General features: G+C 42.7%; 2 protein-coding genes across 3 annotated transcripts; both read left to right on the top strand.

Annotated features, from left to right (window-relative positions):
• The first annotated feature begins 9,056 nt into the window (after positions 1-9,056).
• LOC134537285 (nascent polypeptide-associated complex subunit alpha, muscle-specific form-like) lies at positions 9,057-17,710 on the top strand. Its single transcript, XM_063377559.1, has 3 exons — positions 9,057-9,173; positions 16,179-16,372; positions 17,398-17,710. The coding sequence occupies exons 1-3, from the start codon at positions 9,057-9,059 to the stop codon at positions 17,708-17,710; spliced, it is 624 nt and encodes a 207-aa protein (XP_063233629.1).
• An 8,912-nt stretch (positions 17,711-26,622) lies between these two features.
• LOC134537769 (E3 ubiquitin-protein ligase RNF126-A-like) lies at positions 26,623-55,152 on the top strand. Of its 2 annotated transcripts, none has more exons than XM_063378548.1 (8): positions 26,623-26,781; positions 26,972-27,085; positions 33,610-33,737; positions 40,474-40,590; positions 41,969-42,129; positions 43,020-43,135; positions 44,106-44,230; positions 50,497-55,152. In XM_063378548.1, exons 1-8 carry the CDS (start codon positions 26,695-26,697, stop codon positions 50,654-50,656), a joined length of 1,008 nt encoding a protein of 335 aa, XP_063234618.1. In that variant the 5' UTR covers positions 26,623-26,694; the 3' UTR covers positions 50,657-55,152. The 2 variants fall into 2 exon arrangements, with proteins under 2 accessions (XP_063234618.1, XP_063234617.1); XM_063378547.1 differs by having other exon boundaries at positions 33,610-33,773.
• Positions 55,153-65,351: the final 10,199 nt, after the last annotated feature.

Raw genomic sequence — 65,351 nt, 5'->3', positions numbered from 1 at the left:
CACATGGACAGAAAGAGAGATATGATTAACTGGTCAGTCTTGTGGATTGAATTATACACACCAATAGAGGAATAGAATGATAAGTATGTGGGTGACACAATTACACACAGATCTCGGACTGAAGTCGGCCTTTGCTGTACATAAGCAAACAGAAGACCGATGTGGGGGACGTCACCCGGCAGTTGAGGTATAGCCGGGCAAGGTTTATCTCTTACTGTAAATTGGTTCGGTTAGCTTATACTGACGCCAACCACCGGTGCTCCCTCTGGTCCGCAAAGGTCGTTATGCCACAACAACACTGGCTCCGAAGTGCGACGAACACGCCCGAGCGTGATCTTCACAAAGTGTAAGAAAGTGCACCGCAACGAACGCCGCGACGACGACAGCGCCCGGCCGGGTGTGGCAATGCGCCTAACTAAACACTTGATTATTTTGTTAATTAAAACAACCAAATTAATAACAATTTAAAAGAAGGGTTCATGTAAGGGTAATTATGTCTAATTGTCTTATAAGCATATGTTGTATAATTTGTTTCTAAGTCCAAAACTGGTCGGGTCGGTTTTCCCGCGTTCCACGCGTTTAGGCGCGAGGCCGCCGGGCGGTCTCGCGCCCAGTCTTGGTCGGGGGCTCTCAGGGGTCGGACGCTCCGCGAACGTCGGGCCAGCACTTCTAGTTTCTCTTCAGCATTTCAGCAATAGTGTAAGTTTCTACAAACCTTTCAATCAGCTCGGCGCCGACCCCACTTCAATCGCACGATACTTCGTGCGATTCTTAACTTAATAATTATTCCCTACAGGGATCTTTAACTTAATACGTAAGGCCATGTCCAGTTGAAGGACAGCGTAATATTGGCACGCAGTTTTCGGCTTCATTAGCCAATTAATTTTTATCGTCGAGAATCTTGTGAAAGACTAAATAACTTTCATATTGTAACTTTCTTCGTGTTTTAGTGTAATTTGTAACGTGTGTTTTAAGTGACTATCTTGCCACGCATTGAAACTTTACGCGTACGTCGCTCACTGACGTGATAGCATAACTTTTCGAGACTTTAGTTTTTCGTCGCAGGCTAGACTGCAAACCACCCTAATCACAGGGTTTCCGCTACTCGTTTACTTTTCTACCTAATTTGTTGCAACTATAATTCCGTGACTGAATACTGAACCTTACTCAGGGACACGTAGCCATCTATTCAACCCGTTGATTTCACTTTGCAATCTACCCTGGTCGCGCGTATTGTTCGCCCGCGTTTGTACGTGTGTCACAGCGGTTTGACAACGGACGCGGCCAGTAACAGGACCAATCCGTGTATCAACGTTGAATAAAGTGCAGTGCTCTTGTAATCTGTTTATTACTTATTTACAAGGCGTCCTGGGTGGCCTAAACAGCCCAGGTAATTTCTGAACGTAATTTTTAAACTCCGAGACGCACTCCTGCCTGCAGCCACGAGGCCGAACCCCCGTTAAAAACCCTGAGATCTTTTCAAACATTCATATTTAATTATAAAACATAAACAGGCAGCGGGGATAGCGTCAATACCAAGAATCCCACTTAATTACTCACAAAACTTAACGACTCGATCAAAGTTGGAACACTGAAGGCTCTCACGTGGCACTATCCGTTTGCACTCCAGACTACGACTGGAAGCAGACTGCCGGAGACTGGGAAGGGGCCTGAGAGGGGAGCATCCTCAATACCAATTCCATGCGAACAAAGCTTTACTATTTTTACTTAGACTTACAGACTAAGGGTGGTATTCCAAGACGTTTCAGTAAGTTAGCGAATATGCACTGCCTTGTTGGGCAACTGCCGTACCCTAACTCTCGGGTCATATTCCAAAACGTGTCCTAACTGAACCGCTGTAAGGTATCAGATCGGCAGCCGTTTTAATAAACAAGGACTTGTGCGAGGCTATAAACAGTTGTACTTCGTGGAATCCATTGTAATTTTAGCTTATTTTTTTAAAACTATGGAATTATAATGTGAAATAAAATATTTAATTTTGGTTGTACAAGAATAAGCGGTGAATTTTTGACCGTATTTAGATTTGCTGTTTTTTTTAAGATATTAGGGGGGGGGGGGGGAATTTGTAATTGTAAAATTTCCGTTAAAGTTCATTTAAAAGGAAAACACACACACACACACACACACATATATATATATATATATATATATATATATATATATACACACACATATATACATATATACAGTTATGGATCAAATCGGCAACAGATAGAACACCAAAAATCATTGCCCTAAAAATAAGGGATTGGCAGTGTCCTATTGTCCACTTGGAATATGGTTAGGGTACAGATATTGCATATTCAACACCTAAACCCTTATTTTTGTGTCTTGGAATACGGCCCTAAGAGTCTTACATTATTACTTTTTAGTTAAATGGCATTGAACAGAATAATTATTGGCTGCTAGAGTAAAATGGACGATTTTCTTCACTTGCTTGGACTATTCCACTTAAAATTACATATTAAACTTCCCCATCAATTAGTGTTAAATGCAGTACACACAAATAATGAGTGTTCGTTTACTATAATAATGTGATGGGGCCACACATATCCTTACGTAGCACTTAATATTTTTGGAGTGTTTCACCAGATTAAAATGATATATAAATTTTTTTAGGGGGAAATTGACTGGACCCTCCCTAACATAATTAACAGGTCCTGTGCGAATGCGTTACTAGGGTGCATTCCGCCAGCAGGGACGGATATCAGCGGGTTGGGGACCGGGCTTAGTGACAATAGGAGGTATGACTACAGATGACCCACTTCGAGAAGGCCAGTCTCACTCCGCGATTAGTTCCCCACAGCATAATTGCACCTTCATGATCAGTAGCACCTCAACCTCCATCTCACCTGTGGTGGCCGTGGCTGCAATGACATGCGTCCTGGTGACAGGTTTTCCCACAATGAGCACCCAGGGGCGGTGTCGCCATACAGGTTGCTCGGGCTGTCTCTTGTGGGGATGCGGGAGTGGGTCTGACTCCATTGAAGGTAACGTGAGTGACCTCCATGGAGAAGGTGATTTCTCTTTTGAAGTGTCGGAGCTGTTGCCGGCTCTAGTATCCGAGACATGATCCAACAGGCCCATGGAAAGAGTGCGTGGATGCGAATATATAACCTCTCCTGCACTTATGGCAACCACCTGCCTCCTTGTGGCACCGCTGATGGGGGTGAAAGTGGTGACTGTGTAGGGATGGGTAGCCCCTACCTCCAGTCATAGCGGAAACCCTGTTAACTAAAGGTGGCTCTGCCGGGAATTCCCCTGCCTCAGGTATCCTCAATTGTCTGGCTGGGTACCAGAAATGGTGGAAGGGCTGTATCTGCGGGCAGCAGCAGACAGTGATTTAAACCTTTCTGGGTGGTTCGACTACCGAGCCGTGGTGATGCATCCCAAAGGCGGATTTCACCTTGAAGAAATTCATGCCCATGGAACGGAATGCTGTAAGCTGTCGACATTCCTGGGTGACGACCAGGCCCGAAATGGCTGTAAACTGATGAGCTTAACACAAAGGTCGGTAGAGAAGCCGCGATAACATCAAGGCTATCCTGATTCTAGGAATGCCTAGTGGACTGCGAGGGGGTACCCGGGGCCAAGACCTGTAAACCTGGGCGTTTGCCCCAGGTCGGCGGAAAGACCGTGATAACTTCAATGTCCTCCACTCTCCCAATCGGTTCGAGACGGCGGACCAGACGTCACCGAAATTGGTAGTGGCACAGGATGGTCCTAATGTGGAATAGGTTCCCCGCTGAGGTATCCTTTGTCGGCACAGGAACACAATTGGTTTCGGCCTCGTTATAGGCGGTGGTGCCCCGTGTGCTTTAGGGGCAAGCACCAGGGTTCCCTAGCCCTGAGCCATTCTGATGTAGTGAGCGACGGTGACAGCTCCGGTTACCGGCCTGGATAGTCGGGAGAGGTTGGATAGGCCTCCACCGGACCGTGGGTTCACTGGGTGGTTTCAGTAGTCCTAGTGTGAGGCGGGAGATCAGGGCAGACGCCAGAAGTGATGACAAGTCCAGAGGGCTAAGGGAGCATCCAACTTTCTGGTTAGCCGAGTGGAGTAGGGGGCCGAGGTGGTACACATGCTGGGATGGGTTCCTCAGCCCCCGTGTAAAGCCAACACTCTATCGCCCTTCCTGATTGTGTATGTGGCGTGATCCGCATCCAAGCCCATGTGGGCCCCGGGGCGGCAGGGCCTTTCGGCTAAGAGCGCCGAGTTGACAAAGAAAAGGGGGGAAAACCCCTGGTGATGTATATATATAAGTATATATATATAGTGGTAATGGGTGTGCTGCCTCGGTGACCACAGGGGCGGTTAGCTGGGGAGCAGTGTCAAGCTGCCCGACAGATTTATGATTGATAATCGGCCAGGTACCCCGGCCGCCATCGCAAACGATGTGGACATCCAGAGGTTCTCTGTCTGGGGTAGTCTCCTGCTTGGCTTCTATTTCTCGGATTCTTGGGGGGTGATCACACTCACTCCATCGGTGGGTATACAACTGCTCGTCCCCAGGCTCATCTATTTTGGTTCGAAAAATCACATCAGAGACTAGCATGTCATGGCCCCAGCCCTCCTACCCTTCGGGACAGTGGTGGAAGTGAGTCTGGATAGACCGCTTCTGGTTCAGTTATGAGAGGTGTAGTACCCAAGGTGTCATCTGAGTCATATAAATCTGGATGTTTGCGACTTTTATGTGCTGATGAATAGAAATGGCGTTCTCCGTTTGTGATATCGTCGGCACTGGGTAAATGTAAGGATTGCTCTGCCCAGTTCGGGAGTCACCTCCACGTTTTTCACCTCTGGTACCTCAAGGGGATTGTTAGTGTGTCCCATGATGTTTCACACAAACCCACCTCATCTGATATTGTGTCTGTGCCCAGGACTCATGATTACGAGATCCCAGGGAGAGTAGCGAGAGACAGGTCATTGCAGTGTATCTTTCCCGAACTCACCACGACATGTGAGGTTACCCAAGAGGCATGCTTTGTCTGTAGTCATACTTCCTTTGTTTGTCCTAGGCTTACTGTGTGATGTGTACAACTCGGACATGTAGTTGGCTTTACATCGATGAGCATGGCCTCTGCAAGAGTATTTGCAGATTTCCTTATCGGTTTGACGCCGTCGTCGGTGCTCCCTCTGAGAGCACAGGCCGTTATGTGTCCTCAACACCTGATCTGTGCCACGCCTCGAACGCGCCCTGGTTGCAACATAGTGCAGTGCCCCGAACGGCGTGACGTCAGTCACGGCCCCCTACGTGTGCAAAGCGCCCGGCCGGGTGTGGCACTGCGCAATTAAAGAATTTGTTCATGCTTTTGATAAGATAAACAAAAACTAATAAGTGTGAAATCACTAATAATTAATGTTAATTTAATAATCATTTTGTAAAGTGTTATCATTCACAAAACTGGCCGAAATCATCTTCCCGCGCTCCGCAGTTTCCCGCGGAATTTCCCCCCACCCTGGCACCAGCGACCAGGGAGGTTAGTCAGTCGCCATCCAGCACTCGCCCGGGCCGGCAGCCCACGCACGGGGAGCTCTCAACTTTCGCGCCAACATCACCAGTAACTACAATAGGTAATTATAGCCAAATCGTTTTTAATTCAGCTCCCCGGTCGGCCCGAATCGACCGTTCGAGACCCCCCGCGGTCCTTCAATAAAATGTGCAGTCCGACACAGGACTTTTAGTGTAATACGTAAATGATTAGGTGGCCCATCGTGGCACCTGCGCCTCACGCTGTAAAGTCCCACATCGGGAATTAGTTCATCGCCCCCGCAGGGCGGCACTGCGCCAAATGCGAATCTAAACTTTCAGACAAGTCATTAACTGGGACGTGCCACGGTCACGTGTGTGATATCCTGCAGGATTCCACTGTGCCCGTACCCAGCATAACGTGGCCCTCGCCACCCCGCGGAGTAGCGGCAATTAGTTAACCAGCTGAGTGGAACACTTTATCTAGACCCGAACACGGGACTAATCGCAGTGACTATTGTGTAGTGTTTGATTTTAAGTAATTTTGTGTGAACAACCTCCCCACGCATTTCACGTTGCGTGCCGCAGACTTTCACAGAGGTATGAACAGACTTATCGCCTGCCAGAGCATCCCACTCGCAAATCGCCGGGAATAGCCCCTATCAACATACTTGCCACCGGGCTACCGTGTGGCCGTAACAAGTTCGCCAATAGAGGGTGGCGTGCGTGGAGCTTAGGTCGACGATGAAGCGGCCAGTTACGTGAGCGTGTAACGTGTAAAGTGTTCGACGGAATAAACCAGCTAAAATAACATGTGTGTTTTTATTAATAAGGCGTCCTGGGAGGCCAAAACAGCCCGGGGAGTCCTTTGTCGATGCGTCCCTGCCTGTAGCCACAAGGCCAGGAACCCCGCCCTTGAGATTAAAATTCATCGAACCTATCAAATTCATGTAAAATTCAGATCAGGCAACGGGGACGGCGTCAAAATGGCGCCCAACTAGTGTGGCTAGAACAACACCAAATATTTTCGACAAACAAGCCAAGAAAACGAAACGGAAAAATTAGCAAACAAAGGGCTCGAGTAGGGATAAGTGCAACAGCGTGCAACGTGGCAACACCGCGCGGCAGAGCGGCGCCGCGCCTGCACGATAAGCCGGGCCGAGACCAGACATTAACCCTGCCTCGCCCCTCCAACCCCCGCTATCCACTCGCCCACCACCCCCGCTCGACACATCTGCCCCCACCCCCTCATCACCCTCGCTCTTCACCACTCACCCGCCCGCACAGCAACCCCGCTTCCCCACCCGCGCCCCTCCTCACCCACCGGCAGTCAGCTGTGAACAGACGTCATGCAGCCACGCCGCCACGGGCTCCCGCGAGGCAGGAAGCGAGCGAGCACGGAAATGAACTCTGTTGGTAAGGGGGGGCGAACCCCCCTACCTGCTCGCGCCCAGCCATCGACGTCCCCACCCGCCGCTCGGGTAGGACAGCCGCGAGCCAAGCACAGTGGAGCAACAAGGTCGTAAGTCACCACGAGTCTTTGAAGATGAACGACTTCCAGGAGGCCTACGAGGCATGGGCAAGCGAGGGCTACCCATGCCCAGGGTACAACTGGGAGTACGAGGAACAGGACGAGGGGGAGGTTGACGTCACCGCAGAGTACACTGAGGGGCCGGAAGTAGACTGGATGCCGCCACGACTGTACCACATGACACATCACGCATCGCCGCTTCCACACACGGCCAACCACCACGCCGCTGTCGCGGCCAAGATGCCGCCCACTTTAAGAACAACTGAGACGTCCATCTGCCACTCGTCGCCACTCCCGAAATCGCCACCGACGCCGCCCCTGCCAAATGGGGTGGAGACATCACCACAGGCGGAGGAAGCCACGCCCTTCTAGCCCCTGTGGTACAATTGGCGTGCGGGGGTCGGGTGGACAGGTCAGGCCGATGCAGACCCGCCGACTCCGACGCCGCCCCCTGTTGCCGCTCAGGTGCCAACCGAGACCGCAGAGACCAACGACACAGAGCTGCACCGCAAAGGGGGCGGATATGTGAACTGGGTGCAGCTGACGCGCTCCACCGTTACGCCGCCTCCACTGCCACCAGTAATACCGACGCCACCCCCACCACATGGGGTGGGGACCTCGCCGCAGGCAGGGAATGCCACGCCCGTCCAGCCCCTATGGTACAATTGGCACACTGGGACCAGGTGGACACGTCAGGCCGACACGCCGCCTCCGACGCCACCTCCGACGCCGCCCCCTGTTGCCGCCCAGGTGGCAATTGGGCCAAACAAAACTGCCACTTCGCCACTTCACACGCAGCGCCACTGCGGATCCCAAACACCACCTCCAGCACCACCGACGCCGCCGCCCCCAGCCACGGAAGGAGCAACTGGCGCGGCCGCAAGCCTCAAACCTGCCACTTCGCGACACCGTCGGCCAGATCACCAGGTGGCGGATCACACGCAGCGCCACTGTGGATCCCGAACACCACCTCCGGCACCACTGACGACGCCGCCCCCAGCCACGGAAGGAGCAACTGGCGCGGCCGCAAGCCTCAAAACTGCCACTTCGCGACACCGTCGGCCAGATCACCAGGTGGCGGATCACACGCAGCACCACTGCGGATCCAGAACACCACCTCCGGCAACACAGACGACGCCGCCCCCAGCCACTGAAGGAGCAACTGGCGCGGCCGCAAGCCTCAAAACTGCCACTTCGCGACACCGTTGGCCAGATCACCAGGTGGCGGATCACACGCAGCGCCACTGCGGATCCGGAATACCACCTCCGGCACCACCGACGACGCCACCCCCAGCCACCGAGAGCGCAGCTGGCGCGGCCACGCGTTGCGAAACCACGAGATCGCGACCTAGTCCGGCAGAACACCAGGTGGCGGATCACACGCAGCGCCACTGCGGATCCCGAACACCACCTCCGGCACCACCAACGCCGCCGCCCCCAGCCGCTGAAGGAGCAACTGGCGCGGCCGCAAGCCTCAAAACGGCCACTTTGCGCCACCGTCGGCCGGATCACCAGGTGGCGGATCACACGCAGCACCACTGCGGATCCCGAATACCACCTCCGGCAACAACGACGACGCCGCCCCCAGCCACCGAGAGCGTAGCTAACGCGGCCTCGTGTCGCAAAACCACCACATCGCGATCTAGTCTGGCAGACCACCGGGTTGTCGACACCGTGCCACAAGGCACCGAGGCGGACTTGACAGCTACGACGCCGCCCCCGACGCCGCCCCCAACTGCCGTGAAGGCTCACGGGGGGTGGGCGCGATGCAAACCGGCCGTGCTGCCACTCGCGCCGCAGAAGGCGCCATACAACCGCCTGCCGCTGAGGGCGCCACCACACGCGCCACCTGGGGCACGCCGCCGCCTGCCGCTGAGGGCGCCATCACGCGCGCCACCTGGGGCGCGCCGCCGCCTGCCGCTGAGGACGCCATCACGCGCGCCACCTGGGGCGCGCCGCCGCCTGCCGCTGAGGATGCCACCACGCACGCCACCTAGGGCGCGCCGCCGCTTGCCACTGAGGGCGCCACCTCGAACATGTCGCCGCCTGCCGCCGAAGACGCCGCCACGCCGCCGCTGCCCACCTCGGCCGCCGCTAACGCTGACGCACAGGTACCCGACGCCGCCCCACGGACAGCCGCCCGGGTCTACCAGGTCAGTGTGCCGGCGTATCTTTAAGTGTGTGTGTAAGCTGTTGAGGCACAGAACGGCCTCGTCGAGGGGGGGGGGGCATTTGACGCCGTCGTCCGTGCTCCCTTTGAGAGCACAGGCCGTTATGTGTCCTCAACACCTGATCTGTGCCGCGCCTCGAACGCGCCCTGGTTGCAACATAGTGCAGTGCCCCGAACGGCGTGACGTCAGTCACGGCCCCCTACGTGCGTGTGCAAAGCGCCCGGCCGGGTGTGGCACTGCGCAATTAAAGAATTTGTTCATGCTTTTGATAAGATAAACAAAAACTAATAAGTGTGAAATCACTAATAATTAATGTTAATTTAATAATCATTTTTTAAAGTGTTATCATTCACAAAACTGGCCGAAATCATCTTCCCGCGCTCCGCAGTTTCCCGTGGAATTTCCCCCCACCCTGGCCCCGACGGCCAGGGAGGTTAGTCAGTCGCCATCCAGCACTCGCCCGGGCCGGCAGCCCACGCACGGGGAGCTCTCAACTTTCGCGCCAACATCACCAGTAACTACAATAGGTAATTATAGCCAAATCGTTTTTAATTCAGCTCCCCGGTCGGCCCGAATCGACCGTTCGAGACCCCCCGCGGTCCTTCAATAAAATGTGCAGTCCGACACAGGACTTTTAGTGTAATACGTAAATGATTAGGTGGCCCATCGTGGCACCTGCGCCTCACGCTGTAAAGTCCCACATCGGGAATTAGTTCATAGCCCCCGCAGGGCGGCACTGCGCCAAATGCGAATCTAAACTTTCAGACGAGTCATTAACTGGGACGTGCCACGGTCACGTGTGTGTTATCCTGCAGGATTCCACTGCGCCCGTACCCAGCATAACGTGGCCCTCACCACCCAGCGGAGTAGCCGCAATTAGTTAACCAGCTGAGTGGAACACTTTATCTAGACCCGAACACGGGACTAATCGCAGTGACTATTGTGTAGTGTTTTATTTTAAGTAATTTTGTGTGAACAACCGCCCCTCGCATTTCACGTTGCGTGCCGCAGACTTTCACAGAGGTATGAACAGACTTATCGCCTGCCAGAGCATCCCACTCGCAAATCGCCGGGAATAGCCCCTATCAACGTACTTGCCACCGGGCTACCGTGTGGCCGTAACAAGTCCGCCAATAGAGGGTGGCGTGCGTGGAGCTTAGGTCGACGATGAAGCGGCCAGTTACGTGAGCGTGTAACGTGTAAAGTGTGCGACGGAATAAACCAGCTAAAATAACATGTGTGTTTTTATTAATAAGGCGTCCTGGGAGGCCAAAACAGCCCGGGGAGTCCTTTGTCAACGCGTCCCTGCCTGTAGCCACAAGGCCAGGAACCCCGCCCTTGAGATTAAAATTCATCGAACCTTTAAAATTCACGTAAAATTCAGATCAGGCAACGGGGACGGCGACAGGTTGCATTAGTCACCTGCACCTGCTATCATGCATCCCCATCCACATAGTTTCACATTGTGCCTATAATGTGCTACCATCCATAGCCTATCTGGGTTGTAAATGGGTGTCATTATGAACACATCAGCATGTGTCGTGCCATTGCCATGCGCCTATCAGCAGGTCCTGGCGAATAACATTGTGATACACATGTGGGTCATTAGTTGCGATAACACTTAAAGGGGTAGCTATGTGTGTTTCTCAAAAGTTTCTGTGATGCTGGGGACTCGCATCAGGACGCGAGCATGTGGATTGGCACTGTCAGTGTTGCCACACTGGAATACATGGGTGGTCGTGGAGCAGAGAAGTTGGGGGTAGGCTGCTCTGCGAAGGAGGCACAGTGATGAGAGAATCAGTAAGCTGGTAGGTGGTGGTAAAGCGAGAGAGAGAGAGAGTGCGGCAGGAGTAGAAATCCCATGGCCAGAGGAGAAACCATGCAGCCACTGAAACTTGAGGCATTGTGGGTCACAACCCACTATACTGGGTCGTAAGACACATATTTTCAAACTATCAGGGTTGCATCTCTTACTGCCATAGCTAGTCAAAATGGCACGAATTAATGGGCACATTATTACCCCTGGAATACGTTCTGCGAGTTAGGTTACGATTGTATCCTAACAAGGGAGTGCTTATTCGCTACCTTACCTGAATGTTTTGGAATCCAGCACTTAAAATCAAACACATAAATACTGGTTGGTACTATAATTTTAATCACCAGTTTTGTGCTGTTGCAGAACTGTTTAGCAGTAAATTGAATCCCGAAATGCTTCACTGTCGTGTGAGACAGCTTCCCATGCATAGCTGTACCAAACAACTTTCTTGTGTTTCAAATCCAGGTATGCAAATAGGCCGGATATGTCCTCAATTTTAAAAAGAAAGTAAATATTTTTTTAGATTTTTAAGCACCATGCTGCCAAAGGCAGCAGACAATCACATGTTGCAATTCAGAAGTGTCTTTAGAGATACTAAGATTGACTTTGACGCCGACCGCCAATGCTCCTCTATGTCGCATAGACCGCTATGCCTCATCAACGTCTCCTAGAGGTGTGTGTACCGAACGCGCTCGTGCGCGCAGCAAAGTGTAGTTCGTGCGACGAGGCGAACACCAGGCATCGAGTGCTACGTCGGCGGAAGGATCCGGCCGGGTGTGGCATATCCCTCCGCTGAACTACAAGAAATGAATTTATGTTTATTTTTCCACAAGTTTTTATTAGACATTATTTTCATCAATTAATATATCAGTCCTTTCAAAATCATGTTTCACTGTGCGCTTTGTCCCGAACCTGGCCGGTTCAGTTTCCCGCGAAATTCATACGTTTCCGCGGGAGGGCTGGCGGGGGGAAGGGGGGTCGCGCGCGGTAACACCGTTAGTGTCCTTGAGGAGCTCGGATAGGCCGGCAGCCTTCGCGCAACGCGGAACCATCAACTCTTGCTTTCACCGACATGTAGCTTCAATAGTTTTAATCTTTCTTAATCGTTTACGTACAGTTTCGTGGTTGTCCTCAACTTACCATGAGGTTTTTCATTTAATTAAATCAGTGCTCTAAGATGAGTGTTTGATGTATTACGTAAGTACTGTGGGGAGTCTACGAGACGTTACGTCGGCGCTTCATGCCCCAACTTAGCTTACCGGCTAATTAGCTTTGGCCCGCACAGGGCAGCCAGAAGGCGACACGTGCCACCAAACATACTAACGAATCAGTCTCTGGGACACATCTAGGAATCACGTAGAGTCGCCGGAGACACGGGCCTACGTGCCGATAGCCCAGTATAATAAGTATCGTGTAATAGTGAATTGTTCTGTTCGTCAAGGTATAATTTGTCATGTTAGAGTTTATTTTGTAACTGCCGCATCATGTGTAAAAGTACGTCCTTCACGCGCATTAAAATCGTGAGCCGCCACTGAGGAAGTGGGCTGCGCGTGTGACTAGTCGATTTGGGACAACCGTTACGGCCAGAACGGGCATCACTATGTATAGGGCTGTGCAGTAATAAATTTATCAAATATCCTCCAGAAAATTTGTGTTCTTCTTCAGGCGTCCCGAGTGGCCATAACAGCTCGGGGGGCCCTACTGCGTTAACCCCTACCTCTAGCCACAAGGCCGAACCCTCCCTAAGATCTCGAACCCAAGCAAAAATCACGTAAAAATCATAGAAGGAAGCGGGGACGGCGTCAACGTCGCCAGGCTGCCCCTCCCTCGATTTATGCCCGGCTGCCCAGCTGCTCTAGGTAGAGAAGGGTTCGGCCAGATTGGCCCGGTAGGAACCAGCTCGAATACGTAATTATTCAAAGCCTGTGTTAGCAGAATGTCTGTTTTATTCTCAAAGGGACTCTTACATCGGGCTGGCCCGGCTCTGCCTGCGACAGTCTGAAGCTTTACGGGTCAACGCGAGTATTATTCACCTACTCCTCCGCTGACACACTGTCCTGCACAAGCTATATACAACACTGAAAATCTAAACTTAAACCCATATATGTACAAACTAAGCGGGAAAGAGAGATGGCTGTTCCTTGGTAAAGCGTGCGGTCCTATCATTGGCCTCTCCCCGTCCCATGCTAACGTGCCGGTAATTCACAGTCTATCTTGTCGCTCTCCGCGTACCACGATTGGCCAGTGCCTGCTGCTTGATCTATTAAGCTAACGATGCTGCCCGACCGAACTCGCTCCCAGACCAGAGCACTGTCCCCAGTAGTCTGAAAAGCCGTTTCCACTCCCCACGTCACAATGCTGGCGTCCACTTACGCGCTGCCCGCCTCGGCGTCTTGCGTGGCACATCTGTCCGCTGTAAAGACCTGTCGGCAACTGTCGCTCCGCGCCCGAATAACTCTCTCCCCCCTCCCACGCATCCCGCGCCGCCCCTGACGTGTCGCAGGCAGGAGTCTATGACGCGGTCGCCCAGTGAACATCAATGATTAACACAAACCCTTCAATATTAATAAAAACACTATAAAAAGGAATTAACAAAGAATATTTACAGAACTATTACAATTATTAATTAATACAATTATTTACACAAACTCCGAGTATTCTAAAAGGAAATTCCTCTTGGGCCGTTGGCCCCCCTGACGCGCGAGTCTTCTTCCTCCTGCCCTAGCCGCACTGCACTGCACAATATGGCGCACTCGCGACACAGGATAGGAGAAGGCATAGGCGTGCACACGGTAGGTGCCACAAGTGCCTTGGCACCACCATTAGGATTACCGTTATTTTGTTTTTTAGAAGCAGAAATAATACATACTTACAAAAATCCGTATTATTTCCAAAAAATATGTTTTCAAATCGTGTCAAGTTACAGATATGTGCTGATCCCTAACTGGATTGGTGAGGTTCAGAAATAACGTACACGGCTTTGCACTGTCGTTCACACGTCGCGCACGGAGCGTGCGGAGTGGACGTTTAATTACGTTGGCAAATTACACTTGCAATTACATTCACATGATTTCCCTACATAAAGTACACTGTCAATTATACACTAGGTGCTCTGACGTGCCGTCACTAACGTTACGTCCTCACGCCAGTCGCGGTTGATGGAGAGAGTTTCATTAGAGTCGACTAATCCCGTAATTGGTGAACGGTGAAGCGCGGGCCCACCTGTGTGGACCGCGGCTCGCTATTAAATTAAGAACGTCTACGGTTAGATGTAGCCAGTGCCTGTGCACTTGGCGATTAATTAAAAGTCTGTGGTGGCGGGAGTCGGCCCGTACCGTATATTGCACGGCCCCACGTAATGCGTTGTGTGGGGCGTGTTAAGTTGACGCGGCTGGGTTAGGCCCTACACCGGAAAAGGACCGGGTGGACACAGGGAGTAGTTAAAAAAGGTTTCGGGGTCTGACTATAGTTACCAGATTGAAGTTCGATGAAGACAAAGAGATGATGGCTCCCCGTGGGACGTGCGTTCGTCCCGGTCCGCGAATCGCGCTGTACTGGTGTCTGGCCCTGGCGCGAGGGGAGGGGTGAGCTCCCTGTCGCGCCAGAGTTTCTAAAGTTCCGTTATTCGTAAAAAATTATATTAATAACAAAAAGCAAGTGGTTCTAAATTCACACAATAAAACTTAATGATTAACTTAATATATATATATATAGTAATTTTGTGTGAACAACCTCCCCACGCATTTCACGTTGCGTGCCGCAGACTTTCACAGAGGTATGAACAGACTTATCGCCTGCCAGAGCATCCCACTCGCAAATCGCCGGGAATAGCCCCTATCAACATACTTGCCACCGGGCTACCGTGTGGCCGTAACAAGTTCGCCAATAGAGGGTGGCGTGCGTGGAGCTTAGGTCGACGATGAAGCGGCCAGTTACGTGAGCGTGTAACGTGTAAAGTGTTCGACGGAATAAACCAGCTAAAATAACATGTGTGTTTTTATTAATAAGGCGTCCTGGGAGGCCAAAACAGCCCGGGGAGTCCTTTGTCGATGCGTCCCTGCCTGTAGCCACAAGGCCAGGAACCCCGCCCTTGAGATTAAAATTCATCGAACCTATCAAATTCATGTAAAATTCAGATCAGGCAACGGGGACGGCGTCAAAATGGCGCCCAACTAGTGTGGCTAGAACAACACCAAATATTTTCGACAAACAAGCCAAGAAAACGAAACGGAAAAATTAGCAAACAAAGGGCTCGAGTAGGGATAAGTGCAACAGCGTGCAACGTGGCAACACCGCGCGGCAGAGCGGCGCCGCGCCTGCACGATAAGCCGGGCCGAGACCAGACATTAACCCTGCCTCGCCCCTCCAACCCCCGCTATCCACTCGCCCACCACCCCCGCTCGACACATCTGCCCCCACCCCCTCATCACCCTCGCTCTTCACCACTCACCCGCCCGCACAGCAACCCCGCTTCCCCACCCGCGCCCCTCCTCACCCACCGGCAGTCAGCTGTGAACAGACGTCATGCAGCCACGCCGCCACGGGCTCCCGCGAGGCAGGAAGCGAGCGAGCACGGAAATGAACTCTGTTGGTAAGGGGGGGCGAACCCCCCTACCTGCTCGCGCCCAGCCATCGACGTCCCCACCCGCCGCTCGGGTAGGACAGCCGCGAGCCAAGCACAGTGGAGCAACAAGGTCGTAAGTCACCACGAGTCTTTGAAGATGAACGACTTCCAGGAGGCCTACGAGGCATGGGCAAGCGAGGGCTACCCATGCCCAGGGTACAACTGGGAGTACGAGGAACAGGACGAGGGGGAGGTTGACGTCACCGCAGAGTACACTGAGGGGCCGGAAGTAGACTGGATTCCGCCACGACTGTACCACATGACACATCACGCATCGCCGCTTCCACACACGGCCAACCACCACGCCGCTGTCGCGGCCAAGATGCCGCCCACTTTAAGAACAACTGAGACGTCCATCTGCCACTCGTCGCCACTCCCGAAATCGCCACCGACGCCGCCCCTGCCAAATGGGGTGGAGACATCACCACAGGCGGAGGAAGCCACGCCCTTCTAGCCCCTGTGGTACAATTGGCGTGCGGGGGTCGGGTGGACAGGTCAGGCCGATGCAGACCCGCCGACTCCGACGCCGCCCCCTGTTGCCGCTCAGGTGCCAACCGAGACCGCAGAGACCAACGACACAGAGCTGCACCGCAAAGGGGGCGGATATGTGAACTGGGTGCAGCTGACGCGCTCCACCGTTACGCCGCCTCCACTGCCACCAGTAATACCGACGCCACCCCCACCACATGGGGTGGGGACCTCGCCGCAGGCAGGGAATGCCACGCCCGTCCAGCCCCTATGGTACAATTGGCACACTGGGACCAGGTGGACACGTCAGGCCGACACGCCGCCTCCGACGCCACCTCCGACGCCGCCCCCTGTTGCCGCCCAGGTGGCAATTGGGCCAAACAAAACTGCCACTTCGCCACTTCACACGCAGCGCCACTGCGGATCCCAAACACCACCTCCAGCACCACCGACGCCGCCGCCCCCAGCCACGGAAGGAGCAACTGGCGCGGCCGCAAGCCTCAAACCTGCCACTTCGCGACACCGTCGGCCAGATCACCAGGTGGCGGATCACACGCAGCGCCACTGTGGATCCCGAACACCACCTCCGGCACCACTGACGACGCCGCCCCCAGCCACGGAAGGAGCAACTGGCGCGGCCGCAAGCCTCAAAACTGCCACTTCGCGACACCGTCGGCCAGATCACCAGGTGGCGGATCACACGCAGCACCACTGCGGATCCAGAACACCACCTCCGGCAACACAGACGACGCCGCCCCCAGCCACTGAAGGAGCAACTGGCGCGGCCGCAAGCCTCAAAACTGCCACTTCGCGACACCGTTGGCCAGATCACCAGGTGGCGGATCACACGCAGCGCCACTGCGGATCCGGAATACCACCTCCGGCACCACCGACGACGCCACCCCCAGCCACCGAGAGCGCAGCTGGCGCGGCCACGCGTTGCGAAACCACGAGATCGCGACCTAGTCCGGCAGAACACCAGGTGGCGGATCACACGCAGCGCCACTGCGGATCCCGAACACCACCTCCGGCACCACCAACGCCGCCGCCCCCAGCCGCTGAAGGAGCAACTGGCGCGGCCGCAAGCCTCAAAACGGCCACTTTGCGCCACCGTCGGCCGGATCACCAGGTGGCGGATCACACGCAGCACCACTGCGGATCCCGAATACCACCTCCGGCAACAACGACGACGCCGCCCCCAGCCACCGAGAGCGTAGCTAACGCGGCCTCGTGTCGCAAAACCACCACATCGCGATCTAGTCTGGCAGACCACCGGGTTGTCGACACCGTGCCACAAGGCACCGAGGCGGACTTGACAGCTACGACGCCGCCCCCGACGCCGCCCCCAACTGCCGTGAAGGCTCACGGGGGGTGGGCGCGATGCAAACCGGCCGTGCTGCCACTCGCGCCGCAGAAGGCGCCATACAACCGCCTGCCGCTGAGGGCGCCACCACACGCGCCACCTGGGGCACGCCGCCGCCTGCCGCTGAGGGCGCCATCACGCGCGCCACCTGGGGCGCGCCGCCGCCTGCCGCTGAGGACGCCATCACGCGCGCCACCTGGGGCGCGCCGCCGCCTGCCGCTGAGGATGCCACCACGCACGCCACCTAGGGCGCGCCGCCGCTTGCCACTGAGGGCGCCACCTCGAACATGTCGCCGCCTGCCGCCGAAGACGCCGCCACGCCGCCGCTGCCCACCTCGGCCGCCGCTAACGCTGACGCACAGGTACCCGACGCCGCCCCACGGACAGCCGCCCGGGTCTACCAGGTCAGTGTGCCGGCGTATCTTTAAGTGTGTGTGTAAGCTGTTGAGGCACAGAACGGCCTCGTCGAGGGGGGGGGGGGGGCATTTGACGCCGTCGTCCGTGCTCCCTTTGAGAGCACAGGCCGTTATGTGTCCTCAACACCTGATCTGTGCCGCGCCTCGAACGCGCCCTGGTTGCAACATAGTGCAGTGCCCCGAACGGCGTGACGTCAGTCACGGCCCCCTACGTGCGTGTGCAAAGCGCCCGGCCGGGTGTGGCACTGCGCAATTAAAGAATTTGTTCATGCTTTTGATAAGATAAACAAAAACTAATAAGTGTGAAATCACTAATAATTAATGTTAATTTAATAATCATTTTTTAAAGTGTTATCATTCACAAAACTGGCCGAAATCATCTTCCCGCGCTCCGCAGTTTCCCGTGGAATTTCCCCCCACCCTGGCCCCGACGGCCAGGGAGGTTAGTCAGTCGCCATCCAGCACTCGCCCGGGCCGGCAGCCCACGCACGGGGAGCTCTCAACTTTCGCGCCAACATCACCAGTAACTACAATAGGTAATTATAGCCAAATCGTTTTTAATTCAGCTCCCCGGTCGGCCCGAATCGACCGTTCGAGACCCCCCGCGGTCCTTCAATAAAATGTGCAGTCCGACACAGGACTTTTAGTGTAATACGTAAATGATTAGGTGGCCCATCGTGGCACCTGCGCCTCACGCTGTAAAGTCCCACATCGGGAATTAGTTCATAGCCCCCGCAGGGCGGCACTGCGCCAAATGCGAATCTAAACTTTCAGACGAGTCATTAACTGGGACGTGCCACGGTCACGTGTGTGTTATCCTGCAGGATTCCACTGCGCCCGTACCCAGCATAACGTGGCCCTCACCACCCAGCGGAGTAGCCGCAATTAGTTAACCAGCTGAGTGGAACACTTTATCTAGACCCGAACACGGGACTAATCGCAGTGACTATTGTGTAGTGTTTTATTTTAAGTAATTTTGTGTGAACAACCGCCCCTCGCATTTCACGTTGCGTGCCGCAGACTTTCACAGAGGTATGAACAGACTTATCGCCTGCCAGAGCATCCCACTCGCAAATCGCCGGGAATAGCCCCTATCAACGTACTTGCCACCGGGCTACCGTGTGGCCGTAACAAGTCCGCCAATAGAGGGTGGCGTGCGTGGAGCTTAGGTCGACGATGAAGCGGCCAGTTACGTGAGCGTGTAACGTGTAAAGTGTGCGACGGAATAAACCAGCTAAAATAACATGTGTGTTTTTATTAATAAGGCGTCCTGGGAGGCCAAAACAGCCCGGGGAGTCCTTTGTCAACGCGTCCCTGCCTGTAGCCACAAGGCCAGGAACCCCGCCCTTGAGATTAAAATTCATCGAACCTTTAAAATTCACGTAAAATTCAGATCAGGCAACGGGGACGGCGACAGGTTGCATTAGTCACCTGCACCTGCTATCATGCATCCCCATCCACATAGTTTCACATTGTGCCTATAATGTGCTACCATCCATAGCCTATCTGGGTTGTAAATGGGTGTCATTATGAACACATCAGCATGTGTCGTGCCATTGCCATGCGCCTATCAGCAGGTCCTGGCGAATAACATTGTGATACACATGTGGGTCATTAGTTGCGATAACACTTAAAGGGGTAGCTATGTGTGTTTCTCAAAAGTTTCTGTGATGCTGGGGACTCGCATCAGGACGCGAGCATGTGGATTGGCACTGTCAGTGTTGCCACACTGGAATACATGGGTGGTCGTGGAGCAGAGAAGTTGGGGGTAGGCTGCTCTGCGAAGGAGGCACAGTGATGAGAGAATCAGTAAGCTGGTAGGTGGTGGTAAAGCGAGAGAGAGAGAGAGTGCGGCAGGAGTAGAAATCCCATGGCCAGAGGAGAAACCATGCAGCCACTGAAACTTGAGGCATTGTGGGTCACAACCCACTATACTGGGTCGTAAGACACATATTTTCAAACTATCAGGGTTGCATCTCTTACTGCCATAGCTAGTCAAAATGGCACGAATTAATGGGCACATTATTACCCCTGGAATACGTTCTGCGAGTTAGGTTACGATTGTATCCTAACAAGGGAGTGCTTATTCGCTACCTTACCTGAATGTTTTGGAATCCAGCACTTAAAATCAAACACATAAATACTGGTTGGTACTATAATTTTAATCACCAGTTTTGTGCTGTTGCAGAACTGTTTAGCAGTAAATTGAATCCCGAAATGCTTCACTGTCGTGTGAGACAGCTTCCCATGCATAGCTGTACCAAACAACTTTCTTGTGTTTCAAATCCAGGTATGCAAATAGGCCGGATATGTCCTCAATTTTAAAAAGAAAGTAAATATTTTTTTAGATTTTTAAGCACCATGCTGCCAAAGGCAGCAGACAATCACATGTTGCAATTCAGAAGTGTCTTTAGAGATACTAAGATTGACTTTGACGCCGACCGCCAATGCTCCTCTATGTCGCATAGACCGCTATGCCTCATCAACGTCTCCTAGAGGTGTGTGTACCGAACGCGCTCGTGCGCGCAGCAAAGTGTAGTTCGTGCGACGAGGCGAACACCAGGCATCGAGTGCTACGTCGGCGGAAGGATCCGGCCGGGTGTGGCATATCCCTCCGCTGAACTACAAGAAATGAATTTATGTTTATTTTTCCACAAGTTTTTATTAGACATTATTTTCATCAATTAATATATCAGTCCTTTCAAAATCATGTTTCACTGTGCGCTTTGTCCCGAACCTGGCCGGTTCAGTTTCCCGCGAAATTCATACGTTTCCGCGGGAGGGCTGGCGGGGGGAAGGGGGGTCGCGCGCGGTAACACCGTTAGTGTCCTTGAGGAGCTCGGATAGGCCGGCAGCCTTCGCGCAACGTGGAACCATCAACTCTTGCTTTCACCGACATGTAGCTTCAATAGTTTTAATCTTTCTTAATCGTTTACGTACAGTTTCGTGGTTGTCCTCAACTTACCATGAGGTTTTTCATTTAATTAAATCAGTGCTCTAAGATGAGTGTTTGATGTATTACGTAAGTACTGTGGGGAGTCTACGAGACGTTACGTCGGCGCTTCATGCCCCAACTTAGCTTACCAGCTAATTAGCTTTGGCCCGCACAGGGCAGCCAGAAGGCGACACGTGCCACCAAACATACTAACGAATCAGTCTCTGGGACACATCTAGGAATCACGTAGAGTCGCCGGAGACACGGGCCTACGTGCCGATAGCCCAGTATAATAAGTATCGTGTAATAGTGAATTGTTCTGTTCGTCAAGGTATAATTTGTCATGTTAGAGTTTATTTTGTAACTGCCGCATCATGTGTAAAAGTACGTCCTTCACGCGCATTAAAATCGTGAGCCGCCACTGAGGAAGTGGGCTGCGCGTGTGACTAGTCGATTTGGGACAACCGTTACGGCCAGAACGGGCATCACTATGTATAGGGCTGTGCAGTAATAAATTTATCAAATATCCTCCAGAAAATTTGTGTTCTTCTTCAGGCGTCCCGAGTGGCCATAACAGCTCGGGGGGCCCTACTGCGTTAACCCCTACCTCTAGCCACAAGGCCGAACCCTCCCTAAGATCTCGAACCCAAGCAAAAATCACGTAAAAATCATAGAAGGAAGCGGGGACGGCGTCAACGTCGCCAGGCTGCCCCTCCCTCGATTTATGCCCGGCTGCCCAGCTGCTCTAGGTAGAGAAGGGTTCGGCCAGATTGGCCCGGTAGGAACCAGCTCGAATACGTAATTATTCAAAGCCTGTGTTAGCAGAATGTCTGTTTTATTCTCAAAGGGACTCTTACATCGGGCTGGCCCGGCTCTGCCTGCGACAGTCTGAAGCTTTACGGGTCAACGCGAGTATTATTCACCTACTCCTCCGCTGACACACTGTCCTGCACAAGCTATATACAACACTGAAAATCTAAACTTAAACCCATATATGTACAAACTAAGCGGGAAAGAGAGATGGCTGTTCCTTGGTAAAGCGTGCGGTCCTATCATTGGCCTCTCCCCGTCCCATGCTAACGTGCCGGTAATTCACAGTCTATCTTGTCGCTCTCCGCGTACCACGATTGGCCAGTGCCTGCTGCTTGATCTATTAAGCTAACGATGCTGCCCGACCGAACTCGCTCCCAGACCAGAGCACTGTCCCCAGTAGTCTGAAAAGCCGTTTCCACTCCCCACGTCACAATGCTGGCGTCCACTTACGCGCTGCCCGCCTCGGCGTCTTGCGTGGCACATCTGTCCGCTGTAAAGGCCTGTCGGCAACTGTCGCTCCGCGCGCGAATAACTCTCTCCCCCCTCCCACGCATCCCGCGCCGCCCCTGACGTGTCGCAGGCAGGAGTCTATGACGCGGTCGCCCAGTGAACATCAATGATTAACACAAACCCTTCAATATTAATAAAAACACTATAAAAAGGAATTAACAAAGAATATTTACAGAACTATTACAATTATTAATTAATACAATTATTTACACAAACTCCGAGTATTCTAAAAGGAAATTCCTCTTGGGCCGTTGGCCCCCCTGACGCGCGAGTCTTCTTCCTCCTGCCCTAGCCGCACTGCACTGCACAATATGGCGCACTCGCGACACAGGATAGGAGAAGGCATAGGCGTGCACACGGTAGGTGCCACAAGTGCCTTGGCACCACCATTAGGATTACCGTTATTTTGTTTTTTAGAAGCAGAAATAATACATACTTACAAAAATCCGTATTATTTCCAAAAAATATGTTTTCAAATCGTGTCAAGTTACAGATATGTGCTGATCCCTAACTGGATTGGTGAGGTTCAGAAATAACGTACACGGCTTTGCACTGTCGTTCACACGTCGCGCACGGAGCGTGCGGAGTGGACGTTTAATTACGTTGGCAAATTACACTTGCAATTACATTCACATGATTTCCCTACATAAAGTACACTGTCAATTATACACTAGGTGCTCTGACGTGCCGTCACTAACGTTACGTCCTCACGCCAGTCGCGGTTGATGGAGAGAGTTTCATTAGAGTCGACTAATCCCGTAATTGGTGAACGGTGAAGCGCGGGCCCACCTGTGTGGACCGCGGCTCGCTATTAAATTAAGAACGTCTACGGTTAGATGTAGCCAGTGCCTGTGCACTTGGCGATTAATTAAAAGTCTGTGGTGGCGGGAGTCGGCCCGTACCGTATATTGCACGGCCCCACGTAATGCGTTGTGTGGGGCGTGTTAAGTTGACGCGGCTGGGTTAGGCCCTACACCGGAAAAGGACCGGGTGGACACAGGGAGTAGTTAAAAAAGGTTTCGGGGTCTGACTATAGTTACCAGATTGAAGTTCGATGAAGACAAAGAGATGATGGCTCCCCGTGGGACGTGCGTTCGTCCCGGTCCGCGAATCGCGCTGTACTGGTGTCTGGCCCTGGCGCGAGGGGAGGGGTGAGCTCCCTGTCGCGCCAGAGTTTCTAAAGTTCCGTTATTCGTAAAAAATTATATTAATAACAAAAAGCAAGTGGTTCTAAATTCACACAATAAAACTTAATGATTAACTTAATATATATATGTTTTAGAAAATGACATTTAATAAATTTGTATAAAATAAGTTTGAATTATTAGAGTCACACTGGAGACTGTTTGTTGCTTGATAACTACTCCAGTGGCGAATGATAAATGCTAATTTGGGGCGGTTTGAGTTACGTCACATATTACACTATTGAATTTGACATCGTACGGCTGAAGGCCACCCCAAAGCCTGACCTGCACCCGCCAGTACTCGGCTCCGCTAACGGAAAGCGCCCCTAGCCATGGCCCACCCGAGTCAAGTGAGCGGACCGCAGCCCCAAGGTAGAGAATAGCGAACCATTTCTAATTACGCATGCAATGCACTCACAGTGCCTACAAAATTCCCCACGCAATAATAACGTAATCAAAAACAAACAAAAGCCCCTAATTAATAAAGTGCGACGTAGGAGTGCCCGGCTCACTCACATGTGGTTTTCCGCTAAAACAGCTGTGAGTGCAACCCTTGCGGCCTTCAGCCTAATTTCAGTAGGGAAACGTGTGACGTAATTCAAACCACCCCCAAATTAGCATTATCGTTCGCCACTGGAGTAGTTTTCAAGAAACAGACAGTCTCCAGCTTGACTCTAATATTCAAACTTATTTTAGACAAACTTATTAAATGTCATTTCTATAACATATATAGTTATTAGATTAATCATTATGTTTTATTATGTGAATTTAGAGCCACTTAAAATTAGTTAATTATATAGATTTTTACGAATAACGGAACTTTAGAAACTCTGGCGCGACAGGGAGCTTACCCCTCCCCTCGCGCCAGGGCTGCACGTGAGTACAGCGCGACTCGCGGACCGGGACGGACGCACGTCCCACGGGGAGCCAGCATCTCTTTGTTTCACCGAACGTCCATCTGGTAATTATAGTCACAACCAAAACCTCTTTTTAATACTCCCCGTGTGCGCCCGGTCCTTTTACGGTGTAGGGCCTAACCCAGCCGCATCAATTTAACACGCCCCACACAAAGCCTTACGTGGGGACGTGCAGTATACGGTACGGGCCGTCTCCCGCCACCCCAGAACTTTATTTAATCACCTAGTGCACAGGCACAGGCTACCTTCAAGATTAAACGTGTTTTAATTTAATAGCGAGCCGCGGTCCGCACAGGTGGGCCCGCGCGTCGCCAATTACAGATTACGAAATTAGCCGATGCTAATTGAACGCTCTCCCTCGACTGCAACTGGCGTGAGGACTTAAGTAAACGCACGTAGAGGCACGCAGGTGCCCCGCTCAAATAACGTGTGCAGTGTAACCGTGTACTTAAAAGCACCACAGAGTGCCATTTTATCAAGTGTAATTGTAATCATAGTGTAATCAAAACTCCTACGTGTTCCGACGCCCCATTGGCAGTCATGTACCGCCGAGTAAACCTCGCGCCCAATGTAATGAACCAGTGTCAATCGTGAACAATAAAAAGTCCACCCCGCACCCCCCGTGCGCGACGTGCGACCCGTAGAAAAACCAAACAGTGTATGTCAATTAACTTAAACAACCCAATCAGGAAACAAAATTCACCACCGCCGACGGTTCTAGCGGACCACACTGGGGCAACGAACCCACGACCATCACACGGTTAGACACCGAGCTAGCCTGGCGCCCTCCCGGAGCAGAAAACGCTAAAAAAGCCAGCCAACCCGCTAGGACCTGCGCCCGATCTCGAACACGAGACCGCGGCTGACGGCAAATTCAGGCTGAAGGCCGCAAGGAGTGCACTCACAGCTGTTTTAGTAAAAAAACTACACGTGAGTGGCCCGGGCACTCCTACGTCGCACTTGTGTTGCACGGTGTTGTTAATTCAAAGTGGCGGGTTCATTAAAGTTTAGTGAATTTACTGTGTACATGACTCGGTTTGTCTTGCCAATTAAGTTAAGGGCGTTGATAATACCTAAGTTCCGCAGCGCTCGTCTGACTCGGGTGGGCCATGGCTAGGGGCGCGTTCCGTTGGCGGGGTCGGATACTGGCGGTTGCAGGTCGGGCTTTAGGGTGGCCTTCGGTCGGAAGACATCAATGAGACACCAATTATCTGTGATGTATGGCACTGGTATTACATGCAGCTTCAGCTTCTGTCCGATGTGCTCTAGGTGTCTGCCGAAGTCCTTGCTCACACAGATTACTTCCGCTCCACTGTTGAGTGGCATGTTAGTCTGTTATTCGATAACCTCCAATTGCACTTCTGGAAACACCATGTTGAAACACTGCATGATGTCTTTCTGGGTTCCTTTGTATAGGAAATCTCGCTCATTGTCCTTCAGCATAACAGTTGCAAGATAGACTTGATAGGTTACACTACTGTCACTTGGCATACTCACATCTAGCCCTTTCCTTAGTTTAGGGAATAATAGTCGGGGTAACTCACTATCAACCCATAATAGTTTGTCGGTGGCTGCTTGATATGCTCGGGGTCAAGGTTGAGCCGATCGCAGCTCGGTGAGTGTCGTAGCTGCATGCTGGTGCGGGTAGGCGGTATTGTAGCCTACCACTCAAATTACCCATGCTGTACAGGATATGCTGCAGTCTGTTGTGGTTGAAAATGTAGTTGGGGAAACATGTCGAGCTTGCTGCTGCCTGGACGAGTTCAGCTCCTACAGGATAAGTCAACGCTGCTCTTGGTCTAAGTAGTTATGACGTAGTTAATACTGTCCATCACTGTGGAACCCCTTCCTGAGAAGTCATGACTTCTGGTTGTAATCTCGCTGCTACTTTATGTTGCGAGGCTGCCCCTCATTTTCGCTCCCGTATTGCTGGCATTTTATCCACCAGACATTCTACTTAAGTGTCTCCTTGTATAGTGTCTGGAACTGAAACCTTCCTTGTTTTCCTCGACGCGATCTTTAGAGAATCAAGTTGACGAATGTTGTGTAGTGTTGCGAATTCTCATAACACTCATAAGCACCCATTTTGAGGGTTGTGACATTTGCTCTAAATAATAGCCATGGAGTTAAAGGGTCCAATCTTTTTTAAATAAATTTAACTGATTAAAATTTATAATTTAAGAATTTATTTGATTTTGTAGATTTCATTATATATAATTTATGTTTATTTAAGCTTTTAATTGTTTTTTCTCTAATATTTGATTTTTTTTCCAATGTAAAATGATTAGTTTCATCATTTGCCCAGTAGGTAGAAGCACTCTAGGTTGCAATTTTTTCACAATATCAATATTCTTGTAGTCTGTCATACCTATCATGCAACAGTAATCTAGGTGGTGTTGCTGTACAGTTTTCATTTAGGACAGTTTAATAGAAATTTTCTGGATTTGCCTTTTGTAAATGATGGCAGAAGCCGTTGTAGCAGACCCAATAATTTCAAAATTTTTCTGTCACAAATGTAGTTCAGAAATCGGAAGAGTTTTACCGGTAGGTATGCACACTGACGTGTTTGTTTTATAGTTGTGGACTTCATGTTGAAATCATTAGCTTTTTTGTTTAGATATTACATATTACAAGTTAACTAACGTGTAATAGATTTGTTTTTATGTTTTAGAGATTTCTTTTAAATTATGTTTAGAAAAATGAACCATCCTTGATTGGTTACTTTAATTTTCAGGATTACACCTGTCCTAACTGCTACAGTGGATTCATTGAAAAAATAGATGAAGCACAAGAAACGCCCATGTATGAAGGGGAAATCGAGGTGGATCCTTTTACCACGGTTTTTGAGGTATGTTTGCTATTAATTATGTATTCTGACTTGTCTAAAGGCCAGGTTACAATTGACCACATGTGGGGAATACCACATACATAGAAAGGGGAAAGTACTTTTTAGATGAAACCCACTATATTTAGGCATGGTTAACATGTATACTGAGTTAAGATTCAATGGAAAAACAGTGGGTTACATTCGTGAGAACCCAGGGCAACTTCTGGCTGGTTTATCCTTACTTTGGTTTTTCTTGGTTACAGGCAATCACTCTAGAAAAATAGTGGGATGTTTCCTTGTTATTTTCCAGGGCTGATTCCTTACATTTTTTTTAGCATGTGTTTAGTGAGTCTATCTCTAATGACATAATTTTCAATAATACATAAATGGTAATTATCGGACGTTGCAGTTTTCTAGAACGGAAAGAATAATCTGAAATAATTGTTTTCACACACTACACACGTCCCTAAATTCACCCTGATGGGATAGTTTCTTAATTCCTACTAATTTTTGATAAACAATAGTTTCTAGCTTACATATTACTATACCAGCATCGGACGTCGTGGCTTTGTAGAATGGAATGTAAATAAAAACCGAAAATATGTTTTTCAAGTACTAGAGACGTCCCTAAATTTACCCAGAAAACATTGTTTCTTAATTCCTACTACCTAGGTCATGAAAAATAACTGTTTCAAGCTTATATTACAATACCTGTGTTTTCGCACTGCCACCACCAGTCATTGTTTACCAGCAATCTTGTATTTCTTTGTTTAGCACAACTGTAGCCAACTATGGAGAATTAAAAATACGCTAATTTTCTGTGTCATTTATTGAAGTTTATCCCTGGATCCTGAAGGCTTGATCCTAATGGCATGATCCTGTTGGCTTTATCCTGTTGTACATGATGCTTGCTGTTTTAATTTAGTATGCAGGAAGATTCGGTACGATGAAAGATCCCATTGGCATGATCCTGTTGGCTTGATCCTGTGGTACATGATGCTTGCTGTTTTAATTCAGTATGTAGGAAAATTCTGTACATTATATATATATATATATATATATATATACACACACACACACACACACACACACACACACACACACACACACACACACACACACACACACACACACACACACACATAAATATAAAAATAAAATAGTCATATAATAAATAATTCTGATTATAAGGCAAAAATGATTTTTTTTTTCAACCTACAATCATAATTCTGTCTTGTTTCACAATTTTTTTTATATGCAAGATCTTCCGACACACTGAACTGAAACAGCAAGCATCATGTACCACAGGGATCATGTTATCAGGATCTTTCGACGTAGGTACTGAACTAAAATAGCAAGCATTATGTTCTACAGAATCAAGCCAACAGGATCATACCATCCAGGGATAAACTTGTATACATGAAACACCAGCCATATCAAAATTATATAGTCTATGATGGCGCTAATCACTGTAATCAAAGAATTCCTTGGAAAGACTGCAAAATTCAATGTGTCAGCTACTTCAGTCCACAGTATGTATTTCTCACAGAAAACCAATGACGTTAATAACGCTTTTCAAATCTTTTCCTCCCATTAGATTCGTTCATTACAATGTGACTGAAAACATTATGTACTTTAAATGGCTTTTAAACAAAACAAACTTTTTGTATTACAATTAGTTATTCAAATAAAACATAAACATGAAATATAAGCATTAAAAATGCCTTACAATTGTAATACAGTCATTTAAACAAATTTCATTATTACAACACCTACATTGACTAAAGTTCTCAGAAAAAACCCTACTTAGGTAAACAATGAATTTTAGCTATTGCGTGAATACATAGGTATTGTAATATAAACTGTAAACTGTTATTTTTTCACAAACGAGTAGGAATTAAGAAACTTTTCTGTCAGGGTTAATTCAGGAACTTCTCTAGTATATGGAAAACATATATTCCTCTTTATCGCGGGTAAACCGTGAATGACGGCGGCAGCGTAAAGCTCAGTTATTGTAATGTTAGATATAAAATTTTAATTTTTTGACAGGCTTGTAGTAATGACGAATTTCGGAGTAAATTTAGGGCCGTGTGTAGTGTGTGAAAAGCATGTTTTCCAAGTTTTTTTCTTTCCGTTCTAAAAAGCAGTGTCATCTAATAATTACCACATAATTTAATACACTTTTAGGGCCGGTTTTATGACCCCCGGCTAAACCTCCGGCTAAAATTTAACCGCAGGCTAGCTCTTATTTCGGTTTTATGACTCCCAGTTAACGTCTACCTTCCAGTTAAAGTCCCGGCTAAACTAGCGGGTGGATGAACCGGCCGCTAGCTGCTTAACCGGAGGCTAAGCGACAGAAAATAAAATGGCAATGTATCAGGCGAGGTTAGTTGTTGATAGTGATGATTACTATTTCAGGAATTCTATTGAATATTTGCAGGATGCGATGGAATAATTTATTACTAAATATAAAATGCTTCGCCGTATTCGTCAAAGTTTTATTAAAAATTACATGAAAGTGTAGTTACGTTTTTCGATTCTCGTCGAGTCGTATATTATTATTTGACTTTAATTGATCACAAAGTACATAAACGTATGCAATGTATATAAACTTAAATGTTCCTGCTTAAGAATATGTGTAAATTAGTGCATTTTAAAATTGCAAAATGAGGGTTATTATGACCTATAAAATGTGTGTTTTCTTGGAAGTTGTATCATCTGAATTTTTATTCGTAATACAGTGGACACATGCCGGGAATAAAATGCACTTCATACAACTTCAGACGTGGTTCTAATTCAATGAATACAATTGAACGTGAAAATAAATGTAACCCAATTATCCCTTCCCTATCTTACAATCATTTAGGTTCTTATTATCTACCTGTCACGCAAGTGCAAAACGAAAACAGCACTGTAATTATTCTGTTTCTCGTATCCAAGTTTATCCCTTGATCCTATCGGCATGACCCTTTATATGTTGGTCTTGTTTTACATTATACTTGCTGTTTTAAATTAGAATGTTGAAAAATCCTGTAATTAAAACACAAAATACCTAACATATCACGATACAAACAAATTATGTCAGGTCTTGTAAAAATGTATTTCTTTCGTATACATTTTACAATCAATTATTTCACCAGTGAATATGTCTAGGATCTCTCAACCTACTAAATTAAAACAGCAAGCATCATATACCACAAACTAATTCCATCAGGATCGGATTAATTTGGATACGTGATACGAAACTATTAGTACAAAAATGAAACCTACACCAGTGAAATGAAAATCGACAAGTATTTTCCCGAAACAGGGTCTATATTATTTGATTATGAAATAAATTTATGAAAGAAATAAGTGTTCTCTAGCAAAAATGTCTTATCCCTATTTATTTGTTTGTATAGAATTACTTCGTTCGTTTTGGCTTAATATATAACCTGACAAATTCATGAGTTTAAATACAAGAGTAAAGATGAAAACACACGGTTTTGAATCTTAAATTGTAATTTTATGGTTTAATTCAAAGCAAGTTTAACATCGAAGTAGTTTTTGTTTAATTTAATTATATATCTGTTACAAGATAAAGTTCGCGGCATATTTCTTTTCTGCAGCTGTAAACATTACGATTCACAATACAAACAAACATCTGACTAACATTCTACCAGAAAAAAAAACTGTCTTGCAACAAAAGTTACCAAATTCTGGTTTATTTCATTACCAACACACCCATTATTACACCACACGCTTCGTCAGGTTCCAGTTAGCCAACCGCAGGCTAAGTATCGGTCATACTACACCCCTCGTTCGTTAACAGGAGGCTAGCCTAACCTGAGGGCTAGCTAACCTGAAGATTTAGCCGGAGGTCATAAAACCGGTCATTAGAAGAACATGAAATGACTAGCTTAAGAAAGCTCTGCAGTATTCTGTAATTATTTTTTATTTGCCATTTTGCTATTTTTGCCATTCATGATGAAGATTTTGAGTTAATTTCCTAGATTGGTGGATTTTCAATGGTGACAAATATTTAATCAAAATTTGTATTTTTGAGCACTACATAAACTCCTTTGTGTACCCTGAAAATATTGTTTTGAAATTCCTATTTGATTCTGAGAAACTTGGCTAGTGGGCAAGGTCATGAAGTGGGAAAATGGGATAAAGCTATTAAAAATAAGAAAACAATTGATTGGAAAATTATTATAATTGTTGTAGCGTTGGTGTTTACAGTGAATGTAATAATACTGCATTAATATTTATATGTTTTCAGTTCATTAAAACACTCAATTTTTTTGACTTCAAGGCTGTTTCCCACTTCCAAGTTTCCTACAATATCATGCCACCAGGATCAAGTGCACAGAATTTTCGACGTGCAACGTTAAAACGGCAAGCATTATGTATAATAGAATAATCAAGGTCGAAAACACATGATCTGGGTATTACATATAACAACAAAACTTAAAACTGTGAACATTCACCTGTTGCGCGTGAATATCTTTAATTTTGAGCATAAAATGGAAATGGTTGTGATGTTCTGGAATCTCCTATGAAACAGGAATGCAGAGAAGTACTCAACGTAATTAAAATTTGCTCATCATACAGGTTTACATTCTGCCTCGTATCACACTACACTCACAGAAATACAATGGTCAAACCCACAAATCTACGAATTACCATAAATTTTTGCTCCCAGCAAATATGTGGTTAATGAACTTATGTGGGGAGACTGGGTTTCAAAAAGGATAACCCAATTAGGTTTTATTACAGTTTTATTAATTACTAATATTTACATTACTGATAAATTATCGTACTTTAAAAAACATCTGATCACCAATCACTTGCAAAAATGTTTATTCGCAAGTCACTCAATGTCTGTCAAGTTCCACAGTTCGCACTCCTCACTGGAGCTAGGCCCGACAGTGGTTCGCCCCTTACCTCGCGCCTGTCCACACACACACAGCCTCGCGCCACTCAGTCGCACTCTCATGGTCCCGTCGCTCCTCGTCGCGCCGCTCTCTAGGGGGTCTCTCACCCTCTTCGCCCATGACGCACTTCCCTTCACTCGTGGAACTCTCCGGACTCATGCGGAGGCCGGTGCATCGCTTATATCCCCAAGGCGTCCTTGAAGCGACGAGAGCGGCTGTGATGTGTCGCGTCGTTCCGGGCCGACCCGATGCCCGAAAAGTGCAGAAAGGCAGTAGTGTTTATTCATGCCACTCTGCATGGCAGCCTCAAAAAACCCGCAGAATTCCCAGGCTGCTAAAAGTGTCAGTGACAATAGTCCGAGACGGGACGGTTAGCGGGGAGCGGAGGGGGATGGTTAGCCAGACCCTTGTAATCCGGCCGGGCACGCGTGACGACAGCGCTCGAACGTGGCCGCTGGCCAGACTCGCTGGAAGGTCTGCTCAGGTATCTAGCACGTGTCGCGGTCTTGCCTCCTGGCATGCATGTAACAATATTGTTTTACTTGGCAAACAACACACAAAGCTATGCAGATTTCTTTTGTGGTGTCTGGAACAAAGGAAGTATCTTTTATTCTGTTGCTATTCCTGCAATAGCAGTAGAAAGACAAAATATTGATTTCAACAATTTTTGTACCGTAACAATTTTTCAACATTAAGTATTGAAATTTTGGTTTTGACAACGGGAAAGCACCTTAAATTATTTTGATTATAATATTTATAAATTCATAATGTAACCATTTGAATTTTTTATAAAACTTTTTTTTTTTTTTACTAAATAAGTCCCTATTTGATGGTATATGAAAGTAAAGGCAATTTTTTATGTACTGAAAGCATGATACGTGGTATACTATATCGATTTAACTTTCGGTAAGTAGTCTTCATCTTATAAATCTTAATTTTTTTAGATATCATTTATTAAATCAATAAAAATTAGGTTTTCCTAAAATGCTGAAAAACTAAAGTTTTTCTGGATTTGGGAAAACATAATATTTATTGATTTATGAATGATGTACTCAAAATAAAGAGTTCTAAGATTAATACTACATAAGAATGGTGAATCTGAAACTGTATACCACATGATTTAATGCTCTCAGTACATGCTGGGACTGATATAAAAAAAGTATTTAGTTCATAATAACCATTAAATGAGGACTTGAAAAAAAACCTTTAATAAACATTTAAGTGAGTTTGCGAATTTATTTGAATTCATGTTGCAAAAAAAAAAACATAAAACATTGGGGAAAAAAATAATTTACGATACTAACCCCTAAGGCATAGATCACAAATAAAATATTTACAAATCCCATGACATAGGTAGTATCTATTGACAGCATTATTAGATAGTGAATGAAATTCTAAAAAGCGTATGACTTTGTAGCAGTTATTCATTATTAAATTCAGGCATCGCACTAAATTAACTACTAAGCTTTAACGTAGCCAAATTTGGAAAATCGAACAATAAAAAGTGTCAAGGGTTTTAAAACGGGTTGAAACCGAAATGGCAATGTTTGGTTTCGGTCCCTCGCCCGCACATTATACTAACTATATTTGTGCTGTTGGGAGAGAGGCGTGAAACTCGTCTGCTCGAAGGTCCTGCAAGCTCGGAACCTGGACCAGCTGCTGCCGGCGGACTCGGGCGAGGACGACCGACAGAGAGACGACCGCCGGGTGTTGCGCCTGCGCGAGCGGGCCGGCTCGGACTCTCGGCGGCCAGGAAGGTATGGCAGTTTGATGTCCCGGACGGGACGCCACAGGTAAGGCGGGTGGGGCCAGCCTGGCCACAGTGCATGCCTAGAGACAAGTTGTTGTAGTGGCGGTGCCGTGGTAGCTTTAAAAGATTTGTGCAATGGGAGTGCATGACTTGATTTAAGTTTTTGGACATACGCCATTGCTAAGAACTTTTTCTGTTGAAGAAAACTAAAAAATAAAATAAATAAATAAAAATACCCAAAAAAAGACAAAAAAAAAACACAAAATTAAGCAAACAAGCCTGTTTCTGTTTTGGTAAAACTATTGTGTTTGTTTGTCTTTTCGTTTTGTCGTGTTTTTGTCTCGTTTCAACTGTTGTGCTGAATTATTTTGGGTTCAATATTTTTGTGTTGTCATCATTTGTGGTTTTTTTTTTTTCATTCTCTTAGTACATTTTTCTTTGTTTTTTTTTCTTTGTTTGTTGACAATATTCCTGTTATGAAATATTTTGTGGTGTTGATATCCTTGTTGACAACAGCAATTGTTTGCTTAATTTTGTGTGTTTTTTGTCTTTTTTTGGGTATTTTTATTTATTTATTTATTTTTTTTTTTAGTTTTTCTTCAACAGAAAAAGTTCTTAGCAATGGCGTATGTCCAAAAACTTAAATCAAGTGGTGCTGTGGTAGCTTGTGGGTCTCGGGAGCGAGCTTGCACTCTCCCCACGTCCACGATATTGAGTGTTCACTCGTGGAAATTCCTTTGAAGGGAGTACCAGGGACTCTTTGTGAAGTTCTGGTTACTATTCAAGGGCCCCGCCTACCCGTGGACATACACACACGGTGTTCAGAGCTTCAACAAAACACCACACTGTTGGAAAATTGCTCAAGGTATCCTAGTGGGATCTATTTTTAAGAAAAGCATTTAAAAATAGCTGAGGGTGGATGAGCAGCTCTGTTTCCATATTTTGTTTTTAAACTGCATGTTTACAAGAGAGAAAGTAGCTAAAATGCATGTTTCAGAATAATTTGTAGGCATTTAACACCCAGTACAGTTTATTGGAAGGATTCAAAAGGATTTGCTCCGCTATGTAATGTTAAGTTACCCCTTAAATATCATAGTTTCCCTATGTTATAGTTCAGAGCCTTGCCCTTAGAAGCGATACTGTGCTATAAGCACTAGTGAGTGTTGCACTTATCACGCCACTCACTAGCACAAATTCACCCCTGAATTCGGGCCAGCTTAATATGTGACAGAAGTAGTTGTGCAATGACTTCCAGATGCCTCCGTGACATTCTAAATGAATCTCATTTGTTTAATGAAGCAAAGTATTTTCCTTTATTTACTCAATGTATTTATCCCCCTTCCCCATCATTCAATTTTGTTGTTACAATATTCATTTGAATTTTGTGTTTTATTAAGTTTTTCCAAGTGCTTCTTGTTGGTGAAAGAAGTTTTACTTAGTGACCAGTTTGAATTTAGATTTCAAAAATCTTTTTTTAGTGTATGTTCTGCTACCTTTGATGTTTCTCATGAAGTAACAAAAGAAAGATGTGTGTGTGTCTACCAGTGAAATATCATGCACTTTTGAGTGCTTCCAAAGACCAAGTTTTATGAAATACATGTCCTCTAGAAAAGTTTTTTTTTTTTAGAATTTTGTGTATCCAAATAATTAATATAACATATAAATAGGATTGGTGCACTATGTTATATATGGTATATTTAATGTAGGTCCCCCCCCCATCCCCAATGATCTGTTTTTACCTTGATTGATCATGTTCTTTCATGTCAATAATCCATGGTGTCTAAAAGTCACAAAAGTAAAAAAAAATTAGAAAAATAAGAAAAATAGACCACTAGCCACAAAAATTACAAAAAAAAACATTAAAATATTTTTTAATGGTGATGGAAATCACGAAGCTTTATTTCCAGCAATCTTGGCTTACTGATTTTTTTTTTGATGACTCACTTCAGTTTATAATCACACATTAAACATAAATAGTTGAAGACTGTTCACTTGAATTGTGTGGAAATTATCTCTGAAAAGGTTTGAAACTTAAAACTTGGTATGTTTTTTAAGCACTAGATCTGTTTCCTTTTGACATTTTCTCATGTTTGATTTTGTTTATTATATACTTAAAAAAATTGTTTTAAAATTTTATTTAAATTTCCTGTAAAAAGTCCTGAAATTATTATTTGTAGACTATCTAAATACACTCAAGTTTTCTCAAGTTGAGTGAGATTAAACGTTAACTGGACACTTAGTGCCAAATCTTCGTCTCAAGCTGCATGTAACATAAATTTTGAAGAAGGTACAAGTGATAACTTTTTCTTGGCTGAATTTGCATGTTCCTATAATATTGCTTGGAATGAATTTCTTTCTGACTGGTATTATGTTTCAATATTGCATCTGTATGTATGATATGTCTTTATGATATGATATTAAAAATGAATATACATTTTTAAAAAATAAATTACATAAAAAATGGAAGCCTCATAAATTGTGAAACATTCACGAGCAATCAAGCTGCAGTTGATTGGAACTAGACGTCATTTATCTTCTTTCAGAGAGTGCAAGGCTGTTCAGTGATTAGTACCTGGTTTGAAATAAGTATATTCTTTTTTGATCATGTGCAGTTTTCAACTGAAAGGTAAATTAGATAGTTACGGGGTTTGGGTTCAGTGTTTGATCAGTCGACCGCCTTAGTGGTTCTGCAACATGGCCATAATACCTGTCCACCGAGCACTGATTCAGCACTGACAGCTTAATGTGTTAAGCTGCCAGTTTTTGTTCTGTGTTGAGTGACCTTAAAAGACCATTTGCAGATATGGTGCACGCTTCTGGTTTGTGCTTTGGAGCTTGGACATGCCAAGAAATTTTTATTTGTGCAATAATGTTGTTCGGATAGGGTAAAAAACTTTCTACGAGCTTTTTTGTTCTTATTGGTAAGAGGCAGTCATCATCAAGATGGCCGCCTAGACATACTTTGATGTTGGGCACTGCTAATTTTCGTATAAATTTGTAGTTTGCCATTGACACAGATCAAACTATATCATTTTTGGGCCAGATCGTTTGCTCTCTGATAGGACATAATGGTGCTACTGGGCATAAATCAGGCATGTGAACAAGTTATGGCCCGAAGTTTCAGAATATCTGAAAATTCAAAATTTTTGAAAATAAATAATTACATTTTAAAATTTTAACATTGATTGGAATCAATATACTTTGAATTATATATAAATATTTTGTTAGATAAAATATTAGCATGAAAATATGGTCATTTTTATTGCAGGTGGGATTTTATGAAATGAGACCCCTGAAATAATAAAAAGTCAAAATCTGAATCCCTAATTTGGCAAATTTGAAAATGGCTAATGACTTTACATAAGCACATCAGTTGGGTGGACACATACGTACTACCGAAAAAAAAATGAGTATTCTAATTTTATGTCTACGTAATATCAACCAGTATTATTAATTTATCTTCCATACAAAGTGTAGCAATAACATAGCAATAGTAACAATTTGGTAGAGTATTTGTCTTTTTTGTGCTGAGAGTCTGTTGTAATGTCTCTCCGCACTCTTCTGTAGTGAAACTGGTAAGAGAGTTGCTCTTGCCATTATTGCTTCACTTGGTATTCAGAGGAGAAATTGGTGGACTGAGATTTCCTGTGGTAGCTGGCAAGCGAGTTAGGTTCCATGTAGCCCTGTGTTGATGTGGCAGTGTAACCATAGAGGAGTGTTGCTCTACATGACTTACGAGAGTCATTGTACGTGAGTTATATATTGTGCATTTAGCGGCCACTGTAGCAGGCGTGTCTGGGTGCTTTAAGACGGCAGCTGTTTATATTAAAATAAGATTGGCAGAAAGCAAATCACACCCTGCACTGTGGGATCTGTGGGCTACGTCATATCAGTTTTCAGATTGCATCATTAAAAAAAGTTTTAAGATATTTTCGATAACTGACGTACAAATGATAGATGTACAGAGTGTTTTTCCTTTGGGGAGATCATACCCTGCCATCTTGAATTTTTAAAATATTAGCGACTGCTTATGTTACATTTAAGACAACATTCATGGCCTGTTGTAAATATGTCTTCTGCTGCTGTCACCCAGTGAAATAATGTTATTTTTTTCAGCTGTCAAATACGATTATATAAGAATATAATTGCTATTAAAATAGTTTATTTCTGCTTTGTCATGCCAATAAATGTGATAAATAATTTTAAATTGAAATTATAATGTTTATACTATCCTTCTCATTAAGCATCTGCTATGTTGTACATACACACTAGCAGCTGTATTTGTCTTCTCAAAGTACATTTTTTAATGACCTTACTTTGGTAGACTGATTTAGACTACATTTCTGGTAGTGTTTAAAAACATGGCACATATTAACACCCATAATACGAGTGTGATCTTATAATATGGTGAATAATTGTATTATAAACAAAGTAAAAATTATACATCAAATTTGAACTAATCTTGTTCAAAATACTTTCCTTGGCTAGCGATTTACAATCATTCCAATGTTGATTCCGTGATTGGAAGCATTTCTGGAAGGCATTTTCGAAGGCCGCTCCATTGTGGCCCCTTTCAATGTCAGGAATAGTGTGATTTCATTTTTAGCACTGTTTATATTTTTTGGGAAGTCACATGATTCAAAATCTGGAGAGTAAGATGGATGGACAGACAGGAACCTTTTGTTTGGTCAAAAACTCTTGGATCAGAAGTGAGGTATGGCATGATATGTTGTTGTGATGGAGGAAGCCTTTGACACATTTTTATTGTTTTTTTCTCTGTACATAGTTTCACAAATGTTGCAGTACGCCCTTTTGTAATAATCAGAGTTTATTGTTGTTCACCTTGGAACAAACTCTTTATCTCATATGTCCTAGCGGTTGAGAAAAAACAATGAGCATGACCTTGACATTCAGCTTTGACTGACATGCCTTCTTAGATCAAAGAGAGCCACTAGTTTTCCATTTGGGACTCTTTAGTTTTCATCTCACGATCATAACAATACACCCAACTTTCATCGCCACGAAGTCTGTATCTCCATCAAGATGATCCTTCAATTCCATGCAAACTGACACATTTCCTTCTGTTCGTCAGTCAAAAGTCTGGGAACAAATTTCGCACTCACTCATCTCATTTGCAAATTAATCAGTTAAAATGCTTTGCAATGGATCTGTATGAGATGTTCAGTGTTTGGTATGAGCCCGAATAATTAATTGCCTGATTGAATGAACGATTATTTCCACATTTTACACGTTATCTGTTTTTGAGGTCGGAGGACGTCTTGACAATCGCTCGTCTTCAGCCGATTGATTTACACTTATAATTGCTCATACCACTTGGAAATGATTATAATAGGCTCTGAACCATGTGGATACTGACTTTGTGTTCATTATTTGAGTCTTGAGGTTTGGATTGAACGATCGACTGTCCCTTCCTTTGTGTGTAGAGCACCTCAATATTCATAGCTGCAAACCACCCTCGTCTATTTCTAGAAATTAGTGATGGAATGTGGTTGTGCTTTATGATTGTGGTTCAAAAAAAGTTGTGGGGTCACAGTGATTGAGTTGTTAGATCACCTCCCATAAAGCCAATCCAAGTTTGATTCCCGGTGAGGTTGAACTAGAATTTTCTTTGCGAAAAGTGGCTGTACCAGTTGATTTTCTCTGGGTTATCCGCTTTCTTCCATTCATTCCGTCACCTCCGTTCTCATCCCATCACTGCTCATCTCTAGTGACCCAGATGTCTACGATACGATTAGCAAATGCTGGGATGGTTCCTTGCGATAGACCATGGCAGTTTCCTTTCCATAATTTCCCTGTTTTTCGTTTGCAACTTACTGTTAAAAGTGCCACAGCAGCAAGCTGTGCACAAGCGAATATCTCCTACCATGTTCTTACTTAGTAAGGGGCAAGGCTTGATTATCCACTTAAATAACTACTGTGTCTTAAACTTGGCACAGACGTGCTTCTCAGCCTAGTCCAGCTCCGCCTTGTTTTTTGATCACTAACTCTTAAGGTTCCACGTCTCATGCGACTGCACCACCTTGGCACAAGTTTCAAAGTCCTACTGATCCAAGACCCTTAATTGTGCAGTGTTTTCTGTTTATAATGAGTTAGTTGGCGAGGCATAAGACCAGTAGGCCTGTGCGAAGCTTTGACTAAGCGAATAAATCGAAGCCCATTTTAACATTTGGTTTAACATTTTGTGTCTGATGTGAAGCGTCACATTTGTTGCAAAGCTTTAAAACATTGGAAGCCTAAGATTTGCTCATGAAACTAATTAGTTTTTTTTTTTGTGTTGTATATGTTTTGCTTGTATAAAAGTTGGTTATTTAAAAAAAATAAACAAAATAAGGCACTCCATTTGATTTTATGAATGCTCAATATTAATATTATGCATTGTTATTTTAATATTTTCATTAAATGATGTCATACATAGGGTCCAGTTGGTTAATCATATAATCAGTTGAAACATTACAAATGTTAAATGATTATTTTTTTTGACTTCAATGCTTTGTTTTGTAAAATAAGTGTAATATAGCTTTGTCGAGAACAATATTCGCAATTAGGTTCGACCTCGCGGATATTTTAAACATTTATTTTGATGTTTGCTTCGCATCAAAACTTAATTTTCGCACAGGCCTAAAGACCAGTAAATAAGCAGTGCATTTTTGTGTAAATTTTTCCCCCTATTATCTTGTGTGAAGCTGTGTTGTAAATTGTGATTGTGCTGGCACTTGTTGCAGGATTGCCCGCACGCGACCAGGCGCTCCTCTGGAGAACCTGATACGAGAGTTCCTCGTCAACCTGACCGGCGTGGGCTGGGGGACCATCAGTGCCAGTCATGGCGCCAACGGCCCGGTGTAAGTGTGCCGTCACGCGCCGCATAGTACCTTTGAATATATATACTGTATAGAAGTCGCGAGTGGATAGGATTTACTCTACGTTTTTCAGAAGCGTATGATGAGTAGCTTGGGAACTTCACCGCTGCAGTGCGCTGCCGTAACGCCCTGTATCGTCTTAGTTGTTATTTACACGTTAGAACGCAGCACTGTCGCCCGCTGTCATTCCCCGCACCCCCCACCTATCATTCACTGCAGCTCAAGGTCGTTCAACTGGAGGGGGAAGGGGTGTTTGAAGAGTTGGACACTTGTCCGCTAGGGACCACCACAAGTTGATGCCCTAGAGACGGTGGCGATTGCGGCGGTGAATTAACCAACTACCTCAAAACCGTATTAGAAATTTTAACCTGGGCTGGCGACTTCTATACAGTATATATATTCAAAGGTAGTACTCGCGCATGCAGCAGCTCACAGAAACACCTCGAGGAGTATTCTGCGAGAATATTTTTTTAAAAAATATGTCAACTGTGAGACATGTGACATAAAGATTTAATTTATTCCATTGAAGAGGCCCAGAGAACCCAGAGAACTCTTTGATGTACACCTCTAAACTAGCTGCAACAGGTTCTACTAGAAGAACCCCCCTTTTCCTATATTGTTATTCTTGCTGGCCCATTGTCGGGTGCAGTGATTAGTTGAAGCACCCTTCACCATATGAAGGAATTACTTTTTGTGACTTTTATTATTGTGGTGTTGTGGAGAGAAAAAAAATCCCGGCAATTTTTCCGAGTTACACCTTCGCAGAAACAATTAATTTCTATCAACTTTTATGCGAACATGACCAAAATAAAACAAACAACGTAAATGGCTCCCTTAACATTCCAGAGTTTGGTAGGACCAATACTACCCTCCACCAACGGATAGGAAAAAAAAAAGATGTTTTTTAAACAGTATCTACCAATCTGCAGGAATAAATTATTGAATAAAATACATCAACCTATCTTAAATTATGTAAATGTTTGCTGGTAGTTGAAAGAAAGAAAAATTTCCCCACTCACATCATTCCCAGATATTTCACAAGTGGGTAATTTTGATGACTTTTATGGGTTTTTCTCATGGTGCTCCTGTTTCCTCGACCCTTTCATTTTGTCATTGCTACATTATTATCTCGTAACTCAGTAGTCACACCAGAAGCATCCAAATTGTCACCACTGGGTGATGGCTCTTTAAACCTGCTAATTATGCTACCACGTGTCCTGGGATTGGGCACAATGAGATTTTCATTTTGGTTACCTTGCTGTCAGCAAGACGATAGACGGGGAATAAAAATAGTTGTGTGATGAATTCATTTAACTCCATGTTGGGCGTTTTCCTAATTCTATCTGTTAAACCCGGGCAGATTTTTCCTGGGTAATCCTGGGGACTATGCTTGGGGCCGGGAAGGCCTGGACGCCATCGTGACACAACTGCTGAACCAGATGGACGGCACCGGCCCCCCGCCATTGGCCCGTGACAAGATCGAGGAGATTCCCGTCGTCGTCATCACAGAGGACCAAGTCGGTGGGTGGCACAACGCTAACAAGATAGCTGACTGTTGGCTTAAAAAATCTTTTTTTTATGTAATGCAGTTTCATGGGTGCCACAACTCTCTCTCTGTGTGTGTGCATTTGTGTGTACGCGTATGTGTGCGTGCATGTGTGTGTAGGAGGGGATACTTCACCCCCCTTTTTTTTTTTCACAAGTAAATAACCCAGGAAAGGTATTTCATTTGACCACATCCAAAATTTGGTTGAATTAAAATAAAATAAACTTTTCACACAGGTGTAACGTAATTAAAACACGAATAAACATTGAAAATGTATGCATACTGAAAATAAAATATAGTAACACTTTCTTCAATTAAAAAAAGTTTCAAACAAATACACCACTAAAAAAATATACCAAAAATATTTATAACGTACAAAGAATACGCTTCAGTGTACTCAGGTGTTGGGTACGTGCATTAATAAAGTCGTATGTGAATAGACATAAGGAATGTTTCACGACAATTAATCTCAAGAATATTTTGTAATTGATAGTTGATAGTAATGTTCATGAATTATGGAAGTAATTAAGAGCAATAACACATCCTATTAAAGAAAATGCTAATTAATTGAAATCAACAGTCAGCATTGCATTAGTATGCATGCAAGTTCATGATGTGTCTACTGGAGGTTTTTTTTTATTTAATTCATTACGTAGTAAGCATCTATTATTTTAATGGTTTGTCCTCAAAATCACAAGTTTATTGACTTGGAGTCTGGAAATAGATTTTTTTTTGATTTTGTGCCAATTTTAACATTACATGATATACGTTTGAAATGTTTGTGAGTGCACATTGGCATTGTCCCTGTGTTGGGTAGGGCTATACTGTTATTTAGTACGTATCGTTTCTGCTCTGTTGCGAACAGGCAAAAGCCTGCAGTGCTCAGTTTGCTGGGATGACTTCACCCTGGGGGAGTTTGTGCGGAAGCTGAAGTGCGAACACATCTACCACGAGAACTGCATTGTGCCCTGGCTCCAGCTGGTAAGTGCCTCTCCCAGTGGGTGTTTGTCAGGCCTGTGGGGACGTTCAGTAGGTAAATTACCTACACAGTTTGTCATGTGTATGTGATTTAATTGATAATACTTATACTTAGAGACCGGAAAAATTCGCGAGTTCGTTTCGCGATAGGCTAAAATACAAATAGTTATACCTCAGTGCTGCCTCTGCCATTGGCTCACAACTCACCTGGATGACTCTGGGCCAATGAGAAACACCCAACCAAAGCTGTATCGAATCACAGGCTGCTACGTTGGGACGTCTCACAAGACAGCAGCCAATGAGTGGATGACATTTGACCGAGTGTACGTAGAGCTAGGGAGTTCATCCTGCAGGTCATTGAACCCGCAAATTTTTCCGGTCCCTACTTATATGTTGAAGTGGATGTCAGCCCCATTTCATCTATATAGACCTTGCCTCGGATGGGAAACTGCATTTCATATTTTCATTACTTCGAAGTAAAAAACATTCAATTGTTTTCTAAGTTTGTGTCAATGCTACCAGTATAATTACTACGTAGTATTAATAGTTTATAGGTACGTATCCACAGTAAAAATCAAATTGGCGGAAGTTAGCTGCGATCTGGAACTACTTTGGCTGGTTGCCAACAAGTGAAAACAGCGCAGAAAAAAAAATCCAGAAGGTTATGTCTTTAGTAATTTTATTTTTCTAGTATTTAAAACCAGTAACTAGAAAAAGAAGAAATATCCATTGCTTTGCTCGAAAGCTCGTAAAAGTTCTTAATAAAAAATGTGATCTGCAAATCAAAGTAGCATCATTTCTTTTTTAATATATTATTGAAATTTCTTTTACTCTTATTTGAATTTTATATTCAGGAATTCAAAATCTATATTCATCCTCGAGAATAGGTTATTCATACTTTAAAACTGTTATTCGCACAGGCATACTGTTCATGTAACATATGTTATCGTCACCTCGTACTCTTGTTTTGCAGCACGGGACTTGCCCCATCTGTCGCAAAAGCTTGAACGATGAGGAACAGAATGATGGCCAGTCGAGTCCGGGCAATTCTACGTCAAATGAGTATGCCAACGAGTCTCCGTTGGCTGCCTTTTTCAGGTGAGTCTTCCTTTTTAACCTACCATTTGTACTAGATTTTAGATTTAATAACTGTCACATCCCCTAAAATCCTTAATGTTTAAGTAATATGATGCTATATTTACAGTAAGACATATTCAATACCTACCTACTCTCTATTTCAATTCTAAGTCATATCATTTGACATTAGGATTACTAATGCCTGTCAGCCTTATTCCATAGAAGTTCAATACAAGCAATCAAATTTCATGCAAGAGTAAAATGCCTTTACTGTATTTTGCATTAATTTTTTCCTTGATTTTATATGAAATGTAAATAATGTTTCATTGTATGTCTTGAATTTGATTTTTAAATAAGTGAATTTATATTTGCATTAAATAAAAATACAAACAGGTTTTGCCAAAGCTTAGTGTGAAGAGCACCAGGATAGGTTCATTGATTATATTGATGCCAACCCTTGGTGCCTTCATGAGGCACCACCATGACAATGGGTAGAGCCAAGATTTTATGGTGTTATGAAAAAGTACTTTTCGTCATTAAGAATTGTGGATTTCGTCTTTATCGTCATAAAAAATTAAAACACATGTAATAACATGTACACACCTAGCAGAGCTGCCTTGATCAAATGCTTCAATAATTTGTGGTTAGAGACTTAAAATATGCACATTAAACAATACTATGTTGAGAGTACATAAAAAATTAACAACTAAAATATTCAGTATTCTTATGCAGGTAAGTACTGTTCCCGAGTTCAGGAGAGAGTCTAAATTAATTAAAATAGAAACTACAGTTAAACTTTTGTTCTATAAATGCAATATAATTAAGCTCAGGAAAAAGCCACCATTGTCAGCAGTTCAGCATTCTCTGGTTTTAGAGATCTTCTTCTGTCACTTACAACTACAGAATACTTAGAAAAAGATCTTTCTGAGTCCACATTCGTTGCAGGTATCCATAGTAACTTTAAAGCAGCAGCTGCAAATTCAGGATAATCCGTTTTCATTTTACATAGTATGTCCACCATGTCTTTGTAGTTCACATGCGGTTTCTTCTGCTCTTGGGAAACCAGGTTTTGGAGTGTTATGTAGCCTGTCGCTACAGAGGTCTTCTGCACCTTGCAAAGGAAAGGTAGGTTCCCAATATGTTTCTGGAATTCTTTTTCCTCCACACGAATGTTTCCTACATTTTGAAGATTCATTAGAGCGCTGATTCCCAGAAATAGTTGACGAGATGGATCTGTGTTCACCAGATCAATCAGTTTTATAAGACTGAGTTTAGCTGTGTTCTTGAACTGCTCTTTAAGGGCTGCAGAGTTGACAGTTTTCATTTCAGACAAAATGTCTTCAACATTTTCAGGAAATATTCCCTTAGCCAAGACATCAAGAGTAGTTTGCAGTTTACTCAATTTTGTGCACAACTGATGAGCAGTAGGATACTTTGTTCCTTCAAGAAAATTAATTAGCTCTACAAAGGTGTTACAGTTTTGAGCCACAAATGTAAGTGTGGCCTCAAGACATTGTAACTCTTCCTTCTGGAGTCCCTTGATATATTTAACACCAGAGTTATCTTCGCTAAGCTGCTCAAAGAATTCCACAATGTCGTGCAGATGGAGTGCGAGGTATGATACAGATTCAAACCACGTGTTCCAACGTGTAACAACTGGCATGGGGAATAACTTGACCAGAGCCTTGTTTTCTCCATGTTTCTGGAGAAGAAATTGAAGGTATGCATGCCTCCTCTTTCTGGTGTTAAGAAAGGCCATCTTTACCTTACAAACGAAGAGGTTCAGTTCTTCCAAGTTGTTTTGCCAGATCTGCCCAACAATGTTTACTTTATGGGCCCAACATTGTATGTGGTACATGTGGTCACCAAAAACACCTTCAAGGGTGCCAGCAGATTTTGTCATGTACCTGGCACTATCCGTAACATACGCAATTATGTTTTCTTCCTTGACTTCATATTTGGAGCATACATCAATCACTGCCCGAGAACAAACAGCATTTGCTGCATCAAGGACACATGAAGCCCCTAAGATAACATCTTGTTCAGCACCTGGTTTCAGAATTTTAAACAAGATGTTGAAAACACAATTATTACTCTTGTCAGTGGTTTCATCTGCGAGTATGACCACATCTTGCCCCAAGAGCTGCTGCTTGATTTCCACTTCTTTTTTCTCTCTAAGTAGGGGAATGTACTTTTTCCTCATCCAATCTGCTGTTGGAAGATCACCAGTACCACTTACATGCTTCTGCATCCATGCAGTCAGCTTGCTGTTATCAAGTTTCTCAAGAGGAATACCTGCAGCTACAAAGGCTTCAACAGTTTCGAGAACAAAATCTTCCTTTTGTTTTTTTGCGCATATTTGCGCCACTCCTGCTTCTGGAATAGAAAGCTGTCGTTTCAAAGTGCATGGGGATCGTTTAGCTTTTACATGTTTGTCGCTAATTATGTGCTTGTTTACCGTGTCCTTACGTTCATGCTCCAAACGGCAATTACAATATTTACAGAAAAGTATTTTTCCGTCACTGACATATAATCCCTCATTCTTAAACTCGTCAGCACGTGATGCCGCAGTAGCTTTATTTTTCGGCATGATTAAGAAATTTAGCTTTCATTTATGCACGTCATTTGTAAAAAAAGCCCGGAGGTACCAAAAACTAGTATTTACTGAAGTTGTAGCGAAAAAATAAACCGCGGGAAGCCTACTTTTTACAGGCGAGAGAGCCATATACTCAACCCGAAGTAAAAGGTTAGGTTATGTCAGGTCAGTGAAATAAATGTTTTTATTTATTTTCCGGGAGGGTTGGGTAGGTAAGCGTTATTTAAAATATTTAATGACCGTAAAATAAATAAATCCTTGCAATATGGTGCTTTTTCATTAGCGATCGGAAAACATCGATTATGTTAAGATTTTGGCTCTCTTGCCTTGAAGTGTGAAATGGTAATGAAGGCTTCACGGTAAACTGCTTATTCAACAAGCTCACAAAATTGCGTTACAGTGAAATTTCATTAAATATCAAGTGATCATTAAATATCAATGTTCGCTTTTATTTTATTTTCATACGTATTTATTTAATGAATGCAGTTTTTGTTCACGTGTATTTTTCAAAGGATACAGCAAACAAGGCGCTGAGATTTTTTACGTTGTTGTGTTTGTTAACTTGTTAATTTTAGTTTACGATCGTCAGTTGTTAATATTGCGTGATCTCTAGTGGCTAGATGCGTTTAAAAACCCTAACCTAACTCCGATAACGATCTTTTTTTTTGTTCGTGAAATCGTCAATTTTTGTGATATCTTGTAATTTTTTAAGATGAATAATTAACGCATTAAATAACCACCACACTGCAGTTGGATGACGACCATTTCTTCTACAAACAGATACGGAATTTTTGTCAATCAACCAATAGTCGGTAGTTAACGATTTAAATCAATATTGAGGTGTTTATTTGTGGTTAGAAAACATTTCGCATTTTTCGCGGTTTGGGATGAATTTCGCGTGAAAATTCGCGATTTCGCATAAAACAATATAATCTTGGCTCTAACAATGGGTCAATTAACATTGAAGGGGCTGCTAGGTCGATTGATTCTGCCATAACCCCCCTCCCCTCCCCCCCCTTCCCCTAGTGGCAACTTCTGCCAAAGGGACAGTGTGTGTGCGATATTTGTCCCGGAATGGCTACGTGTAGCTTTGTGCAAGGATTGTTTGTGCTGTGGTGGTGGCATTAGCGGCGTCCTGGGGGCCTAACCCAGGGTGTCATCTCCAGGAAACAACCCTTCTCCCTTTGCCATTGCCACCAGCAGGGTCGGCTGATTGAAACCATTGTTTGAACAAAACGGTTTGTATAAAAAAACCAAAATTTTTTTAAAATGTATTTTTAGATAGAATATAGAGATGGGTCGCGTCTTGGTTTATCGAGTCGAGCCGAGCCGAGTTGGGTCAGATTGACTCGACTCGAAAACCGACTCACATATTTTATCAAGTTCGAGACTCGAAACACGTTTCAAGTTAAGTACCAGCAACGTGACATTATAGCACTTTATTATAGATTGTCTTAACGTTTTCGCCAAGTCATTAATACAGCAAGAATTGATAATGACCTTTAAACAAAACAAATCCCGTGCAAACCTAACCTTGCCCGCTACCGTGCTACGGCGCTATAATAGGTACAAGTGCAACCAAACCTAGGCCTACCTTCATTTATGAACGTGACGTCGTAACGTGATTTTGTCGATAGTGGCGACAGTTTATAGGACAAAATTATGTCACATGACCATTTTATATATAAAAAAAACTTGGAAAACAGCGTGCACTGTTTTCATTTTGATTTACATCCTATGTTTACTTCAAATACGGTACCGCATTTGTTTACAAGATACGTCAGTAGATTTTCACTGAAGAAATATTTCTACCCAAACGCACATGTATTAATAATCATAACGTTTATCGTGCCCCGTTTATAATAACTCGTATAATCAAGAGATTTCTGTAACCTAAAAATAAAAAACACTAAATAATTATATTATAATATTTATTAAATAACATCCAAGCCGTGAAGCATGGAAATGGCTGCGTGTTAGGCCTGCCAGCCTTGCATTTTGGAACTAAATTTAGCTGTGCGCTGCGTGTCAATAACGTTTAAGATAAAATTACTTTCTTTTTGTTTGAATAAAATATAATAACAACGCTCATGCATTTAATTTGGCAATGAGTTACTGATCACCAAATCAAATGCATAAAATATTTATTTATTAAACATATTGATATTCTTGTAGTTGTAAACAGTTCCGGGCGAATAATCTTGCCGCGGAAAGTGTATTTACAATTGAGAATGTGACAATGTGACAAGGCCTATATCCCTTGAGCTGTTGGCTCATGTGGGAATCTGCAGGTGGATCGGAAAAAAAAAGGTTAAGTAACTTGGGAAGCCTTCTTTTCACAGACGAGAGAGCCAAACGCCCGATCGTGCATCTTCGTTTTTTTTGGTTCGTTGTAAATAAATATGGCGGTGTTAATAAAAGGAAATACCATAAACAAGGCAACGGTATTTATTTGTACGCCGCCATATTTTTCGTTTGCCGTGTCCGTGAATTTATATTTTGGACAACTCATGATAACTAATGGTCAATTAGGTTAGGTTAGCTACATTATAAATACTTTAAAACATTCTGGATGGTTTATTTGGTTAGGATAGCTACATTAAAGATACTGTGAAATCATGTTGAAATAAAGTGAAGTACCACATAAGCTTAGTTTTTTATATTTAAATAACATAATGATTTGAATTAATCATTTAAAATATGTAAATAACATAATGATTTGATAATTAATCATTTAAAATATTTAAATAATGCAGATGCATCTTGGATGCACAATTTTTAAATCAATGGATGTGTAGTAATATTTTATTTGTCATATTTGATGCAAAAAAATATAAAATTATGAAACTCGAACTGACTTGACCTCTTAGAAAATTTTGTGGCTCGAACTCGACTCGACTCAAAATATAAATTGCTAAACTCGGCTCGACTCGACTCGAAGCCAAAAAACCTCAACTCGTCCATCTCTAATAGAATATCTTAATTCTTTTAAAGAAAGTTCTAATTCCACTCTAATAACAACAAAAGTTTGCACATTAAGATTTCTTATGATGTACAGAAACAAAAAAAATTACTTTATATGTACTAATCAATCTCTTATCATTTAAATTATCTGAATAAGTTGTAAATTATACCCAGCTAAATACTCCTGTAAATTAAAAATATTTAATAGTTAATTCCTATTCTGTGGGAAAACCCCAACTGTACTGTAAAACCCTTATCTGTGGGAAACACCCATTCTATGGAGAATCTTCCTCCTGTGGGGAAATTACCCTTTCTGTGGTAAAGTCCCAGTCAGATGTGCAGATTTACTGGATCTCAGTTCTTTGATGTTATAACTCTTCTGGTTCAACACGAGTGATAGGAAGCAGGTTGTTGAATGGCGTTCATTTGAACATGCTGAGAAAAAAAAAAATAATGCTGGTTTAAACCTAAATAAACTTTGTATGAACTAAAAAAAAATCAAGTAGTTATGTTTTTTTTTTTGTTTTCAACTCTGGTCACCGGTGACGTCACGACCCCAAGAACCAATGTTATTTCGTGTTCGCGGCGGGGTAGCGCGTGGCTGTTCACTCCAACCTGCTGTAGCCAAACCACCCGTCGCCTTCGCCCCCGGTGTCCCAGCCCCACGAAGGCCCCGGGACCGGCGAGGGAGGTCGGAGACACGCATGTGTGTCGTGTGTGTTTGCAGGACGCTGCACGCGTCCCACTCCTCCTCCTCCACCTCGTCGTCCTCGTCCTCGTCGTCGGCGGGCTCCAGCGCGAGCGCGACGAGCGACAACGCGCAGAGCGGGCTGGGCGGGGCCGGCAGCAGCCAGTCCGACTACGACATGGAGCTGGACTTCGAGTAGCCCCCTGGCCCCCGCCTCGACGGTGATTAGTCACTAGATATGCCACCAAATTTACCATTTTACAGATCGCTGCGACCGACGGGAGAGCCACCGAAACGCTGTTACACTCAACACTCTTTTTTTTTTTAAATTATTTACTCTTGCATAACTTGAGGTAATTCCATCTCAACTGGTAAATTCTTTTCCGTCTGTTTGGAAGCAGAAAACGCGAAGGCCGACTTGCGCGATCCAATCTGTCGATCCGTGCAAATCACCCGGGACTCATCGATTGTTATGCTTCTCTCTACCCTCTCATGTAACACAGGTTATTAGTAAATTTCCAATTCATCATAAGTAGTTGTGTTTTGTTAATTGTAATTTATTTATAATTTTATAGGGTTTGGGATGTGGCCCGTTGTTGTAAAGGTGCTCACTCTTTGCCTGCATGGAATTTTTTTTTTATATATAAAGAAGAGAATTGTAAATATTTTCTAGCATTCCGAAATGATCAAAACACTCTGATAGTCATTGTTAATAAAATACTGATGTTTACAAGTAAGTGTTTTTCTTCAATGCTTGTTAAAGGCATCCTTTATAAAAGAAGGTAGATAGATACTTTCTTATTAAAAACCAACACAGCATGTTGTGAAAGTGGCAAATCCAGAATATTTCTATATATTTTATATGTAAAAAAATGTAAATAAAGAACTTATGAAAAATTATCCCTAAACTAATGGATACTATTTTTATCCTGTTTATTATTTAAATATTTTAAATAATTGATTTGTTACCACTTCATTTCATCTTCATGATCAAAATTAGGGGTGAGAGTGAAAACAAAGTGTATTGAAATGAAATCATTTTAATAAGAGGTGCATTAAGATAGCAAATGATATAAATGCTAAATAGATGCCAGAATTTTTAGTGTTTTTTTCCAGCAGGTTTAGGTTAATCATATTTACATATCTATTACAATTAAATATAACATATTAATTGTCACATGTTTGTTTTTACTAAATTTTGGTGTGTTTTCTTTTTGCATTCACTGCCATAAATCAAACTTCAGATAGTGTAATGGTTGTTCAGAATTATTGCAAAAACCAAACCTAAAACATTTGCTATGTTGCTAGCATTACATTTTTAGTATTGTGTTTAGTAAAAAAGCTTGTATTCACTATAGGGAAAAGGTTCGTGATTAATATGAAAAGACAAAACACAACTAACTATCAAAGACAGAGTAAATAAATGTATACTTTCAGAAAAAGTGAGTATGGAAATGTGCTATAAAGTGTGGTTTTTAAACCACAAAATGCTTAAAAAATGTATTACATTTTCTATTTACACATGCCTCTAAAAATACAGAATATATGTGTACAAATAGATTTTGCATTAGTTTCTGGATGATTTTTCGTTTCTGCATCACATGTAATGTAATGAAGGCTTTATAGTAGAAATACGTATTTACAGTTTACTTGTGCAGGGATGTATTATGCTATTGACAAATATTTGAACTAATTTAAAGCTTATAAATTAATATTTTTCTTAAGTAATATATTTTGAAGAACTGGTTTTTGTTTTACTTATTACCTGTGGCATGTTGTATAAATTTTGATTAAATCTGAGTACTTTATGAGATTTTGTGGTGGTTTGAAAGCAGAGTTCTTTAGTGTTTGAATGTGTATGCTTACACTCCTCCCGAGTCTGTTAATGTTAATTGATTACTGGAGTTGTTCTTACATAATATTTCTAAGTTTTTGTTTTACAGTGACTTAAGTTAATGGTACAATATTTTCTGCCACCTGTTAAATGATTACCTATATTCTTATATATCGCTAGTTATGAGGTTTTAAACCCTTGTAACCCTCATTAAATTTGTCTATCAATAGTTGTTATTGCCCCAAGCCATTTTCACTTCGTACCTATGTTTTACGTACTGTTACTGCCCCTCTTAATCACCGTTGTGTTGTGATTTTCATTGCGTCAGTTTTTTCTTATGTTAAGTAGGGAAGGTAGTATGTAGAGCTACACCTCGTTCAAGTTTTTGTGTTCGGCTACGAAGAACGGTTTGTGTGTTCCGCATGCAAGGATATTTTGCATGATAGTGTTTCACCAGTAGCTGTGAAGTGTGCTACGTAAGTGCAGTGTCGGCAAGAATCATCAAAATTCTCAAGTTACACTCGAGAGCAAGCAGTCATTGATCTGTTTCGAAGGAAGCATAAGCAGCAGCAGCTGAAAATTCTGCTGATGTTAGCAGCTCTGATCCTATATGGACCAGCCTGCCCAGATCAGGTTTCCTTTCCCGACTTGGTCATGCTAGTACCGAACACGGCACATGATCTCGATGGAGCGAGGCAACTATCCGACAGCATAGAAGGCTAAAAGTGCTTAAAAAGATAATTTTGAATATGGCATTTTTGGTAACTGACCTGCACTGAATTGGATACTGGGACAGCAGCAGTGTTCTGTACTGAAAAGACGCAGCATCCAGCAAGGTGTGCAAGATGTGTTGTGATGTGCATGCCGTGGGATTCTTGGTCTTCGCGTCGTTCACATTTTGTTTAATGTTATGTGTGCAGTGAAGACTGATGTTTCAAATGTCAGAGCAAATGTGGGTGAAGATGTTAATCTAGTAGTTGATGCGATTGTTTGCAAAGTGTATTAGACTGAAAGAAATGCAATGATATATAAAAAGCCACATAATTTGTTTTTTTTTGTGGAACTTTGTTGTGGTAGCGACGCATTGTGTTGACTGCTTTAATACTTTCTTCCACGAGTATTTTGAAAAACTCCTCCATCAACATATTCAGTTAATGCAATCATTTTGCACACATGAATACTAATAGTTTCATGTTCCGAGTTTATAATTTTAGAGCTCCATCTTATTTAAAGATATTAGTGGCTTCTGAAGGTATGACTAGCATGTGGTGGCTAGAAGAAAAATTTTTTTTTTTTAAATACATTTAAGCATTGTAGTTATTCATTCGTTTTTACCAAGGCAACTAAAGTCTTATAGTAAAAGTGACATTTTTTGTTGAAATGTTGCTTTTTCATGTCATTATGTAATTCCAAAATGATATATTTATTATTTTTTTCTCTGTGTATGCAATTTATTAGCAGTCTTAGCTACAATATTTCATTTGGAAAGACTTAAGAAAAAAGGTGGGGCTTGTAGCATTTATAATAACTGTTTGTCCTCATCGTTTTAACGATGACAACTTTTCACTCAGAAATTCAGATATTTTTGCAATTGGAAACCTGGTGGCTGTAATTGCTAAAATTTAATAATAAAAACATTTATTTACCTCACATTAAAGACTGTTTATGGGAGAATATATTTGTGTAGCAAATGAAGTACTAAAACTTTTGTAGGTTATTTGTTAATTTAATGCTATGTTATTGTTCACTCAAAAATAATTATAATGTTGTGAACTGTTATTGACTGGGAAAATATTGTTCTTAATCTATGTTTTTTTTTTCCAGTAGTTTTTTATTTAAACTTAGAAATGCTGCATTGCCCTCAATATGTATATTTCCATGCATTATGCAAAGTATTGCTGATGTTATAGAAAATGCTGTTTTACCTATATATTTTGTACCATTTACTTGTTAAAAATAACTTGATAAGTTTTCTTGAGTATTTTATTTTAATAGCAAAGGTAAACGTTGCAATTTGTAAAAAATCATTGGTTACAGAAACAATTTATCAAAACGTAAGTTTTGGTAGCTATCATGTGACTTGGATGGTACATTAAACATTTTCCTCAACAGTATGTCCATTTTTGATGAATAAATGTGTGCAATGATTTTTTTTGTCATTGCCTTTTTCAGATTGAAGTTTGCAATACGTGTTACTAAATTAATTTGTGTTTAGTATTTGTAATAGAAAATATTGAAATAAATTGATTATTATTTTGAAAATAGCTGAAATTTAATTCTACTAATGTTTAATTTATGTTGTAATAAATATTAAAAAAATATGAAGCATTTTTAGGGCATTCTCTTACACAAATTAAGAAGGCAGGGATTTTGTTTTTTTAAGCAAGAACATATTGTATAAACAATTTTAAGTAAGCATCCATGGTGTATTTGTAATTTTTAAGTTAAAATGTACATATAAAAGCAATTTTTAAATTAGTATACCAATAATGATTTTTTTAGTTTAGACAAAAAACTTACTTTTAATAAAAAAACATGTAAATTTTTTAAAACCTTCAATTGCATTCAGACTATATTGTGTTATGTTTTATTAAAACTGAATTGTAAGATGATATAGAAAAACTTTTAGAAAATGTGTGTTTTGTGAACTTGGTGTCATTGTCATTAGGTACTTCAGTAATATTTATCTGTACATACAGCTGCTTGTTAATGGAATTGCTACATTCTGCTGTAAATAAAGTGCCGTAAACAAGATAAGCTGTGTGTTTAAGTAAATTTTGGTCAATTTATTCTGTAATATTTACTAGCCAGAGTAACGAATTTAGAAATTGTCACCCTGCTCAGTTTTTTTTTTTGGGAAATTTTATTTAATTTAAAACTGGATTGTGGACATTTAACCATCAATATCTGTGGTCATTTGTTTTTAAATCATTGTGTGTGGTTAGACATGCCATTCTGCACCATAGAAGATCAAAACAAAAATTTTTCAAGTGTAAATTCATGTGTTTATAGTTTGCTACTTCAAATTAAAGTTAATACTTTTCATTTGGGACTTGCCTGTTTATTTTTTTTTTCGTCAGCTTGAAAAATTGGTAAAACCCAGAAAGCTTCTATGTTATTTTAGTATTCAAACAACTGTACCTATTTCAAATATAAAATGTAGGTGATGAATATAGTAGGTGCAGTATATATCAAAGCTTTTTAATTTACAAATATCTATTTAGTTTTAAAATGCTTGAAGTTTGATAACTCTTATGGAGAAAATATTAACCGGGACTAGTAGTTATTTGTTGTCCATTTTCAATAATAGTGTAAGAAAGATAATCCCAAATAATTTCTCTGCAATTAAGTGAAATCCTACTTTATGACTAGAATATTGACTACAGGAGGATTCTTATCGGAATGCTAAATACTCATCTCCTTCCCAATCAATTTTCATGAAATCTACAAATTATTTATACTGTGGTAAAAAAAAATTTACAATAGTTTGGAACTAACATTATTCACTTTAGTGTATAGTAGACATTCCTTAGTTTACGCACGTCTCGTACATGAACCTTCCAACAAATGCATTACATACATTGTTATGTTTAACAAAAATTACTGTAAATATTAATGCTTTGTTTAAATAAAGTATGAATTACCATAATAATTTGACAATGATTGTAAGATAATGCTCAATACTTGTGTGAAGTATATTGTGATATGTTAGGCCTAGGGACAAGATGATATTGTGTATTGTGATGAAACCAAAATCTCGAAGTGTTTCAATACATCATGAAACACTGAAATGCAAGTTAATACACCATTTAGCATCAAAATTGAACTAAAAACGTGAAATCAATCAGCCTGTTGATAAAATTTAACTCGAATTACAACAATTTTAGGTTCTAACATGGTCAAATCATTGAATGTAATTTATTTAGCACAAATTTTGTACTAAAATTAATGAACTAAATGGACTGAAAAAAAAATTACAGTACTAAAGGGGGTGTCTTAAATAGTTGTAAAATGCAGGAAAGTGTAAAAATGTAAGATATGTAAAAATTTATTTTTTGTTCAGAGAACTGTGATAATATAATACCTGAACATAGCATACACTAATTAACACAATTATTCATTAAGAGTGTCTTAGTAGAGGATCCGCACTAGAAACGACTTTCACTCATCTGTTTAATGGATGAAAAGTATTTTATATCAAATTTAATATATAAGAAAATATATCTTGAGTGGGTTGTCTAAAAAAATTCCTGGACAGACCATGATTAATTAAAAATTGAAAAATGACTTTTTATTAAATATTGCACTGATGAGTTTAACGAATAAATTTAATACCAACCGAAAGTATAAAGCCTATAGAATATACAAACGTTGGGTTGTCTATTTTTTCCCTGGCGTACCTACTGGGTTGGCAGGTATAAACGGGTAAATCGATAATAGTTGTTTTCACCAATCTGTTTAATAAATAAATCTTATATAAAAATGACCATAATTTAATTGCGAATACAGTCAGTAAAAAGTTTGGCCTGAATGACGGTTGTCGAGTTTTGAAAGGTGAAAATTTTATGCTTGCCTTGACAGTAGCAGGGGTATTTCTGCGGCGCGTTGTACGTTACTTTTAAATACTTTCGTCACGAGTGAGCATAATAAATGTGTCATGGTATACAAGTGTTTTGTTCCACAATGTCGTAGAAATTATGAAAGTGGTCCGAAAGTTCTCATCTTCAAATTTCCCGACAGTGAAAATAGTAAAAATGTGTGGTTGAACGCAATTCCATGGGAACACTTCATATCCACAAAATATTCCAGGGTAAGTTGTGCATTAACTCTTTACAGTATTTATTTGCCAATAGTGCTAATATTCAGTTAGGGATTTTGCAGTTTGTTAATTCAAAAGTGTTTTAAATCTATAAAACATACAACATGCGTAGACAAATGGAATTACATTAAAATAGTATTCTGCAATAAGCATGATTTTGTACCGTTATCTTCCGCATAGTAAAATTATTCATTAAAACACACTTAATAAGAAGTAATAAATAATATTAAGCCATGTCCGAAACTGCATATTTTGTATAAAACGTCATGTGACCCAATTTTCAATAAAATTATTTGAAGACACATTTTAGGGTTTATTATTACATATTTTGTATCTAGAGATGTAATTAGATTTAAGTAATCTCAAAACTCACGCTGCACCGCAAACTGGTCCAGGTATTCGTGGTGAATTAAGTACCGGAGGTTTCAGTTGATCAATAAAATTTACCGGCACGAAGAACTCAGTGATGTAAGTGTTACAGCTTCCACACATGATGGTCACATCCGCCTGAAGACTTCTGCTGGTGTGGAGAGGGGAGGTACAGCGTCCTCGCACGTCACATCAATAAAGCACTAACAAATGCTTTACGTAAAATTTAACTTCTAAACATCTTACAGTTTACTTAATTAAATATTCACTTGAGAAACGACTGACAGAATGTCTAAACATGTGCGTATTATCTATATGGTAATTTTTTATTTGAAAATCACCAATCAAACCAGGGAGTTCATCGCTTGTGGGTTACTTTGTTACCTGGAGTCAGACTATTTATATATTATTAAATACACTTGGTGAGCACTACGTATTAAATCTGGCCTGGGGCAGCAAAATATATTACGGTGTTCGTCAAACCAGGTAGGGGAGACTGTTGTACCATGAAACACTTTTTTGATTCTATTTTTTTTAAATTTTTTATTACACTTTTTTGAACCGAAAAAATATTTGTTATAACTATTGAAGATCCTTTAACAACTTTATATTTGAGTTTATATGTTTCACGCCTCTGTTTAAGAAAAAATTCTATATAATGTCATGCAAAGTGTTCCATGGTACCATCGTTTGCAAGATGTGCATCGAATCCATTGTTCACCTGATGCTGTCGTAGTCCCGGATATCACCCCCGTGATGCGGGTTGCGTCGTATTCTCAGGGAGGGTTCAGGCCTCGTGGCGCGTCCCGTTGCGGCACGCACGTGTCCGCCGATGCGCGCAATGCTCCGCCTCAAAGTCTCGCCGTGCGACCGCCTCGCTCAGCCGCCAGATGACTACTGCCCCCTCCTGCCGCGGCTCTGCCTCTCCGCCCGTCATCCCCCCCCCCCCCCCACTTTGCGACACGTGCAGCGCTCGGAGTGATTCCGGGTGTTGGCCTCGGCTTCGTCGCCCAGTTACAGCAATTAACATTATACTTTAGAAAAAACATAATTATAATGACAAAAGTTTACGAAAAAAATATAATATATACAAATAATAAAAATGACACATTATTAAATATACAGTATGTTCCACATAACACACATTCACTGCACGGGGCAGGGGAGGATCAGGGGTTGGCGCAGCATAACGGACTTTATGAGCAAGGGAGACACTTGGGTCGACGTCAATGCATCCTCTTTAAAAGTTCCATTACAAAAAATGCAAGCCTCTTTTTCACTGCTATCAGTTTCAATGAAGGTGACAGCTTCGTCTTCTTCAGATGATGAAGCCTGCAGAAGCTCTTTCTGAAAAAAATTTTTTTTTCTTTCACTGGTCTAATTTTTTAGGGTTATCTTTTTTTAGTATTCACATTTGTTGAATTTGCATTAAGATTATGTTTTCTTTATTCATTTTTATTTCAAGCTTTACCGGGGAATCAGTCGCAATAAATGTCCTTTGTTTTCTTCCTTTTTTTTTTTAATATTTCCTTGCCTTGGCCTTGGGATATGGTATGACGTCTTCTGGCAATAGGGCCATGCTTTGGCTTACCCCTTTACTAGTCCTGGGTAAAGACTCTGTAGGCTCAACTACCAGAACAGATAAACCTGGAGCAGTCATTTCACTTTCGTCAGTTGGTATGCTATCCTGTAAGCCTACTGAAACATCTGATTGGCCCATCATTGGCTTGGCTCAGTTACTTCACAAGAAGTTTTAACTTCAGTTATGTCAGGCCTATCTGTGACATATGAGGGTAAGAAGTTTTCGTCACGAAAAATTTCCCTATCAAAAGGAAATATTCCAGCTATCCTAAATCCACTCATTATATTCGTAGGGGTGAAAGCACGTGGAAATGATTTACCCATAACTTCTCCTACCGCATTTATATTGAAAGTTTGACCTGGATGGTTGACAAGCCACACACTTACTAAGTGATTGTAACATGACTTAAGAGACCCATACACTGATAAGTCAAGGTGCTGTAATCTGTGTGAGGTATGCGGGGGAATGTTACGATTATCAACCCATTGTTAGATGCCATGTCAAGAGCTTTAATGCTCAAATGAGTTTCACGATTGTCCATGAATAACAGAACATGTTGTTCTTTGGAGGGCTTCACAAATTTAATAAAATGCACTAAAAATTGTAAAAATGTATCTTCGTTGGACCATCCAGAGATTACAGCAGCACCAACTAACCCGGGTGGAGCACCATACAACATTCTGTCCTTGAAATTCACTCGGGGAAAAACGAACATTGGCGGTATGAAGTTACCACTAGCACTGATTGCTGTGATGAGTGTGACAAGGTTACCACGTTCTGCAGAAGTTGCACTCCCGACCTGTCTTATTCCTTTTGGAGCTACGATTTTCCCTGGAGTTTTAACTGTAGACATTCCTGTCTCGTCACAATTCCAAATGCGGTCGGGTGAAATGGGCCCAAAGCGATTGTGAACGCTTTCAACATTATCGAAAAAAGCATCAACATTATGTTTGTTGAAGCTTGTAGCTCTGCTAAGACTTGTGGGCCTCGGGGTCCTAATAGATACGTCACTGTGACGATTCATGAATCCCCTCATTCATTCTTCTCCAGCTAGTTGCTGCTCATCCCAATTATGAGGCTATTTTATGTCATTCGCACAGGCAGTGGCGTAGCCAGGATTTGTGTATGGGGGGTGTTAAGAAGCATGCCCCCCCCCCCCCCCGTATTAAAGCCGGGGGTCCGGGGGTCCGCCCCCGGGAAAATTGGGATTTTAAGGTGTAAAATAGTGCTATTTTAGCAGTTTTTGGTACTTAAATTTAAATATTGTAATGGTAAATTTTTTATTAATTTTAATATGAAATTTGTTTGAGTGATAAGAAGTTAATTAAAGATTTGGTGCTATGGGGGGGGGGAGGGTTGAACCCCTAAACCCCCCCCCCCCCCCTGGCTACGCCCCTGCGCACAGGCAAACTTTTATCCTAACTCTCGCACACTTTTTTTTATAGATAAACCATAGTTCATTTTTGCTACTTTTTAAATGTAATTTAGCAAAGCATTTTCTTCAGCATTAGAAAATATTTTTCTTATGTCAAGGTTAGTTTTGTAATAAAAAATTTCACTCTCAGAATTACGAAATTGCGAAATTTGTCTCTGCAGGCTTCTCTAACTGATATTTTCGTTTCAGGAGGTGCCAAAAAAGCTTCTGCAGCCTTTTTAACAGCAGCTGGATCAACTGGGGCCCTCTTAATGCCACACTTACTTCTTGGCATAGCGATCTGTAACAAATAAAGGATAGCATAATGTACCTTGGAACATGTTCAAAGGTACGAGCTACGAGATGATGCGTGTGCCCAGGTAGAAGAGGTAGCGAAAATTAACAAACATGGCGCCCTAAACCAGTGGTTAGATGAAAACTTTGATTACAACGTATGAATCTACTCACCAGAAGTTCAGCAAAGTATTCTAAGTGATGATGTTCTCAAACACATTTGTTTCCGTTAAAAAATTAGAACTACGCATGAAATATTTATTTTCGAAACTTCAAAAATTGTTTTATTACAACATTGCACAATTCCCAGTAAAACGAGACAGAACTGCCGTCAGAGACACCTAGCGTCATTCTTCACAACCAAGTGATGGATTGAGCCCGCTAGGTGGTAGCACTTCCTCAAATACAGTGTTCCAAGGTACACTATGCTCAAGGTACTACTCTTAAGGGGCCACACGCATACTTAACGACGCACTTTCTTTTGTGAACATTATGACTTCACGTAAATTCTTACGGGAATTAAATACACTGGTAGGTACTCATACAGGTGCCTAACACACAGCACGGAACACTTAGTTGCGGACACAGTAACTAACTTGACTCGTGCGGACTTGATGCAAGGGTGTATTCCGCCAGCGGGGAGTGGTACTGGCGGGATGGAGACCCGACTTTACTATCATAGGAGGTATGACGTCATAATAATGACTAAATAATGTGAAACTTTAGTGGCAATTTTTAAGTTCATAGCTGTGACTATTAAGGAGCCAAACCTATTTACAATGAAGTTTAACGTAAACATTACCTACATATTTGAAGTGAGGAACTATAGTACACAGGTATTGCATTATTGACGACACAAATATAGGCCTAATTTACTCCATCTTCAAATTAATTATCAAACAAATCACCGATAGTGTGATTGCTCAAAATAAAAATACAATCTAAAATGTAAGTCTATTTAATTTATCAGCAAAACAAATTTTTCATATTTCACTGATACAATAGTTTATTTAATGCACGTGTTAATTTTTCAGTGGTTGACGTCACTGATGTATTCAGTGGTTCACAGGTTTCGTGGATCATAACAAAACATGTGGCGTGTTTGTTCGTAATCACCAAATTAGTTTTGTGTTTCGGTGGAGCGTGGAGAATACCAGTCTCTGCGAGTGTACGTAATCAACCCGCAGGTATGGATGGTTCCGTGGAAGAATTAGCAGAGCGTTGGCTGTTTTCAAGGAAGTTTTTTTTTTAATAGGCCGTGTTGGAATTTCTCTAGACAGTTTCGTAGAAGGTGGAAATTTCATACAGATGAAGTGGCAGTGTGCCGCTAGTGCTAAAAATGGTCATTTATTTTGGAGGGATTAAAGTTATATTGATTATTTATTAAAGCCAAATATTACAAACACCCATGTTTATTCATTACAAAGAGTATTAACGATCATAATGAAACCATTTGCACAACCTATGCCTACACCAGCCACAATTCTGCGTATGAAGTTTCTTCCATTGAAAAATTTATAGCTTTGCTTAGGAAGCTTGGCTAGCAGTTTCTAGCAGTTTTGCTACAAGCTTCTAGCCGAGCCTGGGGCCTTATTCTTGACGCTGTCCGAATAAGTCTTCATTCCGGTAGAGAGCTTAAGCTCCAATTCGAATCATATTTTTGTGAATACATTGAGGTAAAAATTAATTTGATGCAGTATTTGTTGGTTCAGCACATCATTTATGAATGTGTACATTAAGATTATTATAATTACTTCAAGTTATTAGAAAGTACGAAAATCAAAGAAGAGAACAAACACCCCACGCTTTTAGTTATACAGAGTTATAGGCTACTTAAATTTAAAATTATTATTATTTTTTTTAATTTTTAGTTCATTCGGCAATAAAAGATTTTTTTTTTAGCTTTTTAAAAATAAGTTTATTATATTATATATATATATATATATATATATATATATATATATATATAGCCTATATACGTATACAATGAAAGAATGTCCCATTTACAAAATTTAATGGTATCAACTGTAAGCGTTGTAGAGTGTTAGTTCAAGGTCACAATTAAAGATTAACTCAGACTGTTTTAGATAAGCACATGTGCGAATAGGTACTACGTTATTGTTTTCTCGCTTGCAGCGCGTAAGAGTGGCTCTTATACCCTTTTAGCAGAGGGCGAACCTGTAAACTTTTTGGCAACAGGATGGAACCCTTCCCCATTAGAATCTCATTGTACGGGTGTGGTTGAACGTCGGTCCCTGACCGTTGGATTGGTCGTAATGGTCGAGACGACAGGGATCTATTTTTCGTTGGCCTCCACGTTCACCTGACATAACGCCGTGCGATTTTTTCCTTTGAGGCTTTATGAATATCATGTCTACGTTCCACCGCTACCTAATGATTTGCTAGAGCTGAGACACAGAATTGAAGAGGCTATTACTTCCATTACTCCGGAAGTGTTAACGAAAGTGTGGGAAGTATTAGACTATGTGTGCCGTATTAACTAAAAGTGCACATATCGAAAATATGTAAAAAAAAAAAAAAAAAACTAGGTTAGTTTACCTTCAATTTGATGTATGATTTGCTGTAAATGATCTGAATTAAACTGTTATAATATACCATTGAAACTGGGACATTAGTTTATGGACATTATCTATTACAAAATGTATTTATTTATCTCTGTAAAAAAAACACAAAACCACATTTTGGTGGAAACGTGACTTTTGCTTTTTTCTCAAACGACCGGTTCATTTGAAAGCAAACAACGGGCAAAGTGGTTCTATCCCTACCCCCTCCTTTTTTTTTTTTTACCCCACGAAAGTGAAATTCTAGGTATTCTCCTGGCTTCCTGCTATTTATTATCTAAGAGGCCGTTGGGGAGGCACGCTTCATCAACCGCTGTCCAGGTCAGGCAGACGGGACTGAACTAAAACGAGAGTCACGGTAGGTTTTCATCACACAGCAGAATCGATCGTCGAGACGAGATGATGTGGTTGATGAATTAACAAAAGTTCTAGAAATGTTTTTTTTTTGTTTCATGGAAAATCCGCGGGATATCTCGTTACCGGCCCGACCGGAAGCGGGGGAACATATGTATGGGCGCTAATATTATTAAAATCGCTCCCCCCTCTTTTTTTCCCCTCATCATCTGCAGTTAATTTCCCCATCCGCAGTAATGAAACCCAAATGCCTACACGCAGAAAATAATTGAAAAAAAAAAAAGTGTGCAAAGCCATTGCGTCTCATCTGCCCCTGCCCCCCTCCACCATTTTTCACCCATCCTTCGTTTCACATCGACGTTCGTTTCGAACCGTTGCGGGTTTGCGATTTCCATTGTTGTTGCTTGCTGTTTTTTTTATTCTTTTTCCCCCCCCCCCGCCCTTCTTCAATCGTTCGGGAGAATCACGGGGGCAAAGGTCGAGTTTTTTTTTAAAAATAATAATTAACACCGCTGTTACAATGGCGGGTGTCGGTGTGCGGCTGTGCGGTGCTGAGCTCGTTACAACGAGGTTCCCTGCACTACCAGGGCCGGATTCAGGGGAGGGCAACCGGGGCGAAAGCCCCGGGGTCTCCACAAACTAAGGGCCTCCACAAACGGAGGACCCCCACAAACGAAGGGCCCCCACAAACGGAGGACCCCCACAAACGGACTTCGGAAAAAAAAAATTTCAAATTCCGACAAGTAAACACTAGTAAACATATTTTCCTTTGATATTATTTTTTCGCTGGTTTACTACAGTACTTTGTACATACATGATTATATTATTGTTAAATATATAACAGAAATATTCGTTAACACCAAAATTTAAATTTCTTATGATTCTTGTCTCCGATTATATTTATGTATGTTTTTTTTTTTTAAATACCAAGAGAATCTACTTGATTTCACAATGACTGATTTATTGGAAAACTCGACTGAAAAAAAAAAACTGTTCATTTTATTTTGTAAAATAATTTGGGGCCAGGGGGCCTCCGCTCCTCTGTTGCCCCGAGGCCTCCAGACCTCTGAATCCGGGCCTGTGCACTACGCTTCCCGCCTCTCCCCCTTCACCCCGCACCCTCCAGCCGGCGAGGCCGCTCTGTCCGCGAGAGCGCTGTGCCAGACGGGATGACTCGTTGTTCGAGTCGTCGTTCATGCGTGGCGGGGGAAATCGGACGTGGAATTAAAAAAAGGAAACAAAAATTTAACTATCAAATTACGTAGATTAATTTGAAATATAATTTTTAATAGCTTTTAAAAATAACTGTTTCTGTTCAGATATCTACTACATAATATTAACCACACGTATTAGTAGGCCTAACTGATTTTGTTTATGATTAGGTTAGGTGAGGGACTTAATGAAGACTCTTGCATCGTCGAAAATACATCTGTATCCTTAAAATATGTTTTTATTTATTTATTCCGATCGCGAAGTTGAGTTATGCTAGGAATTTTTTGGAGAATATTATATATATATATATATATATATATATATATATATATAAAGGCAGAGATAGAGAGTCATAGAGAAGGAGTTATATATAGAGAGAGTGAAGAGCTTGAGCGAGATAGAGGGATAGACAGAAAATTTGATGGGTTAAACAA

The sequence above is a fragment of the Bacillus rossius genome, chromosome 12 (assembly GCF_032445375.1).
Source record: "Bacillus rossius redtenbacheri isolate Brsri chromosome 12, Brsri_v3, whole genome shotgun sequence".
NCBI classification, from domain to species: domain Eukaryota; kingdom Metazoa; phylum Arthropoda; class Insecta; order Phasmatodea; family Bacillidae; genus Bacillus; species Bacillus rossius.
Note: the sequence above shows the minus strand (reverse complement) of the source record. Positions and strands in the feature narration are given on the sequence as shown.

Bases quoted from the DNA above. Each gene is read 5' to 3' on its own strand.
- LOC134537285 (XM_063377559.1), top strand. From the start codon at position 9,057: ATGTCGCCGCCTGCCGCCGAAGACGCCGCCACGCCGCCGCTGCCCACC. The intron at 9,174-16,178 runs GTCAGTGTGCCG...GTTGCCGCTCAG, and splicing joins CAGCCGCCCGGGTCTACCAG to GTGCCAACCGAGACCGCAGA. The intron at 16,373-17,397 runs GTACAATTGGCA...CCGTGCCACAAG, and splicing joins ACGCCCGTCCAGCCCCTATG to GCACCGAGGCGGACTTGACA.
- LOC134537769 (XM_063378547.1), top strand. From the start codon at position 26,695: ATGATGGCAGAAGCCGTTGTAGCAGACCCAATAATTTCAAAATTTTTC. The intron at 27,086-33,609 runs GTATGTTTGCTA...GTCTGCTCGAAG, and splicing joins CTTTTACCACGGTTTTTGAG to GTCCTGCAAGCTCGGAACCT. The intron at 42,130-43,019 runs GTGGGTGGCACA...TGTTGCGAACAG, and splicing joins CATCACAGAGGACCAAGTCG to GCAAAAGCCTGCAGTGCTCA.